The 67,103-nt window shown below is 41.5% G+C and overlaps 1 protein-coding gene across 4 annotated transcripts; it reads left to right on the forward strand.

Annotated features, from left to right (window-relative positions):
* The first annotated feature begins 441 nt into the window (after positions 1-441).
* RECK (reversion inducing cysteine rich protein with kazal motifs) lies at positions 442-46,056 on the forward strand. 4 transcript variants are annotated; one of them, XM_033066247.1, is made up of 23 exons: positions 442-520; positions 2,615-2,673; positions 5,300-5,374; positions 7,130-7,166; positions 12,438-12,523; positions 14,149-14,196; positions 16,096-16,145; positions 17,738-17,807; positions 23,942-23,975; positions 24,801-24,998; positions 25,350-25,617; positions 27,036-27,215; positions 28,141-28,353; positions 29,148-29,284; positions 29,752-29,892; positions 31,737-31,925; positions 35,305-35,427; positions 35,908-36,079; positions 38,155-38,347; positions 39,442-39,652; positions 42,527-42,600; positions 43,681-43,836; positions 44,811-46,056. In XM_033066247.1, the coding sequence occupies exons 1-23, from the start codon at positions 442-444 to the stop codon at positions 45,027-45,029; spliced, it is 3,012 nt and encodes a 1,003-aa protein (XP_032922138.1). In that variant the 3' UTR covers positions 45,030-46,056. The 4 variants fall into 4 exon arrangements, with proteins under 4 accessions (XP_032922138.1, XP_032922103.1, XP_032922119.1 ...); XM_033066212.1 differs by lacking the exons at positions 16,096-16,145; positions 17,738-17,807; XM_033066228.1 differs by lacking the exons at positions 442-520; positions 2,615-2,673; positions 5,300-5,374; ... (1 more) ...; positions 12,438-12,523; positions 14,149-14,196 and having other exon boundaries at positions 16,112-16,137; positions 17,771-17,807.
* Positions 46,057-67,103: the final 21,047 nt, after the last annotated feature.

Here is a 67,103-nt window from a genome sequence, read left to right on the forward strand (position 1 = left end):
GACATATTTTCAGAGAGAGTCTGAATCCTCCCTCCGGGCATGGTCCTGCCGCTCCATAGGAGGGGGGAAGGCTGCGGGGTGCCTGCGGCCCTGACAGCGCAACACCGGCCGAGGAGGAGGAGGAGGAGGAGGAGGAGGAAGCGGCGGGCCCAGCGTCCCCCCACAACCTCGGCTCCCGCTGGAATGTCCGCAGTGGCCGGGAGGGGGCGGGGCCCGGCGGGGCGGCTCAGCCAATGGGCGGGGCCCGGCGGGGCGGCTCAACCAATGGGCGGGGCCCGGCGGGGCGGCTCAGCCAATGGGCGCGGCGGGCGGCGGCGCGGGGCCAGCGGGAGGGGCGCTGCCGGCGAGAGATCCCGCCCGTCGCTCCGTCCGTCCGTCTGTCCGTGCGGCGGGCGGGGGTCGCGGGGCGGGGTGGGGTCGGCGCGGGTTCGAGACCCGGCCATGGCGGCGGCGGCCGCTCGGTGGCCCTGGGCCCTGCTGTGCCTGGCGGCGACGCCGCTGTTGTGCCCCGCGGCGGGCGGTGAGTAGCGACCGCGGGAGAAACGGTGGGGGGAGGTGGCTCCGCGGGTCCCTCGCCACAACATGGCGCAGGGGCGGCGTCGCCCGCGGGGATGCGGCGCCGCGGGACTCTCCGGTCCGGCCGCGGCCGGGGCGGGATGCGGGAGCCGCGGCAGAGCGGGGTCACCTGCCCCGCGCCCGTGCAGCGGCTGCGGCGCCGTCCCGGTGCCGGTCCGAGCTGGCGCCTGCGCCGGCTCCCCGGGGAGTGAGCGCCCGCCGGAATCCCTGCACCGGAGCCGGGGAGAGGCACTTCCATAGCCGGCACAGCACGGCCGGATCTGCGGCATGCCGCCTGGAGCGTCACGGGCACGGACCGCCTCGTCCATCCCAGCGCGTTCCGCCGCTCGGGGTGTGTGCTTCGGCTGTCACCCTGCCTGCGGATGAATTGCCGGGATTGTGGCTCGAAATGGTCCAAATGGGTAAAACCTGGCGCCTGGGTTGCCATATGCAGTGTCAGAACAGGCTGTGTGCTCAGGGCTCGTATTCCTTGTTTTCAGTAGAATAGTGCTATCGAACAATGTGCTGGATATTTTAAACAGTGAGGGCAAGACGTTTAATAAAGTGAAGGATAGTGGTAAAATAGCTCCCCGCATTAGACTTGTGTGTCTTGGCAATGTGTGCTCGCAGCCCAGAATGCCAGTCGTGTCCAGGTTTCCCAGAGGATGGATGCTCCATTCCTGAATGTGTTCAAACCGGGCTGGATGAGCTCTGAGCAGTCTGGTCTAGTGGAAGGTCCCTGCCCATGGCAGGGGGCTTGGAGCTGCATGATCTTCAAGGTCTCTTCCAACCCAAACTGTTCTAGGACACTCTGTGTCTGTAACTTCCTGGCAGGACCAAAAAGAGTGATGGAAAAAGAAGGCAGCACAAGACAGATATTGGAAAACACCTTTTAATACATAGGTGACGTTGTTGTCATAGGAGTGGAAAATACAAAATATGTAATACTTTAAAGCAGAAGTCTGCAGTCACTAAGGCATTTATGGGCATTTCATTCTAGTGCAGCTCAGTTTTAGGAGGGAGGCAGTAAAAAGCTAGTGGAATGAAATATGGCATACCCTGGCCCAACTTTCCACTGATAAACCTACTAAAACTGCAGGGAATCCATGCCCAAGTTCCTTCTTCATGGTTCACTCAAAATCGTTTAGTAAGGTGTTGTGAAAATGACCTTTTTTTGTTGTACCAGTGTGATACATAGTTCATATGAAGCTCAGCAGTAGTCTGTTGTCATTAAATGATCCTGTGTGTGAAGATGTGTGCGGAAGTAAAAGCTTTGAAGGACACCTCTGTTTTCTAAAACACTGGTCCAAACACAGGAAAGTGAGGATGAAAATGGTTAAGGCACTGTTCAGTTCATTTTATATGTGCCAAGCTTAACCATGAATGAACAAAATATTTGAATGGTAGGGGGTACAAAGCACAGCAGAGTATGATGTTAAAAATGCTGCTTTGAGCTTTGATGTGTTCATATCTGTGTTTGCTCTATGACTTCCGTCCAATCAGGCAAATCCAGTCTTAATCATCCATCATCCAGTGAAACAATTTAGGGGTTTGTTCCAAGGTTTTTAGAACACAGAGTTCAATGAGCAGCTATGTGAAAAGAGGCCCCTGGTCTGATTTCCTTCACCACCTGTTCCTAACTGATTCTTGCACTTTTCAGATTCTGTGAGATGATTCAATTTACAAAGGCACATATTCTCTACAGAAATTTTTGGCAGGTTTTTTGTTCCATTTTTCGTATTTATTCGTTTTTTAAAGTTTACCTTGAGTTAAGTCAAGTAGCAGAAATGTGACTGAGGCAGAAAGGGAGTGAGATCTTTTGGTGGCAGTGAGTGTTCAGGGGTAACTGTGAGACTTCTCATAAGGATCTTCATTGTTTTCAGAACAAAACTTTGTCTTGTTTATTTTTTGCCTTTTGGGAAGGAGAGTTTCCCACGGTCATCTGTGGGCCTGAAAACTGTCCTGATAGAACATCAAGTGGGTACTTGTGTTCAGAAGTGATGGTTAAATGTTTCAAATCTTTTAAATATCTTTTTCCCTCTCCCTGCGTTTTCCTTAGGCTTGTCTTGTTGTTACCATGCAAAAGACAATTTAATGTGCCGTGATGTCTGTGAACAGGTAAGCTTGTTTTAAATTTAACTCCATCAGAGTTGAAATTGTGCCTTTAGACAACGATGTAGCAACATTAAGTTTGTAAGCTAAAGTCTCTCTGTCTGGAGACTCTGTGAATTGTGAGATGTAATGAGAACTTAGAGATTTTAAAACCATAGTGCTCTTTCTTTTTATAGTGGGAAATGGGTTCTGCTGAAGTTGAGGAGAAATAGAAATACCAACCTGAGGCCACAATTTGGTCAAGAAGGGACAAGCATGTTGGGAAATGAGAGGGGTGAAGGTATTTCACAGAATTTATGAATCTTATGTGTTTCTAAGTTCTGGGGAGTTCAAACTGAAGATTAAGATGTTGGTATTATTCTTTCTCCCTTCCAGTTCTTGTTTGTCCACTAAACATCTCATTATGATATATGGCTTTGTGAATGCAGCAAAAATCTGCTCTCTTACTCTGTTCATAAGTTTGTTTGTTCTTAATTCAAGCTTGGAAAGTATTTTTCCATAACTTACATTTAGATTTGTACCTGTGGGTAGTAATTTGTGCAGCTTTTTGTGTGTGTAGTTACATTTATATCTACATAAGAATTTTAAATCAATAAAACTTACATAGATATAGACAATTTTTATATTAAAGTTGTGTTCTTAGATCATACCTGCCCTCTTTTCTTGTTCTCATTGCTCACTTTGGGGCTGTTTGAGCAATAAACCTGGTTAGGATTAAGTTTATATTTATCTCTGATTGGACTAACAAAACTTTCACTTTAAATTGCACTTTTCCCTCCCTATTATATCTTGAGAATACAACCAAATCTTCTTTCAGCTTTCATATTATTAGGCCAAAAAAGGAAAAGTCTTAGAGTCTCTTTGCATAAGATATTCTCTCAATTCCTATGATAATTCTTGCAAGCCCTTCCAGCATAAGTTTATCTCTTTGAATACAGGTAAGCAAAATTATACATGGCATTATAAATAAAAGTATGGCACTCTGTCTTAAATATTGTGTTTGGTCCTGGATGTAAGTGAAAGATATCCATTCCTGTATTAAAAAAAAATGCTGAATTTAGTAGTGTATTTGGAATCATCTCTCCATTTCTTTCTTGTGTTTCATTGGTTTGAAGTTTCCAGCTTATCATGTGAATTCCTGTTGGCTCGTCATGAAAGGCCTCCAGCTTTTTACTGTCAAATTCCATCCCAATTCTGCTGTACTGGTTCTAATTATTACATGGTTTTCTGTGGGTTTTGTAAGATACTCTGATCTGGCCTCATCTGGATGATCTCAGATAGTCAGCATATCCAGAATCTTAGTGGTGAGAGGTCTTGAACAAGTCAGAAGCAGGACTGGTACCCCTCAAAGTATTCTGTAAGGAGCTGTCTTAGCTATCTCATATCAGGCTGGTGGCATCATCTTCTGTGTGATCCTTCGATACAGTCCAAACTGAAGGAGCTGTCTGCTGTTATTTTACTGGTTTTCATCTTCATCACTATTTTGTGCAGCTGACAGGAGGAAGAAGCTTCCTGGCCTGTCTTTGGGTTTGCGCTTGCAGATTAGATTTGGGGCCTTAGAGCAGATAGGGAGGAATGAGGTTCATTGAGGAGCCGTCTTGGCCTGACCAACAGATTATAAATAGTAGCACCAGGAGAAACACTCCCTTCTGCAGGTCATGGAGGTACTCTTCTGCAGATGAGACTTTCTGGCTGAGGTCACTTGGTTTTCAGGGACTCATGTCTAGGATGTTGACAGAATCACAGGGGTTTTTTTGACCCTCAGAGTGTTAGTTATTTTATTATTCTATGACCTCAAAAGAGTCAAAATACTAATGCAATTCTTTCTTTGCTCTCGTTTCTGAAACAAGTGCTGTTATTTTTTTTATTTTCTTTCAGTAAGTTTATCATGTTAGAATAGAGCCGATAGTTTATCATGTTAGAGTAGAACAAATTTAGAATAAAACTGTAATATATTTTTCCTTCTGAAATTCAACTGTTTCAGTTATATCACTTCCAGTTTCCCAACACATGTTAATAGGTGTGTTTCCTTTCCTCTTGTTGACCAGTTTCTTGTTTTAATTTATGACTAAAACTTAATTAGACTGCTAAAGGAACAATATTCTCAACATCCTCAGTTGTATTCCATCCAATCTAGTGAGCTCCTGGTGTTCAGTTTGCCTGTGGGTATTATGCAGTCTCCTGTCAGTTTTGATTGTCTCTTTAACTAGTTTCAGTTTTGTTCTACCTTGTTCCACAGAAATTACTTGTTTCAGGGTCTTTTTGAAGTTTAATTGCTTAAGGTCATGTAACATGTAGCAGAATGTTAACTAAAAAAAAAGAGTTGTATGGTATTTTGATATGTGCAGCAGAAATCCTCTTGTTAACATTGCCCATTCACATTCAGTAGAAACTTTTTGATTGAAATGTTTGAGGAGGAAATTCTCCTTCTCTTCTAAATAGAAAAAATTACTTCTCTATAAAGCTACAAATACATTAAAATAAATCTTAAATTTTAATTCTGTTCGTACTGTAAGGCAAGGTTATCAAAGAGTAGATACCAGAAAAACTAAAAACAGTGAAATTAATTGAAAAAAGTATTTGATGTGCCATTACATTCTCTGTGTTTTAAGGTGTGTTTTGTTTCTAACAGATTTTGTCTTCCAAGAGTGACTCCCGTTTGAAGCACTTACTGCAGCGAGCACCTGAGTATTGTCCAGAATCAATGGTAAGGCTAGAAAAGCTCTTCAAATGAGATTTGAACCTCAAAGTAGGGTTTTGGTCTTGGTCTTTTTTTCTAAAGCCATCATAAATTATGTTACTTGCGATAAGGTGGCATGTATAAGCAATGCAATGAAAATCTTACCTATGTTGTGAAAGCTTATGCTGGGTGATAGTCATTTGGATGTTAATGGTAGTGACTTAAATTATGTCATATGTTTCAACACATGTATGGCACAAAGCCATGAGGTCTTGGGCTAAGAGAAGAAGGCCCTGATAGCTGCACCAAATTGTTTGTGGCCTAACCTGAGAAACTGGAGCAATGCTTTTATTGTATAAGTAAGATTATGGTTTCCTGAAAGTTCTGTAGTGTCACTGAAGTTCTTCAGTTTCACCAAAAAAAGAGTGTAATCTGCTTCTTCTTCTAAGCACGATCTAATCAGGGAATAGATAAGTATGGTCATTCAGACTGTAAATTTTAGAGTCTTATCTCTTGGTAGTTATCTTCTGGTAATTTCTGTTACTTCTGAACAGTATCAATACTGTTTGCAGCAAGCCTAAAACATGCTCAGCTCAAATGGGCGATGAGTAGGAATAGTAAATCTGGGAATAACATTTAATAAGCACCTTCACAAGGTTGTGTTCGCTTATGGATCCTTTCCTTCTGTGTGTCAAAGTTGCTTCAGATTTTGTTTCTGTGAGTCAGTAGCTCTAAGGTCTCTATAGACAGCTCCTGGTATGAGGAAAACCTGTCATGAAAACCTATCAAAGTGATGAGTAGCATTTAGTTTGGTACTGGTTTTCTTTATCTTTCATTCCCTGATGAGTAGAATCTTATCTGTATAGCAGAGAAGTGCTTCTGATAAGGCATGGTTGGCGATTATCTGAAAGGGGGAAAATGACTTGTCATATATAAATTACTGTCCAAATTACTACCTTTATGAATGACAAGTCAGCTGTCCAGTGTGAATCTTAATATTACTGAACTGGTAATATCTAGATATATAAAATAGTTGACCATTCAACTCGTCTTAGAGTCATAGATGTATTTAAGTTGGAAAAGACCCTAAAGATCATTGTGTCCAACCATTAACCTTCTTATAAATTAGGAAATAAAGGAATTCAACTGAATCAAAGGGATGGAACTCATAGAAGTAGCAGCTCTTTACCATCTTCTTTTGACTTTGCTTTGGCTCTTGTCTAAGTGGAAAACTTCTGCAGATACAGAGGAGGACAGTGTTAGATCATTAAATACAGATCCATTGCAACTTTGGAAAGTCATAGATTCCTGTGATGATAGACATCACTGTGACAATATGCATCAGTGTGATTGAAACCTTCTTTAAAATTTGTTTTCTGTGTGGTTATGTGTTTTTAGGGTATTTTTAAGCTGGTGGGAAGGAGTGCTAGGGCAGTAAGCTTCTCCACAGGTCTTAGTCCTAGAGAAATCTTGCTCCGTCTCTAAGTTGCAGTTTAATTCTGTGAATGCTGATGGAGGGGATTGACTAGCTGGTGTATTCCAGATAACTACATTAGGTTCTGCATCTGCAAAAATGCTGCTATTGTAGTCTGTGCATAGCCGCCCTCTCATTGAGGGAAATAGTACTCACCTTCTATCATAGCACTTCTTTAATAGATGATTAATCATAAGAATTCTTCCAATCAGATATTTTAAACCCAGTGAAAAAATGCTGGTTTGAGTCTGTTAGAAACTTCTTGTTCTGTAGACTTACTTTTGCTTAACTGCATTTTTACTTTTCAGAGGGAAGTGTGGGGCTGTATAAATTCTTCTTTGCCAGGTAAGAAATAGCAGCTGGCTATTGGATCATGTTTCTTTTTCACCTTCTGTGTGTTTTGATGTTGTGTCTGCCACCCATAGATTTCATGATAATTTAACTTCCATTATGCGTCTACTATAAACTGTGTGGTTTAGTTTTCTCTAATATATAATGAGTTACCTGTGCATTATATTAGTAGTTTTCTTTTCCTAGTTAAAAAAATATTTAATATATTTGTATAATTAAACATGTTCTTCTGTGACAAATCCAGGAAATATCAGCATTTCTTTATTTTCAAGATTTTTGTTACACCTTAGCCCAATTTACAAAATGGTTGATAATTGCGACTTTATATGCAGCATGATTGTAACAAAAACTGAGTAACACAGGGAGATAGTGAGAATTAAGTAAACAATTTAAGTGTAGGGGATCAGATCATGGACCAAACTGGTTGGTACAGATAGATTTAGAAAGTGTGACAGGTTGAAGCTGGCCAAACACCACTGCACCTATGAGAAAACATGGGATTTTTAGTCAATTTGTCACTTTTTAAGATCTTTCTTCAGTTCACTTAGGGAGTCTCTTTTGCTATGCCATAGGGTCTTTCCTACTGGAAACAGCACTCTATGAACTTTTCCAACATGGTTTTAATTTTTACAGCTAACAGTCTGCCCCGAACCTGCTTGCAGAGTGAAGTTCCTCCCACAGCTTGCAGTCTTCCCACAACTGCTTTTTGTGGGCCATTTAGCTTATGGGGTGCAGTTTTCAAGGATGAGCTGTTCTAGAGTATACTCTTCCTGTGTTTATAAAGCAAGGGTTCTTTCTCTCTGTTCAAGCCTCTCACTGAATCACAGCTTCTCGGCATCTGTATGCTCCAGCATGAGCGCCCTTTTCTCATGGACTGTGGGTGAATGCTGCATCCCCCATGCACTTCATGAATTACAGGGAAACACATTGCTGTATTCTATAGGACTATGTTATATTATAGTTCTCACCACGGCTTGCAGAAGAATCTCAGCTTCCACACTTGGAGCACTTCTTCCTCCCCCTCCCTCCTTTGCATTGTCCTTAGTGTCATCATGTTTTTCTCCTCATGTGTCCTCACTTTTTCCTTTTCTCTGACTCAGGAGAGAATTGTTGTCTGTAGGTTAGCTTGTTCCCAAGCTCTATCAATTAAAGCAGTTTTTATAGAGCTCTGCAGTACTGAAAGGTTGATTTCATCTGGGTTTTGCGTCGGGGAATTGCTTGCCATGTCTTTCACTGCTGGTAACGTAGGGGCTTGTGGTGCTGGGATGTCCCCCTGGCAGCAGGATGTCGGCACTGCTGGCCACCCTTCCAAGGGCAGAAAGAGAGCTTCCCACGGTTTCCTCTTTCTTGAATATGTTATCATAGAGGTGTTACTAGCTTCTCTAATTGGCTTAGCAATGTGCCAGTTCTCAGAGCCAGCCTGCGATGGGTTGTGCCAGGCACGGAGGAAGCTGCTAGCTGTTCCTCACAGCGAATCACTTCTATGGCTGTCTCTCCCTCTTCACCCAAAGTCAATTAATCCAAAACCAGCATAGGAAGTTAAAAGGAGAGATCAAGAATAGATGAAATCAGGATTAACTAGTCCATTGTATCGTGTAATTTCTAAAAGACTTTGAAATTACAAAATTAAAATCCTTTGAAATTAAAATGCTATAGTTGGAAAAGTGGGAGTGAGGAAAGAGGAGCTGTAACAGTTTTACAACATCTGCTCAGACTCCCCTCCTCCTTCCTGTCCCCCCACCAGGCCTTTGAGGCAAACTGATGATTCCAGTGCTTGTAAACAGATTTATTGTCTTATTGGTTAGAAACCCGTGTGCAGTTCCCTGGCTTCCATCCTATTGGAGTCACAGGAACACAGCAGGAAGGCTCTCGCAGCAGGTGTGCAGACAGTCTCCTTGGAAGAATCCCATGGGCCCTGGACCTGGAGAAAAGGAGGGTCTAAGAGAACTGCTTGATTTTCAAGGATCACCTTATCCAAGCTCCACTTAATGCATGGTGGGGTTAGAAAAGCCAGAGCCTGTCAGCAGTTGATCCTGGTGAATTATGTGATGGGCAGCCAGAAAGCTTCTTGAACTACATCAGTAGAAAAAGAAGACTGGTGAAAATGAGGACCTGCTGCTGAATGAGGCAGGAAACCTGGTGGCAAATGACACTAAATAGTCTGTGATCTTCTTTGCCTCAGTCTTTACTGGTGAAATGAACCTGCAGGAATGGCAGGTCTCTGAGATCAGTTGTAAAGTCCAGAGCAAGGACTTGTGCTTGACGGAGGAGGGTAGGATTAGGTATTGAGAGCGGATGCTGAGGACTGTGAAGAAGGGGAGAAAGCAAGTTCACCCCCACCTGTAGAAAGGGAGAGAGGATCTGAGGAACTCTAGGCCTGCAGTTTCACCTCAAACCCTGGGAAGGTAAAGGAGCAGATCTTCCTGTGAACAATTTTCAGACGCATCAAGCACAAGAAGGTGATAGTTTACAGGCAGCACGGGTATATGAAGGGGAAACTGTGCTTAACCAACCTGATGAGATGACTGGAGAGAGGGCCACTTGCCAAGAAAACATTAACAGCAGCTGAAAGTTATCAGCCCTCTTAATTTGGTGTGTTTGTGCAACTTACTTCATTCTTTTATCACCATTTAGTTTAGTTCCAGTATGTCTGAAACCACAGGCCCTGTATTGCACAAAATATGGATGCCTGATTGCTCAGTGGTGACACTGCCCCTGAAGCTGTCCAGCTGTGTTTACCATGTGTTTCTCCTGGTTACAGCTAGTTATTGCAGCAAAGATTTCTGGAAATCTTTTTTTTCACATTGCACATGATGTTTCTTTGATGTTGTTTTTTAGATTGCTTGTGCCTTACATTATCAATCCCACTAATAAACCAAACATTACTGTTCTGATTGAAAGGAATCCCCATGTAGGAATTTGTGCAGAAATTACTGATGTGTTATTTTATGCCTAAAGCAGAGCATCATGAGTGATTGATTTGGCAATTAACTGTAAATATGCAGTCAAACCTAAATTCCAGATTCTTGAACACTGATTGCAAACAACTGATGTGCGCACAGCAGCGATCTCTGACACTGTCAAAAAGATGCTCAACCTCTGAAAATCTAAGTCTGCACCCCTGTGTGAGCTGTACTTGCAGTACACAGCTGCTTTGTACAAGTGTAAATTGGAAAGCTGAGGCAATACTCTGAATAGATGTCCAGAGGATTTTAAGAGTCTCTGGAAAAACCTATGGATCTTGTGCCTGCACACTGAGGGTCTGAACCATTCCGGTGGTCAAACTGACAGAATACAGGCTACAACCAGAAGCTATAGTGCACCTTTGCCCCTCTATTCCCTCCACCTACTGAGCAATGCTGCTACCTTACTTCTGTCAAGCATTAAGCTTTTAGTTTGTATTTTAATAACTGGTATGCGTATTTTAATTTCCACAGGGGCTGTGTTAATTTTGCTTTGTGAAATTTGCCATTAGTGCATTTTCTTAATTGACTCATTGGACTGTCATGAAAGACAGATGCTGGCAGGACTTTCCATGCCACCTGTGTTTGTAAAGCTGGCCAAAGTGTGTTTTAAAGGCAGTTTTCTTCATGATAAATACCAGTTGGCCATTGTTTTCTATTGATTGCAATTATTTTTTATTACTTTTTTCCAACACTTTTTTCCAAGCATTTTCTAAGTGTTTTGATTTAAGATCTTACACCTAGCTCTTTCACTTCCCTTTTTAAAGCTGGGCATCCCATGTGGCTCTTCTAAATAGGCATTTCCACTAGACTTACGAGCATTTTTTAAAATTAAGTTGTTGGTTCCTCGACTTTCTGCTTTTTTATTTCTTCATAAAGAATATAATTTATCTATGTAATAAAGTGCTTCCTTTTTTTTTACATATTCGTAACAAAACGAGTCATTCATTTGAGTTAAATAATTCTACCTGCTGTCCTAAGAAAAAGATTGTAACAAGTTTATCACAGCTTCTAGGCAGCTGCATAGATCAAACCTTCCCTTTATTTCTGTCTTTAAAGTTACATGAGAAATAGATACAGGAATGCATTTTTTTATTTTATTTCTGGTGCTTGGAAAACATTAGAAATTCTGTGTTTATTATTAAATTAAGAGGATGAAACAACTTATAGCAGCAGTTTGCTTGTTACCATATTTCTATGTAAGTTTATGGTAAGAAATGAGGGTAGTGCAAACAGTGAAATAAATGGATTAAGAAAGATAGAAAGATAGGAAACTTATATTGGGGATAGTTCTGGCTATGAAAGCATGTTGCTGGGGAGATAAATGACAGAGGAAGTGTTGTGGATTAACCCCCGTAGGCTGCTAATTACCACACGGTGTTTGCTCATTCTCCCATCGGTGGGAGAGAGGGGAGAATCAGAGGGCAACAGTGAGAAAACCCATGGGTTGGGATAAAGACAGTTTATAATTTAAGAATGGAAGTAAAAATAAGAAAGAAATGAGGAAAAAACCCGAACCCAAGAAAAACAAGTGATGCAACAGAAAACAATTGCTCCCTACCAACCAACTGATGCCCCTGCCATCCTCCACCCCCATGGCTGAGCATGGTGCTGTGTGCTATGGAATGTCTGCTGGGCTCAGCTGTCCTGGCAGTGTCCCCACCTGACCTCTTGTGCACTGCCAGCCTACTTGTGTCCCTATGGAAAACAGAAAAGGCCTGGATGCTGCCTGTGTTTGTAGTAACTAAAACATCCCTGAATTATCGACACTGTTTTAATCAGAAGTCCAAAACACACCCCCATCCCAGCTCAACTGAAGAAATTTAATTCCATCCAGACCAAAAACACCACAGGAAGTTTGAGAAAGAGCACGGAACATTTTCTGTATTGGAAAAGTTGGTAGAGAAATGTGCTATTGAAGCATGAGGATGTATCTGTTAGAGGTGATGTTCTCAGTTTTTAATGATATTTTTTCCTAATGTTTTTTGTTGTCTTTTATTTCAGATTAGGTAGATTATCAAAATCTAGTATTTCCCTTGAACATTTAAAGCAGTTTGCATAAAGCATCTTTAACTTCAATGTATGGAAGGTACTTCATTAATTGCTAGATTCAGCATTTATAAAAACACAGGCTTGTGGGTTTTGCTTAAAGTTGTTTTGGAATTCCAATAAAAAATGTAATCTGTACCTAGGCTTCTTGAATGAGAACAGGATTATCAAATTTGAAAAGTAGAGGAAAGGGAAAATGGTGGCATAGTTTCCATTTCTACTCTAATTAAAGTCTGTCATGTTCTTTCCCAAGGAGTGTTGAAGAAGTCAGATGGGTGGGTTGGTTTAGGCTGCTGTGAGCTGGCTATTGCTGTGGAGTGTCGGCAAGCCTGTAAGCAGGTAAGGCTTTCACCCTGCTGGCTGAATCCAGACTGATTCTGCTGCTCTCTTGGCTTGTGCTAAACTTAATTTTGCCTTTTTGTCACAGTCTCTACATAGAAGTTGTTACTTTAAAAATAACATTGAGTGAAAGGTAACATGTGGTTATTGCTAAGGTCTTTTTTTTGTAATCTCATGTTTAGTGATACAGCATTGTGGTTACAGCTCCAAACAGATTTTTGTGCCTCTTCAAAGAGGTTTTTGTTCATCAGATGGAAGAAAGGGCAGTTTTATGGTGTTAATAAAGCTAGTGTTTTTGTCAAGTAACAGTTTTAAGCATAATTCATAAGTTTAGCAATGACCTTTTTATTAGAAATCTGTGAAGCATTAAGTGATTTTTTCCCTAAATATGTTTTTGTGGCTTTAAAATCATCTTCAGAATGTAGGAGCATAGTTGTGTTTATCTTCATCCTTATAATTCATTTGTGGAGCACAGATGTACTTAATATTCATATTTGTGAATGTTACCTGTGCAAGTTTTAATCTTGACCAAGCAGCCTACTGCAAACTGCTGTCATAACAAAAAAACATTCTACTTTCACCCAAAAGCACAGAGTTTAAAAACTATGTGACAAGAGATGAGCAGTGAGTGAACAAACTGGGTACTTTTGATCTTCAGAAAATGTGTGTTTATTTTCAAATGCATTTTTTTAGTCATGTTTTCAAATATGTCCCAATGCTTAAGTGTCTTCCAGACCTGATAAAGACATTTCTGTTTATTGCAGTCTTATTGAATTTTATTAATTTAATCTTATGACTGTAACATCATTTCTCATTCTCTAAATCAGATGTATTGTTTGATTGCACACTGTTGTTTCAGAATCTTAGCTATATTTTGTACTTTAGCAGACTCTGGTTAAAACACTTCCTATTTTTTTTTCATTTATTCTAAAATCTGAATACCTGCCAAATATTAGGGATAATGGGAGATATTTGGATTTTAATTTTAATCCTTGAAACTTGAAGGGATTTTGGAGTCATTTTGAAGGCAGTGATATAATAGGTCTGAGATCAGACTTTACCCAAGTGTTTTAAATTACTGGAGTGGGAAGTAACATGTTAGTAGTTATTATAGTTTTGAATATCTGTCATATGAAAAAGGAGCATAAGATTTTGTACAGAACAAAAGTTTGAGGGAAGAATTTCTGCAGCTCAGTTTCACAATAGGAACCATAGAACTGCACATACAAGAGGGAGGAGAATGGAAAGCAACACACAAGTGATAAATTAGCAGGGAAAATGGGGAGATCTTTATGCTCAAACTCTTCAATTTCTTAAATGCTTTCTGTATTCTGCAATCTGGTAAACCTTTCACAAAACCAAAGTTACTTTGTGTGCCTCTGCTATCAACTAACTTGGTGCAGAAATATGGGGGTTTGGGTTTTCATTAAATGTTGTATTAACAGTCACAGTGTCTGCTTTTTTTTCTTAAAGCTTTACATGGATTCTTTAGGTTCTTAAAGGCACATTTTAATAGATCATTAATCCATTGTTATTGTAGTTAATTTAAAAGTAGAACTATCATTATTTCGCAACATGATTTTATTATTTTCTACTACAAATGGAGAAATGTATCTGTCTTTTAGGCTTCTGCAAAAAATGATGTTTTAAAGGTCTGCAGGAAGGAATATGAGGTATGTTTTTATGTGTCTCTAAAAAAATAAATAAACTTTTATATCAATCGTTTTATAAGTCCTGTAAAAATATCCTATAGAAGAGGGAAAGTTCAGTCTTTTTAGAGCTATATTTCTAAATGTGCTCATTTTCATATGAATGAAAATTATCACTCTACAGTTTTTATAAAAGTATAATTACCTTCTGTAAAAATGTTTCAGACTTTTTAGACTTGCATATACCCTAATTTAAATGAAAAAGTTGCAACTTTCAAATTGAATTCCCAAAATGTTTATTTCATAGGAATTTTGATCAAAGTCAGCATTTGTTGTGGTCTGTCACAATCAATCTCTCAGAAACCTTTCAGCTTGGACAGTGAGAGTCAGATTAAAAGTGACCTAAAGAAATACAGTAAATCCACGAATACAAGCCGCACTGAGTATAAGCCTCATCGCTGGGTGTTGGCAAACATTTTGGTTTTTGTCCATAAATAAGCCGCACCCGAGTATAAGCCGCTCTGTGTTCGCAGCGAGGACCCGCGTGCAACAAAGTTGCCAAATGGTAACAGAATTGCGGCAGGGCGGGGTTTACTGGCTCGGCTCGGGCCATGAGGGCTCGGGGCTGCCGACAGGGCTGGGTGGCCCAGCTCGGCGCTGCCGCTCGGCGGGGCCGCTCGGGGCCGGCCGCCGCCACCGCTGGGCTCGGTCACCCCGGCCCAGTGCTGCCCCGCGGCAGCAGGGGGGGCACAGAGCCCGCCGGCACCTGCGGCAGCGATGGGAGCCGGGGATGTAGCCTGCCTACTCCTGCGGCGGCAGCACGTGGGGACGGGAGCCCCCCGAGCCACGGGGCCAGCAGGAGAGAGCCCCTGCTTCCCCCGAGCCGCGGGGCCAAGCGGAGAGAGCTGCCCCTGCCTCCTCCGAGCCGCGGGGCCAAGCAGAGAGAGCTGCCCGCCTTCCCCCGAGCCGCGGGGCCAGCAGGAGGGAGCTGCCCACCTTCCCCACCCCCTGTGCTGCCTGCACAGAGCAGCTCCACCCGCCGCGCAACAGAGTAACCAATTTGTAACAACCGCGTAAATGCAGGGTTTTACTGGCAGGAGCTCGACTTCGCAGTTTGCACTGACTTGGTTTGCACTCCCAAGGTTGAAAATGTCAGAAAATTATTCACGTATTGGCCGCACCTCAATATTAGCCGCATTCCCGGTATGGGAGCAAAATTTTGGTCAAAACAGTGCCGCTTGTATTCGTGAAATTACTGTAAATTCAGAAAAGAATAACCTTAAGTATCCCATCTGAATATAAATAATTTCAAATGTATAATTTTTGTAACATCAGTGAAATTGTTGATACTTGCAGTTATTTTTACTGTTCTTCTCATAAAGTTTATCATCAGGATATCTTCAGAAATCTGCCTTTACCTATGTTCTTTTAAACACAGTGTGTAGAAATTGCTATTCTGCAAGGACTGCTTTTCTTTTGATCTTTGTCTTAATTAGAAGCCAGATTCCTCCCACCCCCTTTCATCTCATTTCCTTCTGCCCTAAGTGAGGTAGTCCTGCATCAGTTCTGCTCATAATCAACAGTTCAGGATATCAGACAATTTTCCGTTCTTTTGATTTGGGCAGAAGTGGAGCAGCTTTCCTGTTTTTTTCCAGGAAGCCGTTGAATTACTTTTTAAAAATTTATTTTCCCTTTCATCCTTTTATCTGAACAATCTACAGAGTATTTTCCTAGACTCTTCACTGTAGAAGTTAGTGTGGGTTGAAGTTGCCGTACCTTGTTCTCTTAAAAATGCATTTTCATTTTAAGTAGTTCTGTCTCCTTTCATGCTATAATATGCTATACTGTCAACATCTGCAAGCTTCTCTTCTATTATGCTGGTCTGTTTCCTTCTTTTTTTTCTGGGTTTCTGCATTGCTGTAGGAGGTTGGCCAGTATGGGTTGAAGGAGAACGGGAGAGGAAAGGTAAGAGAATAAAGAATGACTTCAAAATGATCACAGTCATCTTAATTACTTCTCCAGTTTTTATCTGGAATTTTGAAAGCTGGGCCTCTCGCTCTTAATCAAGAGTGATCTTGCTGTTAATGTACAGAAAACCTTAATGCTTGCTATCTGTGCAAGACTAAAAGAAAAAGATAGAGAGAAAAATCATGGTAGAAGGAACCAGTCTTCCGATTAGGGAAGAAGGAAAGAACTTTTTTTAATGAGGACTAGGTGTAGTAGATACAAATAGTCTGTCAGGGACCAAAATTAAGTATCTGATATGCTAGATGTTCACTTATGATAGCATTCTATATGAGAATGATTTTTCATATGTATCCAGGCTTACAGGTGCTCATGGAAAATCATACTTAAAATGCTCTTATGATGCTCATTGGTTGTATAAAATTTGAGGAAGTTATGCCTAAGATTGAAGATTCCAAATAAAACTTTTGGAGGGAGCCTGCAGTTTCCCACACCCTGTCATTATTTCTCCTTAAAAAAAAAAAAAAAAACATTTGTTCTTTCTGCTTTGGTGTATGAGTCCTGCTCCCTCTATAGTCTGTGAGTAGCTTCTGTGTCCTGTACTGTACTTTGCATTCAGTGGAGTTGGCTGGGGAAAACTGAACTGGGGAAGGAATGGCTACTTCAAACTGAAAGAGCTGACATGAGATCAGAAATAGCATGTGAATCACATTAATACAATATCATACATACTGTGTTTGGTTTTGCATTTAAGAATTCATACTTTGCTAAAAATCATGGTCCAATTAGAAAATGAGTTTGCAGTATAGATCATAGTGCTTGGTAATCAGCTCTGAAGTCTGTTGCTGAGGTATTTAAGTACATGACATAGAAGTGGAAACTAGATTAATTAAGGATGTAAAATGAAATTCCCTTTTATTGTAAACACTTTCATAGCTTACCAGCCTACTTATCTTAGTTTACTCACATAAGGATTTCCCAGAGAATTTCCCCAAGCTGCTTAGAATAGTCTAAACTGTGCTTAGTACACTTCTGTAATCTTTTGAGACTAGGGAAACAACTTTGTGAGTTACCCTTCAGCCTCCCACTAAGTTAGTGAGGGTGAAGAAGGAGGTAAGGCATAGGGCTCAGTGCTGTGAAAAAAGCCAAACTCCATGCAGGAAGCGTCACCAAGTTTGAAGTCACTAAGTAGAGTTTCAGGCTGTGCAGTAGAAGAATCTGATGTGCCAGCTTTTCACAAGATTAATCAAGATGCCTTTTGTGCTGATCATATTTTTCTGCATTACTTCTACTGTAAATATCTATGTTTATTTTAATTTGGACGTTTTACACATTTTAGAAATGTATTGTGTTGGAATAAGATATTCATTTTTATCAGTGCTTTGAAGATGGCATGTACTGTTAAACAATTTTTGTTTTCAAGTAGCACTGCATACAGAAATTAATAAATTTAACACAACTTGCCCAATTTTTTTGAGTGTAACTAAAAGGTATTTTATTTACCTTGTTTTGAAGGTTTTATTCTTATAGTCCTTTTTTCCATCTTCTGCTTCTCAGATACTCATTTTGTCGTCTTCATTTTTCCTCTAGTTCTGTGCACCTCAGTTCTTTTACCTTTCACTACTTCTTCCAGCTTTCTGCTATCCTGTTCATCTTCCTCTAAAATGAAGGTAGGTAATAGTCAAAGGAAGAAGAAAAATGAAGTGGAGGCGTGGATTGTATGTAGCATTTTCTGATGTTTGTATTTTTAAAACTGTAAAGTGGGGGTTCATTTTTGAAAGACCACATGGAATCTATGTTTGAAGAAACAACTTTAAATACTTCATTAATCTTAAAATAATCTGTAAAGGCTTTATTACTGTGTTTAAGATCCCTTTTCTTTCTTCTGTGTATGGGAAGGGTATTACTGAAGTTTCCATTAGATTGCAGCTCTTGGGTCTGTGCACTCCATATTGTGAGTTCACCTCTCTGAATATTAAGTACTTCAGTTTTTACTTCATGTGTTCCAAATAAGACATTCAAACTTCTCTAGGTAATTGGCACTGTGAGAGCTTTACTCCAGCTGAGCACTATTAACATCTCCCAAGCAGTTGAAATGCAGTTGAAAATGTCACCACTTGTTTAGCCTCTGCTCTTGAAACTACTTTTGATGCTCAATAGTGAGTACTTTTGATGTCCGTGGACTGTTTAAAAGCAGTTTTGCTGTCACAGATTTGAACACTTTTTAGCCTAATCTTGCTGTGGTATTTTGCAGTTTTTAAACAGAAATTTAAAATGCAGTACCTGCAGCTTTAAGTGCTTTAATAGGGATTCAGAAGGGTATTCACTCTGCTATGGTATTGCTTTGGTTTTTTCTTCTAGAGTCATACGATCCTGCTTTTTGCTGAGATTTTAGTGAATGCTGGCTACTAATTACCCCTGCTGAAAAATGCACTCATCAGTTTTTGACTCTTATCTAAGTGTTTGTGTGGATTACTCCAAGACAATAGATAATAACTCAAGAAACTGTTTAGGATATTGTTTAACTGAAGGTTCCTAAACAGTTTTAATGAATCCTAAGGCACAGGACTGTGTGTGGCCTCTGGAAGTACTGCTTAATGAATTCAGGATGGACTCTGACCATAACTACACATTGTAGATCGTGTTATTGTCATCTGCTGGTTCTTTTTATCTCTGTTCTCTGTTGTTCAAAGAAGGTTGATAGAAACACTCAATGATCTTGCCAAAATTTGAGTTCCAATAATTTTGTACTACTTTACTGTGCAAGTGTTCTCAATTCTTTACTGGTTTACATAATAGAGGAAAATCTTGACCTTCCTTGTTTATTACTGAAGATTTTTTAAGTTTTTAACAGATGTTCACCATCATTTGACACTTCAGCTGATTCCGTTAAACCTTAGTATGTTACCTTCTTTTATCTTCTCTCAATAAGTTCAAAGAATAAATGAAGTCAAGGAGAGATCAAGAGGGTTTTCTTTTCTGTGCTTAACTGCACAGAGTTAAGCCTTTTACTGTTGTATTTGTTAACTGTAGATAATACTTGTAAATTAAGATGACCTTAATTGGATAGGATGTAGATTCAAATATTTGTCATGGTTAGGTTGCCCAGGACAATAGTACTGAACTTATTTTTCTTCCAAAGTTAGTAGAATAAAGATGATAATTTTTAGTGAGGAAAATAATTTTTGTGGGGTTTTTTTGCAAAATACTCTTAATTTCTGGTGTGAAGCATCAGCTTCACTGTCGCTTTTCATTCAAGACACAAGAGGCAGCCATTTAGAAGAAATGTGCTTATAATATGAAAGCATGCCTCACAATGCAGAGGACTTCTTCCTTTAGCAAAATGTTCTGCTCTGTTTGCGTTGGGATTTGTGCATTTTTGGATTTTGAGCCGTTACCTGCAGCTGATGAGCTCCAAAAAGAGCGAAACCAGTTAGGTCCTGCAGTACTGGCTAAAAACTTCCTTCAGGAGGGTTCTGATGAGGAAGACTGAAAAATATTCTATGCTGCATAAACCTCAGTAGCCTTTTCCAATTTCTACAACACCAAAAAGAAATCTTTGAGAGAATCTTTGCTTTAAGGTGTACATGGTTGCATTGTCGGTGTCCGCTTACCACTTTCCACTCCTGCTTGTAGTCTCACTGGCTTTAATCACCAGGCTTGGAAACACCTGGCTTTAAAAGAAGGGAAGTCTGAAAGATGGGACTTGTGCATAAGTAAAACAAATCATTGTGTTTGTGTTTTAGAAATTTTGATATTGCCATCTTTGTTCATCTTATTTAGTGTTCAACACAAGTTAAAAATGGAGCATCAGGCTGTGTGTGTGCACAGTATTCCCTTGGTACCATCATTTTCCCAAATCTTGATGACTACTTTTCTCCTCTTTTGGTTTGTGTTTTGGTTGGCTGGTTTGGTTGGGATTTTTTTACCTATATCTATCTTTGACCTTTTGCTTTGTTTTCTGTGTCTTTCTTCACTGCCAGTTCACTCAAAGATTCAGAAGGAACCTTGAGTGGGCAAAAAAGCTGGTGACTTCTTAAATATCAGTGCTAATTTAGTAGAGATCCACATGAACCTTCTGTTCTGAAAAGAAGTTGCAGTTAGTAATTCAAATGAGACTGACTGTCTAATGCTGTTAACACCTTTATTTACAAACAGGCAATTAGGTACTAATTTTTAATCTTTTTTTAAAGATTATCTCATATCTCTGTAGCTATACCCCTCATATGTGTTACATATAAAAAGACACATAAAATGAACAGTTACCCAGACCTACCCAAAACACAAAGTCAGCACTCCCTGGAATACTAGCCCTGTAATTTGTGGTGGGTGCAGACACTAACAGTTTTGTGGAATATGGTGACTTGCTGTAACAACCCAGCGTGACTGAAGTTCTTCCTGTGCCTTCCTGCAACTGCCAGTTTTCCACACATTCCTTCCCCTCCTTACCTTACTCTCCCTCTGGCATCTGGCAGGTCCTTCTAAAAGATGGTATCTAAAAAATGCTTTTTCTGTTCTGTTCTGATGTGGTATTATACCTGTTGGTATTGCTGACTTAAATCCCAGGGGATGAGAAAAATAGCTTTTCATCTGGGTTAGTGAGAAAGATCAGGTCATGACAAGGTGATGGTGTAAGGGTATACTCAAGGCTATACAGCTGGGAGCAGGGACAAGGTGGAAAAGGGAAGCCAGACCACCTCCTCTTAAGAGAAATGTAAGAATTATTACAGTGATTCAGCACTCTGTGGAACTGTAGTTTCAAAATACAGAAAGAAGGTAAGGACTTCCTGCCTGTATCAAATTGGGGTGTGAAATTGCTGTGAGAAGATAATTTTGTCTCAGCTTGAGCCCTTCTTTAGAAGAGGAGTATTTGTAGATACCATAATCTTCCCAACATTCTCCTTTCTTTTGTGTCCTCTGAGCAGGGCAAGTGACACTATTATCCATGAACTGCTTTAGAATCACTTTTTTGTATCATTCAACTTCTCAATAACATGACAATTTTTATCTGAGCTTATTGCAGCATTACAGTATGATTTGTGCTAACAGTATGGTCAAGAACTTGGTATAACCATGGCAGGCAGACTTCAGACTTTCCAGCAGCCTCTGCTGTCCCAGTGTATTAATTAATAAAGTTACAGTGTTCGTTCTGCCTGGCTGGTTTGTGTGCCACCTTCCAGTGCTCCATGCAGGGTAGCTCTGGAGAAGTCAAATTTCAGCAGCTTCTGAGGACAGTCAGTTTAGGGGCAGAGTGTTATTGTGTATTGCAAGTCCCAAAGAAACTGGGTGGCCACATTGAAACAGGGCCTTTCTGGTAACCTTTGGCTGGCACCCACAATGAAGGATATATGGTGCTACAAAAATGTCATGAGCCTTTAGGCAACTGTGTAAATCTGTCCTTTACAGATGTAAGGTGGTGACCCCTTCTCTGTGTTCTTTCTCCATTAATTCTCTTTTGTCACTCATCTGTGTTACATAGATGGATGGGTAGCAGGATTTGGTTTGTGTGCAGGAAAGAAGGGAAAATCTAAAGTTAATCAGATGAAAATGTGCTGCAAATTAATCTGAGAGAAATAATGCAATGTCCATGCTTTTGGGAGAAAATATCTGAAATATTGTAGAGGATATTTTTGGCCTGAAAATGTCTGAATTGCTACTTTATTAGATTTGGGGCTTTGTATTATATAAGGCAGATTTTTCAATTTTTGTGTGAGGTGTACCAATAGATCTTGTGCCTTTATTTGTGATCACTAGAATTATAAATAGTTGCTGTTTGTGGAAAAATAACTTACACTTTCAAGTTAGATTTATGTTTTTTGTCTTAGGGTCTTTCATTGCCACATCTGCCATGGCTTGCCCAAGGTTTAAACTAATTTCTGGGTGTTAACAGAAGGAATTTGAGGCTGCTCATTACAGTATTGGGACTGTCCTGTTTAAAAGCTAGTGTTTAGAAGAAAGCAAGTAGCAAATATGAATGAAAAACAAATTCCTGCACACTGAACAATATCTAAGACAAAAGGAAAAATAAAATAATCAAGTTAATTCCTAATATTGTTTGTATTTTCATCTGTTCGCAGCAGTACAGATCTGCAAAAAAAAAAAATAGCCCCAAGATTATTTGGGATACCCACTTTTCTGCAATCCAGTGAATAATTAGTAATTAAGCTAGATGAAGAATCTGGTGAACTACTGAGCTTGAACTACCTCTACACTTTGAACTCTCTTCCTTGTCTTAGAGGTAGTAGCACATCTGGTGCTTTCCTGTATTGAAGCAAGACTTTAATCCCACATGATTTGGAATCAGTCTGATGCTGTTTGTGTTTTCTTCTCTAGATACTCTCTTCTGTGTGAAATACAAATTTGTTTAATTATAGGGACAGGGGAAATGGAGATCAAATTTTTTATGAAGATGGAGATTGTGTTTTGTCACTGTATTGATGTATTTGATCATGTTTTATAATGTGGCGTTCTGACAATTGTAGAGGTTAGGTATAGAGGAAGTTCAAATTTCCCTTTCTCACAATCTTATAATATTATGTCTTTGATAACTGGCAACTACATTTTGGAATTTCAGCCTCATGGCTTCATCTTTCCATAGACTTCCAGACATTAGATACTGCTTATATGTAGTATCTAATTTTTTTAGTGGGACATTTGCTTACTCAGTGTGGGGAAGACTGGGTTTTTTGGCAAGAGTTGAGTAGTCATGAGGGAGGGGATTTTCCCCTCTGCTCTGCTCTGATGAGACCCACCTGGAGTGCTACATCCGTGTTTGGAGTCTTCAGCATAGGAAGGATGTGGATCTGTTGGAATGAGTCCAGAGGAGAGCCACAAAGAGATGGAGCATGTCTCTCATGATGACAAGCTGAGAGAGCTGCTGTTGTTCAGTCTGGAGAAGAAAAGGAGCCCAGGAGACCTTACAGCACTTTCTGGTGCTAAAAGAGGGCCTACAAGAAAGCTGGGAACAAACATTTTGGCAGGGCTTGTTGTGATAGGGCAAGGGTTAATGATTGAAACTTAGGGTAGTTTCAAACTAGATACAAAGAAGATTTTTTTATTATGAGTGTGGTGTGGCACTGACAGGGGTTTCCCAGAGAAGCTGTGGATGCTCCATCCATGGAAATGCTCAAGGCCAGGTTGGATGGGGCCCCAAGCAACCCAGTTTAGTGGAAGGTGTCTCTGCCCCTAACAGGGGTTGTGACTAGATGAGCTTTAAGGTCCCCTCCAACCCAAACCATTCCATTCCATGATGGTGTGCAGATTAAAGGCCTCTGAAGCAAAGCAGCAGGATGTGTGTGTTTCCCTTCTTCTGACATTTAAGATGTTCATCCCCGAGCTGTGCCTTTTGGCTGCAGTTTGAGGGAACTGGTTGCATACTTTTGCTTTTAAGGTACATTGTCATGGAGTTATTTTGTTGAGATTTACTACTTGCATGTATCCATCTGTGCAGATTTTTTTTTCTACATAGAGTCTTTAAAATTATTGTCCTTAGAAAAAAAAATCCCAACATCTTGAGACACTCTGATGTAGCAATTTACCCTGTTTCTAAGTTAGTCCAGGAAAGTCTTCCAATTTACTTGTTTGCTTGAATATTTATCTATTTTATGAGTGCACATAGAACTTTGGTGACCCTTGATCTCTTAATTTCCTGGTTTCACTGTTTGTACAGTGTTTTTGTTTCAATGTAATCTAATTGAAGCAAATAATACCAAAGGTTTATTAACTCATTATAACAAATGACTGGATACTTAAATATTTATTTGAAGTTTTCTGGCTTGTAACACTGCTTTTGTTTTGATTTCAGAATGCTCTCTTTAGTTGTATTAACAGAAATGAAAGTAAGTATATAATGAATAGTTTATTTTGTTTTGCTTTTGTATCATTCCTTTTTTCTCTAAACTGTAAGAGATTCTGTGGGTGAACATATATACAAGCATGTGGATTTCAGACCAATATAAGCAAAAGCCACATGAGGAAATTGTCAAGTAATAAAGAGATTTGGCTATTTGTATAATTAATATTAGTTTTTATTTGTGTATCTGTATTTGTCTTTTCTGTCATCTTATTCTGCTTGTTTATTTGATGTGTCCTAAGCAGCAAAATTAAATGCATAGGTGAAATTTTGAATAAGCATGCAAGTGTTTTGTTGCGTGATATCTGTTTATATAAAATGAAATCCGTGTTTCAGAATCAATTCTAGTAGAAGTTATTCTCAAGAACTACTACATGTATTTAACAGCATAGCAAAAACATCTGAATCACCAATACCATCTGTCTGGGTTTTTTTAATGATACTGCTCTTATATTTATTTGTTTATTAGTCATATTTCTTTGATAATTTAATTATTGGACACGTCTGGTTATCTAAAATAAGAGTAAAACAGCTGAAAATGAGATTCAGCTGGCTTGCTCATGTCTTGAACTTGAATTCAAGGCAGCTTTAGTGCTGACTTTTTTCTCCTGCCAGACAAACAAATGTAGTTTGGCTAGTTACAGATATTTCCAGTCATTTCTTCTTTCTTTTTCTTTTTTTTTTTTTTTTTTTTTGGTTGGTGTTGTTGTTTCCTTTTGCATCTTTGTGTGTTATACAGACATGTTCATCTCTTCATTTCTCTGCATAGGAACCCGTAGATTTTCTGTTGTTTGTTTGTTTGCTTCCCCAGTGGGGTCAGTGTGTTGCAGTTACGCAGGTCACCATACGAACTGCCGCGAGTATTGCCAAGCAATTTTTCGGACAGACTCCTCTCCTGGTCCATCACAAATTAAAGCAGTTGAAAATTACTGTGCATCTATCAGCCCTCAGCTTATACACTGCGTGAATAACTACACACAGTCCTATCCAATGAGAAACCCTACAGACAGTAAGTAGTACAAATAAATCCTTTTTTACTGAGAGTTATAGAAGATCCTGAAAATGTACTTCATTATTGTATAACTGTCATATAAATTGTATTGCTATCATTATATGAATTTATATGAGAATAAATTTTGGGTTTTGGTGAATTATTAATCTTTATTTACTTTTCATTTTTATGCATTGGCTTTGTGCTTTTTTCCCAGAGTTGATTCTGTATCTGTTTAGGAGAAGCAATGTTATTTGAGATTCTCTGGAGGAGAAGAAGGCACCTTACAGCACTTTTATTTCTCAGGGCTTTTATGTTGTGCATCTTTAATGTTGTTTTGTGCTTGACTATTAACTATTTTGTTAACAGGTTTGTATTGCTGTGATAGAGCAGAAGACTATGCGTGTCAGGCTGCTTGTAAAAGAATTCTAATGTCAATGAAAACAGAACTTGAAATCGTTGATGGACTTATAGAAGGCTGTAAAACCATGCCTCTCCCTCAGGACCCACTTTGGCAATGTTTTCTTGAGAGTTCAAGATCTGTTCACCCAGGAGTCACTGTGCACCCCCCACCTTCAACAGGCCTCGATGGGGCTAAGCTCCATTGCTGTTCTAAAGCAAATTCTTCCACATGTAGGTCAGTATCTCTCTAACCTCGTTTCCAATTGTGAAAGTACTTAGGGATTTGTCTTGATTCCAGCCTTTTCTGAATCTTGCTATGTCATCAAATAGGAGGTTCTGGAATTGCTAGAAAAAATACATGTTCAGGTAACCAGATAGTAATCTGTTAGGTAATCTGCTCTGTCCAATACTTTATATTTCAAAAAGTACTGTTTTATGAGAGGAATTAACCTTTTCTCACATTTAGCACTGGCTTATTATAGCAGATACAGTAAGTTAGTGAAACTTGTACTATACTTGTGGTCATAATAGCCAATATTGCAACCTCTGATTAAGAGGTCTTAACAAGGTGCTAAAGAGAGACAAAAGGACAATTAACTCCACAAAGTGTCTGGTTGCTTCATGTTAAAACCTTGGCAGTATTCCTGTCTTGATGCTCTTCTGGCTTTTGTCAGTGAGAAATAACTTAGGTTATTTAGTAATTAAATAAGGGAACTAACTATTCTGACATTTAGAGGAACAAAGGTTTTCAGTAAAGTGTTGCGTGCTTGTAAATTATTGAGGCATTTTCAGTCTAGGGTGGTTTTCTGTTCACTTTAAAAATAGATGATGATTGCATTTTAAATGCATCAGTGTGTCTGAATAAGTGGCAAACATTTTTGAGCTGTTACTTCCTTTTATATCAAAGTTTCCAGTAACAACATCTCATTAATGCAGCAGGATCTTTAATGAGTTTAGTAGTAGAGCCAGGAGTTGCATTATTTCTTAGAACATTGTAGCATAGGATAGTTAATAAAGTATCTTTTAGTTCCTTGCTTTGACAATGAGTTCTAAAATGGACCCTTCTATCAAGTACAGTGAAATTCCATACCTTGGGATGGGAACAGTTGTAGTTTGTGGGACATGGCTGTGAGCAAAGTGAGTTGGGTGTTGCTGACACCAGGAAGCATCTCCAACAAAAACAGCAAACAGTATCCCTGCTTCAAACATCAGGGCAAAAGAAGGAATGTATTTTGCTTGACGTTCATTTCTGTGGGAGGAGAAAGTGTGATTTGAAGCTGAAGGATGGGATTAGAAGTTGTTCATTGTAATGTCAGCTTAGATTTATTACCAGTAAAATTAGCTGGGATAGTTTTCATCTCAAAGTTGTAAGTTCAGATTTTCAGCTGTTACATTTTTGTTGAATATTGTGCTTTTATAGCCTGAAGTACTTCAGTCTTACTAGCTTAAATATATTCTGGCATTCTTGAGCAAAATGGGTTATTTTCTTTGAGCACTAAATTTGGATACTCTTACAGACTTTGTGGGCTCTAACACAATCCTCTGTGGTGAGCAGAGGCTGTTATGAGCAGCAAAGAAGTAATGGACTATATCTGAAGGGCTGTTGTTCTTCCAGTCTTATTTTCTTCATCTCTATTTCTTTTTTGTTTTCAGAGAGCTCTGCACTAAACTTTATAGCACGAGCTGGGGCAATTCACAGAGCTGGCAAGAATTTGATCGCTTTTGTGAGTATAATGCAGTTGAAGTTTCCATGTTGACCTGTTTAGCAGATGTACGAGAACCTTGTCAGCTGGGCTGTAGAAATCTTACTTACTGCACTAATTTTAATAACAGGTAGGAGAGAGACACTGAATATTTTATAAAGGAATTCCTATGCTTTGATTTCAAAAATAAAATGAAATGTTTTTAAGACTTACTTTGAGATTGTATGTAGCTTTCTTTCTGCAAATATGGTTTTAGTTAGTTTGAAAATAAGTGGTTTTTCTTTAGATTGAACTCTTGGAAATGTATTTAGCAACAGATGTAATAAAAATTACAAGAATGGAAGTTAACCCATGAACTTGTGAAATGTCAGAGTGTATTACCTCTGTCTTGCTGCATAGACAAGTAAGTCATGGTTACTGGAATGTTATATGTTATAAATAAGGTAAAAGTGTTTGTTAAATTTACATGTTACTCATTTTAAAAATTTCTTTTTTGCAGAGATGTTTCTGTGAGTTTGTAGGACAAGATTATTTAAAATGGTGTCTGAAAGTAGTTGCAAGGTTACAGTTAGAATTTTAAAAAACCCTAAATTTTCTTAGCAATTAGAGATTACTGGCTTTTTTTCTTATTTTTTTTTTTTCCAAATAGTGGGTAGTGGCACAAGTGTTACATGGGTAGGAGAATCCCAAACCTGGCTAAATATAAATGACAAATTAACTTGCATTAGTGATTCATCAGGAAACATTTACATAGCTATTTGGGCTATCTAAGATATTTTCTCTTTAAGTCAACTTCAGGTGAGAAATATTAAAGTGATATTTGATCTAAGAGATAGAGGTGAGAAGGGAGTTTCAGCCTTGACTCTTAAACACCTTCCTTAAAGACAGATTTCAAATTGATTCTGATCTTGCTTAACTATGGGAGGGGTTAATTGCTTGTATACCACAAAGAGCAAGCCACATGAAGGATGTAAAGTTCTTATGGTGATAAAGGGAAAATGTGTGGTACTTCCTTTTTCTTTAATACATGCTATATTTTACCTTCTCCTTTTAAGACCAACAGAACTTTTTAGAAGCTGCAATACTCAGTCAGACCAGGGAGCCATGAATGACATGAAGCTATGGGAAAAAGGGAGTATTAAGATGCCATTCATAAATATTCCTGTGCTTGATATTAAAAAATGCCAACCAGAAATGTGGAAGGCAATTGCCTGTTCCCTGCAGATTAAACCTTGTCACAGCAAATCTAGAGGAAGTATTATCTGCAAGTAAGTACTGTGGGGAAAACAAAATCTGTTTTAGAGGTTTTACTAAGGATTTTAATGAAAACTAGAAAGCTATAGGATTGTGTTTGCTATGTTAGGAAAACGTGGCAAGGCAAACATGGAAGGAGTATGAAATTGCATGGTTACCATTGCTTGAATCTCCATTACTGCAAATGAAAATATTTGCCTGTTAATGAGATGAATTTATATGCTTGCATTGTTAAGTGAAAGAAAAAAGATTTTTTGGGGGGGTTTTCTGGCTCTCCGTTGTGTCTTAAACTTTTCCTCTTTTTGGTTTTGGGATCTACTGATGACTTATAGATGACAGAAAGGTCTGATAAATAACAAGTTGTTGTTGTTTTTTCTTTTTAGTAAGTGTCAAAAGTAGGTAATTGAGTAGAAAAAAGAGCAATTAATAGTGCAGGTAGTGAGGTAGAGTTCAATGCTTATTAGACATTAGTAAATGAAGGAAATGCTTGGTCTTGAAAATTACATGCATATGATGCTTTGGAAAATGAAGATAACCAAGATCAAAGAGGAGTAGTACAAGCAGTACTTTCTGTCTTTGTGTCATAAATTTGTTCCTCCCTCCTATGTAAAATGTAGCATATATATAAAATGTACATTTTTTTACATATATATATATATATATATAAACACTCTGCTCTCTGCTGTGAGGCATAGCAGGAAAGTTGTGGATTCAAGGAAGGGAATAACATAGGAAGAAATCTTTTTCCTATAAACCCTTTTTTCTTCAAGTAGTCTTCATGAAGTTCTGTCTCTTTATTTATCTGTAGATCAGATTGTGTGGAAATACTGAAGAAGTGTGGAGATCATAATAAATTCCCTGAAGGCCACTCAGCTGAGAGTATTTGTGAGCTCTTATCTCCAACAGATGACTTGGAGAACTGTATACCCTTGGATACTTACCTGAGTGAGTATTTACATACCCATGCAGCAAAATTAGAAAAACCAGGATGCTTTGATACTTTTTGTCATTACTTTTAATAATCTTCATTATTTATTTTAAAGAAAATTCTATTCAATTTGAGACATTTTATTTAGTGTATTAGAGAAAATTGGAATTTTCAAGATGCCATAGTTCATTGCTTCTATTCCTTCTTGTGTTGGGCATATATGACAAGAAAGTTATGGGCAGACAAATATAGGAAATACATTTTGCATGTGAAGAAGCATCTGGATCATTATTTCCAGGACTGAGGACTAAACTACTGAAATAAGTTAACTGCCTGGTCATATCAAGCTTCTAATCTATAATTAAATTTTTAAAAATTCACAGAATTGTAAAAATATGATTTTACAGGACATAAGAAATGCCATGCTTTGCTGAAGAAAAATAAACCTCATTTAAATCACTGTCGATGTATATTCTGTTTTCAGGCCCAAGTTCTTTAGGAAACATTGTAGAAGATGTAACACATCCATGTAATCCAAACCCATGTGCAGCTAATCAGCTCTGTGAAGTAAATAGAAAAGGATGTCAATCTGGAGAGCTATGTCTTCCATATTTGTGTGTGCCAGGTAAGGTTTTATAGGCTTCTGTTCACTGAATTTTGCTGGTAAATGTGTCATTGAAATGTTGAAGGTTTTAAAGTGAATTGCTGTGCCATGATTTAACCCAGCTGGCACCTGAGCACCACACAGCTCGCTCACTTTCCCCTCCAGCCTGGGGAGGAGCAGTTTAGTCACTGAAATAAAGTTAACAATAACAATTGTGATGGTGCTGATGATGAGAAGGGAGATAACAAAAAGAGAGGAATACAACCCAGAGGAACCAAGAGATGCACAGTGCCACAGCTCCTCTCCCACAGACCCAAAGCCCAGCCCTTCCCACCAAAGACGTCTGGACATGCAGCTGGCATTTCTGCTTCTGCTCCCTTCAGTGACACTTCTGAGGTGGTTGCACCTCACTAGAAAGACACTTATGGTCATTTGGGAACTGCTTTTTTAGAACACTGGTGTTGTCTAACCTCTGCACCATGTGCAAATGTGAGCTGACTGGGGAGAGTCTCATGCAGAATAAGTTTCAGGTACCTGACTTTGAAATGGCAGAGTTGAATGGTGTCAGTAACAAGGATCAAACCTACAAAAGGAGGTGTGAGACTGCAATGCCCAACTTGTACAACCCCTTCGTTGTTCTGCCCGAGGCACTGGTAGTGCTTGCCATAGTTTTCCCCTTTCCTTTAAAGCAGAAAGTGTCATTCAGTGACAAGAGGGGTCAGCTGTGGTTCTTGAAGCAGAGCAGAAAGTGTGCATTTGGTGACCACTTGAACATGTATGTGACTGAGCAAGTGAGAGCAACACTGATTTTCACATTGAATTATGCAGTAGCCTCCTTTCTCGAGGAGGTGATAGAGAACATTGCCATAGCTGTCTCACATCAGTTCCCTAAGCCTCTGTTCTTCCAGCAGTTCTGTGGCTGATCAGCAGTTTCCCCAGTGGTTCCTAATTAAAAAGAGGAAAGCTCGATTTTGCTTCACTCATGCATCTGCTCTACTTGTGCTCTTTTAAAAGTGAGGGTAGACTTCAGGTCATTTTTTGTGTGAGCCTAGGGACATAGTTTTGGTTGTACTTCTATGACCCTTACAAATATTTTTGTTTTCCTGGAAAGCTGAGCCTTATTACTCTAAGATTGTATTGTCTTCACATGCTGCAAAAGTAATTTAAAGTCATCTGAAAACAAGCTCAGCCAGAGCTTTTGAAGAGACATTTTGCTTACACTGAAGGTTGGAAAGGAACTTTTATGTTTTAATTTATTGGCTAAAAGTTTCAGGGAGGTTGTTGCAGTTCATCCTAGTAGGGTTATTTCAATCTGCTATTTATTTTACTATTTTTCCTTGCACTTTTTAAAACTTTTTCCCTTTTCCCTTTTCCCTCCTTCCTTTTTAAAATCTACTTTTCCTGCTTTTTCTTCTTGTAAGAATCCTTCAGTGTTCATTTAAGAGGTGCAAGTACAGAAGAAAAGCACAATCAAATATGTGAGAGAGGGGGAATGACTGGGCTTTGCTTGTGAGACCCTTTAATTCAAATTCTATATTGGAGAGAGTGAAGTATGTGTAGTATTTGTCATATAATGTGTTTCATACTACTACAGAGAAAATTAAAATACTTGAGAATTACTGTAATTTCAGGTCTATTTCTCAAAAGTAACATCTTCACAGGTACTTCAGAACTTTGTCTCAAGTACATGTCTTCTATATTTGCTACTTATTGCCTCTGTGAAATGGGTGAATTTAAGGACAAGAGTAAGGCTGCTCAAAAACACCTTATGTTTTTACCATCAGTCAGTGTAGTAATTTATTTCAGTAGTGGCACTTGCCCACATGTTTGCTACTTGTGAGCTAAAAGTTTTTCCTTGTATGCAGGCTGCAAACTGGGAGAAGCCTCCGATTTTATTGTCCGACAAGGTACACTTATCCAAGTTCCATCCTCAGCTGGAGATGTTGGGTGTTACAAGATTTGTACTTGTGGACACAGTGGATTACTAGAGAACTGTATGGAAATGCATTGTGTTGACCTCCAGAAATCATGCATTGTTGGAGGACAAAGGAAAAGTAAGTAAGGGAGCAGTGATGCACCCAGCACCTGCTCCTTACCTAATGAATTTTGACCTACATGAGGTGACACAGAGGATCTGATTCAGAGTTTATCAGAAAATACAAAAGCTGATGGTTGCACCCCTGTATTTAATACTGGGTTAGGTCATACATACGGTGGAGGGTTCAGTTGTTGAAATCAGTACTGAACTGTGCCTGTCTCAATCAATCACAGGCGTGTGTAAAGGGTGTTCTCAGTACATTTCTTTTTAGCAAGGAGTGGTTTCTTTACTAGCTCCAAATGGTTGTGGGAGGTTGTTTGGAATTTGCTGGGGGCTTTTTGTTTCCTTCCAGTGGCTTGTGGCATCTGGACCCATGAACTCCCAAGGGTTGTGTTTCCACTCCAATGGCTGGCACAAAGATCTCTTTCCCTACTTACTTGTTCATCCAGCTTAAAGTTTGTTAGTACTCATGCTCATATTCAGAAGCACACATCTTAAAAGTGTAAAAATAGGATGTGATAAAAATACAGGATAGGTTGTGATGATCAAGTGCAGGGTTCAGTGAGAAAGGCAGATTGCCCAGCTACCTGTCTACACTGAACCATTCCCTTGTCCCCCTCTTCCTTTTGCTTTCCCACACATCCTCCTACTTGATTCATCTTAATTCCTTCTTTTCCTTTCTTTGGTTCTTCCACTAAACATCCCCTAATAAGTTTTGCACAATCTCAGCATTAAATAAGAATTGTAGTTTAAGATATATATCAATGGGGCTAACATAATCAGTGGGCCTGAAAATAAACATGTAAGCAAATATGTGTATTGAACACTGTGGTTTTTTAAAGTCTTTTTTCACCATGGCAGCTCTCTGTTTAGAGTTTAAATTGGCATGGGTAGCAAGCATTAAATGGGTTCTACCTAATCTGGCAGTCAAAGGAATTCAAGGATGATGCTCCTTGGAAGATTATATTGATTTATTTTCAGATTTGCTCTTTGCTTGAGAGCTTTAGGAGTGTATTTTTGTCACACAAACTGGCATTATAATCTTGGAAAAAGAAAACAAAAAAAAAAAGCTTCTACTAAGATAGGGGGAAACTTACAAAAGGTCTTGAATATAAAATAGAGTCTGTGCTGAGCTGTGAGCTGAAGTTGGTGTCCTTGATTCAGCAAGCAAGAGATTTTCTACTAGTGCACAGTTACATACCTCAGCACTGAACATTGTTTTGTGTCTATAAATCAGTCCTTTTAAACTACTGTCAGATTGTCCAATCAAGTTAAAGATACCTCATGAGTCCAAAATAACTGAGGGGGATTTTTTACCATATGATGAGAGTATTTTCATACTAGTTTTCTTACATACTTATTTTCACACTAACTAAAACTTAAGAAGCAAGGCACTTGTTATAGATTCATTTGTCACAAACACAGTTTTCAGATTGGGAGCCAAGCCCTAGATCATGAAAGAGCAGGAAATTGAGATATTTCTTTCTCACAAAAGATAACAAGTTGAGCTAAATAATCAATTGGAAAGTCTGCCTGAAGTATTCCATGGAATGGAATGGGGGATTTTGCAATCTATTTTTTTTTGTTGTTGTTTGCCCAAAGAAGATAAAAGGTAGCCAAACATATTTCAAACTTCTCTTTTTTTTTTTTTTTTTCCCAGAATTGGTACTATTTGTTCATGAAAGCAGAATGCTGAAAACATCTTAACATTAACAATGTGTTTGATGGGCAATTATAGAAAGTATCTGGTGAAAGTGGATACTTTTAAGACACAAAAACTGCTAAATGCAGTTTATAAATGATGACTGTAACTTTTTATGGACCATTCTATCCAAGGACACTCGCAGTTTTTCAGATTATTGGTGAAAATAATCACAGAAATGTTTGGTGCTGTATTTGTATTTTATGGTTGCACAGTGTACAGCCCTCACTTGTCCTGGTAACCATAACAGTATGTGTAGCTCTAGGTATTCAGTAAGTGCTGTCCATTTAAAAACAAACTACCACAACTCCAAAACCAGACAGCTTCCTCTTTTGCCATAATGACTCTTTAAGTGTTTGTGTGATTAAGACTGTAGTTATTATGTAATAAAAGATTAAAATTACTAGGTTCCAAATTTGTTAGATGATGCATTGAAAGCAAAGAATTAAAAGTTTATGTTCACCATGTAAATATTTTGCAGTAACTATATTTAATTGGTTTATATGTCAGTTGTAAAAAGCCATGGTTTAGACATAAAATCTGAAGTGTGTTTTTTTAAAACCATTCTCTATAAAAAAACCAACTCTGTTTTGAATGATGTTGGGTTTTTTGTGTTGTGAGTTGCAGGATCATAAGTCAGGTACTTTGAAGAATCACCTGGGATCCTGTGTTTGGCATTACCTTCTAAGCTTTTCTTCTTCCCTGCTGGCAAATTCCTTGGTCCTTTGAGTAGTACTGTGGTGTAAAGAGAGCTGTTTGTGCTACAGAGGCTTTCTCTCCCACCCCCTCTTGTTCTGCCCTCATTTGTCTCTGAGCACCTCTTCTGAATTGCTCCAGTGCTGTGGGGTTTCCCTTGTGCCTGTGTAATATTTTCTAAAAAATTATAATTCTCTAGCTCAAGGGAGAATTTTTTTCCTTTTGAAAAGAGATTAGAGGGAATTGCCTTATTTTGTAAGGAACAATTACTCTTATGTTTTTCTCAAGAGCTGTGTATTTGTTGGTAGTCTTTGATAACCAGTTTGATCAGTCTGTCATCAACATGAATTGATTTGATAGAAAAAACATACATCACAGTGAAAGGCAGTCATATGGACAGTTCAGAAAGCCAAACTGCAGTTGCTAAAGTGAAGAAAAATCCCCAAAGTCTGCAGTTTGATTCTTAGATTCAGGTGTGAAAATGTTGTTGACTTATTATAAAATGCATTCCAATCCATTGGAGGTTGGAATGAAGCGTTGGTGCTTTTACCTCTTGGCAAACACATACAAGTTGTGCTTTATGTGTGAGACTAAAAGTTTAGGAGTCTTATGTAAATTTAGTTTAGAGGAATGTGTCTTTACAAAAGCTTTACCTTGAAGAAAACATGAAACTTGCTAGCCAGATTTTATTGTTCTTAAAAAAAATACAAACAGAGAACCTGATTTATACAGGCTTTGAGAGGATGAAGTGTTTGCTTCTGTGGTTAAATAATTAATCAAAACCACATGTGAACAGACTTTTCCTTTAAGTGAATAAAGCAAAACTTGAAATCTATTGAAAAGAAAAAAAAGGATGGAAATTTCAGTGGGAAAATGTACTGAAAAGGGAAATTACAGAAGCAATTAATAAAAATTTAATATCTATGTACTGCATATGACTATGTAGTTTTCTGGTGTATTTGCACTAATTGTATGTATTTATTTAATTTATTTTAAGGCCATGGAGCATCTTTTAATATAGATTGCAATGTCTGTTCCTGTTTTGCTGGAAACTTGATTTGTTCTACACGTCAGTGTCTAACTGAGCACAGCTCAGAGGATGAACGTAGGAAGTTTACAGGTAACTTTCCAAACCATGAAAACTTTAAGTTCAGTATTTTTAGACCAGGGATTATCAACTAAATTCTTTCTACAGTATTAATGGAAAACACCCAGTAATTTGTTATTACTATTTTTTTTAACTATTTGTTTTCCTCATGTCCAACCTGCACTGCAGGAAAAGCACATACTTTAAAAAACAAAATCAATACCGAAAAATAAAACCTCAAGTAATACGTAAAAATTAATAGAGACAGGATGTAGTAGGGATGAGAGATAAAGAGTTTAGAGGAAAAATGGAGAAAGCTGAGTAGAATGAGCAAAGGAGCAGGACACAAACTTCCCTTCCTGCTCCTTCTAAGTGCCTGTGTGCTCCAGCATTGCTAAATGATAGGTGGGAGGAAAGGGCTGAAGGCAGAGACGCCTCAGTGACACCTTGTATATCTTGTGCCATGAAAAATGAGTGTGCAGCCAGTCCCTGTTCCATGTGTTGCTCTTGCAGGTTTGCCCTGTAACTGTGTGGACCAGTTTGTCCCAGTCTGTGGCCAGAACGGGCGCACATATCCCAGCGCGTGCATAGCTCGCTGCGTTGGGCTCCAGGACAACCAGTTTGAATTTGGATCGTGCATTTCCAAGGATCCTTGCAACCCAAACCCTTGTAATAAAAATCAAAGGTAAAAGCAGAATATGTTTCTCAGCTTTTCTTTGACTTCATCCACTCATAAAGCAGATTTATATGTTCTTTGAATGCGTTGTATATTGTAACATTCTATTTTGGGGCTATTCCAATAAAAACAACTGTTTGAATTAGCTACTTTTTCTTTATCATAGTTGGTAGTATTGGACTGTAATAACTGCCAGTTCTTGGTTCCATTTTTGTAGTCCTATGTCACATTCATTATGCAGATCTCAGTTTAGCAATAGAAGAGACTTCACGTATACTTTCAAAAGTGGGACAATCAGATTTTGTCAAAATGGCAATAACTGTCATTTTTCTACTTTGTTTCACACCTTCTTTTACTAGTTAAGAAAGAAGACCCACATCTGAATTCAAGACTTGGAGTCAGTTGTGCTTATTCAGTCAGTAATGCGTGGTTTTTTTCTTTATCAATCACCTTTTTTTTTTTTTCTTAGACTGAAATCTTGTGAAAACTATGTCTGTACAATCTCTGTTTTTTCAATATCAAGAAAAGCAAAATCTGCATAGACAAATATATTAAAACAAAAATATGCTTTGTACTAGTGTCAGGGAAAAAAATCTGACCTTCTTACAGAGATCAAAGCCTGCGGGTCACAATATTGGTCTCTGTCTTCAATTTTCTCAGTGTTGTGCAATACTGCAGTCTCCTTTGAATTAGTGCATTTTTGTGTTTTGAAAGAAAGCCATCAAAATAAGTTGTGTAATATTGTTCTTTCATTAGAGCTGATTGTAGCAATTTTAGGGTTTTTTCCTTTTTTTGCACTTAAAATGCTATGATGCAGAAAAATACTGAGAAAACATTTGTTTTATAGCTGTTGCAGCCATAATGGCATTCCAAATTGGAATTTCCAAGCTGCTTTGTGGATAAACATTTTTTACTTTTTATGTTGGAAATTTGGAGAGTACATAGAGACGTTCCAGTTTTTCAAAATACCATTATGCTTAGAACCTCAACTTGCAGTTTGAGTAAAGGATTATGCACAATACATTTTTCTGGGTCAGTTTGATAATGTAGCTGGAACTGAATGTGCTCATCTGAAAATGCCCCTGATGCACTTGGAATCTATTTACATTATGGATCTTACATTCCACTTACATAATGGATCTTACATTCCACTTATGAAGTGTTTAAATCTCAGAAATTCCAAGCTTTCCCTGATATCAAAGGCATGTCTGTAATGCATGGGAGCGCAGCCCTCAGAGAGAATAAGGACATATTGTGCATTATCCAGTGATGGCAGCGCTGCTGTAATTTATGGAAGGAGGGGGTTGTCCAGACAGGCCGTGAGAGCTTTCATCACCCTGTTCAGTAGACTGCATTGGCTGGCATTTCTCTAACAGAGGGGTGCCTTGCAGGGCCCATGCCAAATGTTTTGCAGAGAAGATCATGGAAGGTACTTGTTTAATACAAAGGGGAAAGAATTTGTACTGTTTCTCTGTCTGTACTTGTTTGTGATGGCTTAAAAGGAATGGATGCCAAGAAAGTGTAAATATCAGATTTTTCTTTTTGCTGCATCCTCTAGATGGGATGTCATACAATATTCTGAAACTCCAAAGCTAGAATCCAGTTAGATATTTGTAATTGAAACCAGATAATACTTTAGGTCTTGTTTTCACCCCTTTCTCAGAGAAGGGTGAGACTAGACCTTTGCAATGGAATCTTTTCTTCATGCTGTTTCCATGTTTTCTCTAGCCTAGTTGTTCTTAAATATTCATTTACAAAATGAAGTATGGGAGTAGATAAGAAGTTTATCCAACCCTTTGTCAACATTGAAAAATACTTGTTAAAGACAAATGTTTGTGGAAACTGTGGTTGTGTTGACATACATTGAGTAAACGTGATGTGAAACTGGTCCAGGTTTGTGATGAGACCTGACACGGGCTATTCAGAGCATTTTACCACTTTTATTTCCTGCAGCTCTGCTGAACCACAGTTAGTCTAAAGTACTGGAGAAAATGTCACTGAAAATAGTGACATTAAGTCTCAACATTTTGAGACTTAAAAAAAAATCCCATGACATGACATGAAATTATTATGGTTTTCTGCAGGTGCATACCAAAGAAACAAGTTTGTTTGACCAGTTTTGAGAAGTTTGAATGCAGCCAGCATGAGTGTGTGCCAAGGCAGTTAAATTGTGACCAGACACGAGATCCTGTTTGTGACACAGACAATGTGGAATACACTAACTTGTGTACTTTGTACCAAAAAGGAAAAAGTTTGGCATACCGAGGACCATGTCAGGTAAGAAGTGGTTCTAGCAATAAGTATCAAATCTTCTTTGTTCCTCGGTGTTCAACTTAAAAAGTTTTATTTTTCTTTTTTTCAATATTATTTGTTTGGGTCTTTTCTAAGTATTCTTTTTGGGTTTTATAGCTTATAAAATGTTCTAATGGAAAGTAGTAATTTTAAAATTTAATTTTAACTAGTATAAAAAATAATCCCACAATCTTCAGAATTTTGTGAAGTGTTTCTCTGCTTTAGTTAACTGTTGTCTCAAAGCCAATCAAAAGCTCTACTTGGGGATAATACTCTTGATATTTATATCTTCTTATATATGCTGTTAAAGTTTGCATGCTGAGGTGTGTTTGCAGTAATTACTGCAGTTCCTTGATAACTGCTTATTCTTACCAATTTTAACTTGTTGAAATATAAAATAATGCCCAGTCATAGAAAGTCTTTAGCTTTTTGTGTGATTGTGCCCCAGGTTTACCAAGTTCATTGCTCAGGATCTATTTGCAGACCAGGCAGTCTGTAATAATTTTCTGGTTAGTCTGCATTGGATTAGTCTTCGATGGATTAAAATTAGGTTTCATTTTTCATCCCACTGCTCTCTACTGTGGTGTTAAACAAGCTACTTCGGTCACCTTACAAGAGCACATACACAAATATAAGTAATATGGGTAATTAGGTGATACATAAAAATATGCAATAATGTGTTAGAAATACATGTGCATGAACACTAAATTTTAAGTGCACAAAACCACACTAAGATGAATTAATAAATTACTAATGAGTTATTAACAAACTAATTTTTTAATAGCATATTTTAAGGTCTAGTGAAATTATAATTATTTTAATCTATTTAATAAGTTAAATGTAATCACTTTATTTAAGCATTAGCACAGAACAAAAGTTGTTGGTTTCTAAAATATGTTTGTTGTGCATTTCTTGAAGCACTTACCCTTTTCATTTATGGCCCATTCATAAACTGGCAGGCTGTTTCCTCTGGATTCCCTGCCTTTTCAAGGTCTGACATTATTACCACTGAATTCCCGTGAGCTTTTGTTGGTGCAGCGGGGCAGGACTGACGTGCCGGGCGTTGCCATGTGTTCCAGCCGTTCTGCAGGTCGCCAGAGCCTGTGTGCGGGCACAATGGGGAGACGTACAGCAGCGTCTGCGCCGCCTACGCCGACCGTGTGGCCGTGGACTACCGCGGGCACTGCCAGGCCGTGGGCGCGCTCTCTGACCATGGCTTCCACTCTGAGTGCGCCTTCGTCAGGTGTCCCCAGCTCTCTGCCGCCGGCTGCAAGCCCGTCCTGGCACCAGGTGGGGAACTCTCCAGGCTCTGGGTATCAACAGGGCTTGAGTACTTCGAACAAAAGTGTTTTGGTTTGAAAGACGGGTGTCTGCTAAGAAGGGTAGGAGCCTCTCTTGAAATGGAAAATGTAAACCCCCTCCGTCCAAATTTTAATTTTAAAATTAAGGAGCTCTCAGGCAAAGATATGAAAATAGGAAGAACACTTCTTTACTAGGAAAATCAAAATAGAAATACAGTACTACAAAGAAGAAACACAAAACACTGACAGAGTCAGAATATAACCTGACACTCCATCAGTCAGGGTGTTGGTAGCAGTCCCTTAAATGATGGCTGCAGTCCTCTTGCACTGACAGATGTGGTTCAGTTGAAGCAGTGGTCCTGTAGAAGGGTGCAGTTTGCCTCCAAAGGTCCAGTGATGATGTAGAAGGGTCTGGTTTTCCTCTGGAATCCAATGAAAAAAGTCTGCCCTGATGTTCCAAATCTCAGATTGTATCTAAGTAGGAAATACTTGGCTCTTTCCCCTGGGTGGAGCATCTCACAATGAGATGATGTAATTTTATCAGTCATGCAGTGGACTTAATGGCCCATTAACAGAACCTGTCTCTCTGGAGGGAGGATGGGTTGAGGAGAAAATAAAGAACACTTCCCCACCTGGTTTTAACAGATGGTGATAGAATACATGCTTTTGGTTACATCCTGCTTTGCAAGCCAAGACAAAAACTTAGGCTTTAACATGTTATATTAACAGAAAGCATAAAGTAATGACTCTACTTAAGGCTAGAGCAAGCCAGTGTGGGGACTCAGATGAGCAAACCTGAATTTGAAAGGCCTTGGCTTTAGGAGGCATGCTCCTTCAGTCTTTTACAGACCAGCAGCTGGGATGGGTTTGGGAGAAGCAAATGAGGTCTGTGGTGTCCAGGGTAGGATGCTTCTAGGAATCCAGTGAGTAATTTTTCTGAAGTGGCATCGCAGATACCACAGTGGAATGCTGAGCTGTCATCAGCATAGTGTTCCCAGAAGGGCAAAGAAGGTACTTAATTAGAAGACAGATTAAGATACCATGTGTGTTCACAGTACTGTGGAAGACAGCAAGAGTAGTTTTGCAGTATGCTGGTTTGGATCAGTTTTTACTGTTTTACTTGTGAAACAACAGCTAATCACAGGTCACACACCAAGCAAGTAAAGCTCTGTTCTTAACACAAAAGAGTTTTATTAATTTTTCTCCTCTCTCGCCCCATTTGAACAAGGGTCTTCGTGCGTTGTAATACCATTCAGCACTGTAAATGTCACTATATGGATTACAGTAATTTCACAAATACAAGCCGCACCAATTTGACTAAGATTTTGCTCCTAAACCGGAAATGCGGCTAATAATCAGGAGCGGCTAATACAATCTCAGAAGTGCCAGACAGAGTGCTGAGCCGAGCAGCTGCAAAGTCGGCATTTTGCGATTGTTACAAATCGCTACTCTGTTGCACCGCGGGTGGAGCCTGGCTCCCTGTAGGCAGCACGGGGGGCGGGGAGAGAGGCGGGAGAGCTCCCTCCTTCCCTCCTCTACCACAGCCCGGGGGAGAGACGGGGGGGGGCCCGGCGCCGCCATTGCCGCGGCCCGGGGAGGACAGGGGGGACCCGGGCCGCCCCTACCGCGGCCCGGGGAGGCGGGGGGAAGCCCGCACCGCCATTGCTGCGGCCCGGGGAGGGGGGGGGAAGCCCGCGCCGCCATTGCTGCGGCCCGGGGAGGGGGGGGAAGCGCGCGCCGCCATTGCTGCGGCTCGGGGAGCCGACAGGAGCCCCGCGCAGCCATTGCCGTGGCTCGGGGAGCCGACAGGGTGCTTTGTCCCCGCCCGCCGCCGCCGCGGCAGGAGCGGGGAAACTCCGTCCCTGCCCGCCGCCGGCGCCACGGGCGTGGGAAAGCTCTGTCCCCGCCTGCCGCCGCTGCCGTAGGAGCGGGGGAAGCTCCGTCCCTGCCTGCCACCGCGGGGCAGCGCCGACCCGGGGTGACCGAGCCCAGTGGCAGCGGCGGCCGGCCCCGAGCTGCAGCACCGGGCTGGGCCACCTGGCCCCGTCAGCGGCCCCTAGCGGGCCGAGCCTGCACAGCCTTAGCTCAGCCAGTAAACCCCGCCCTCCCGCGGTTCTGTTACTAATTGCACGCGGGTCCTCGCTGCGAACGACAGAGCGGCTTATATTCGGGTGCGGCTTATCTATGGACAAAAACCGAAATGTTTGCCAACACTCAGAGATGCGGCTTATACTCAGTGCGGCTTGTATTCGTGAATTTACTGTACATATAAGTTGGAGAGTGGGTTTACTACACAGACATGGATAGAAAGTTGAAATTTTATCCCTTTGGTTTCTGACATGGTGAGGAAAAACAGTAGAAGAAGTACAACATCCATTAGACAGGCATTTCTTCTTCCTTGTTATCTAAAGATATTAAGCTCCAACGTGGTGTAACTGCATAAATTAATGCTTGCAATATGCATAAATGCTTCTGTCATGTCCTAGTTATATCAGCTCTTGAAATCCATCATTTCGCAGTTGATATGCATGCATCCATACAAAATCTTGGCTTGTGGTACACACAGCCAAGGTACACTTAGCTTACAATAATGAAGGATCTTAAAATGAATGAAAATTCAACTTGTTGCTTCATGCTGAAGTAGTAAATGTATGTTGAAAGGTGAAAAGATGACTGATTTTGCATTATAAATGTTTTCAGTGTTAAAAAAGTAAAAATGTGCAATTCTGCTGTGAAATTTAAATATTTGCTTTGGTAATTTTGCTATTTTCATTTGCAGTTAATATTCAAATTTTGATCCTTGCTTACTTACAAATGAAAAGACTACTTGTTTTTGTTACTGGGATTTCTTTAATTCTCATAGGAGCCTGCTGTCCACTATGTGCTGGAATGCTGAGAATCTTATATGACAAAGACAAGCTGGATAACTTTGCAAGGGTAAACAATTCAATCATGCCTAATGTTAAATGGTATATGAATAGTCAAGTTATGGTTCACTTCCTCCTGAAAGGTTAACATGTTATAAAAGCCATTATTTTTTAGTTGTTAGTTGTGATTGTTGGGGTTTTCTTCCTTATACTCCTTATACTTTATTTCTTTATCTGAGTCATAAATTGAATCACAATGCGAAGCAAAACAGAATCAGAGCAGGCACAAATAAGCAGACTCAGGTTTGCAGTTTATATGACTTGTAATAGTGCAGACAAGTTGTATGGGAACAGCATCTGTGATTCTACTGCTTTCCTGTTAGAGATTTTGTGTTTGTAGGTGCTGACCAGTTTTGCTGAGCAGCAGTGTCTGTTGGGTCATGACAGCACCCTGGAGTGTTGTCCAGTTGTTATCTCTAATGGTTCCAGGGACACAGGGGCTATTGCAGCTTCTCAGTTGATACATTACAACACAGGACTGTGAAGGAGAATTTTTAGTTTATGTTAGAAGAAGGCTTTCTAGTTAAAGAAATGTATTGGTCTTATTGAAGTAGTTGGTGATAACTACTCTCACCTGCTAAGCACTCTAATACCTGGATTGTAATGTCTGCCTCTTTTAGTTCAGACAGCTGGTTCATGTGAGAAAAAACTGCTTCAAATACATGAGAGTTCTATAAATCTAGGGCTGCTCTGCCCTCCAGTGTGGGAGCACAAACCACTGTAACAGATAACCATTTACATTATTTTGAGGTACGTGATATGTAGACACATTAACCATGAAGGTGGAGAACAGCACATATCAAAACCATGGTTAATATAAGAAGTAAATATTTTTCCTCTTTCTTTCTTTCTTTCTTTCTTTTTTTTTTTGAAGGGGTTGGTTTTCAGGTTTTTTTTAGAATTAGTGAATCATTTCTTAAAATTGTGTTTTAGAAGCTTTATGTCTTTTGCTAGCATTTATAGTAGAGTTTAGAAGTGAATAGTTCAATGGCTGCCACACATTTTCTGGCACGACATAATGTTATTAAAACTGAGGAGGAGAATTTTTCATAATGTCACATCATCTGCAGAGTTCTTTGTTTTCTTCCAGGTGACGAACAAAAAGCCAATAACAGTACTTGACATACTTGAGAAAATCCGCCTGCATGTGTCAGTGCCACAGTGTGATGTGTTTGGATACTTAAGCATAGAGTCAGAAATTGTGATTCTCATAATTCCTGTGGATCAGAACCCCAAACCATTGCAGGTGGATGATGTTATTATTTTATTTACCCAGCACAGATTTGCTTCACTTTTGTGCATGTAGGATGGTGCTTGTTTCTCAGGCAGATACACTGTGTATGTGTAACTTGATTGCTCATGCCCTGTTAGGTCCAACTCAGCTCCAACATCTGTCTCCTTCTCTAGCAGAAATAGCCCAAAATGTTTCCAGGACTTAGGAAGGAAAGTCTTGCCAGCCTGGTCACCTCTCACTCCATCTGCAGCAGGTGCTGTCAGATTCCTGGGGGAGGAGGACTCTGCAATCAGAGGCCACCACTGTGTACCTCATTGGTGGCACCCATTGCTGAGCTAGACACTCCCCAACTTTCAAAGCTTTGGACCTCCAGATATTAAGTTTGTCAAGTTTGAGCTTCACCAGAGGCAGCTTCCAATGCTTTTTAAGAGACATTACTAAATTCCTTTCTGGAATGCAGTAAGAAAGTGAAGTGGAAAAAATTAATTTTCTACCAGAAATTCATTAATACCATCATGTCTCTGGGGAATGGAAACCTGCAGTTTCTCAGGTTCTATTACTTCCATTCTTTTCTCCCTTCCCCATAAACAAAATCAGTTTTCTCTGATTTGGAAGAAAAATCCCAGGAAGGAGAAAATCTTGGTTTTTCCACTGTTGAAGGCTTCAAGGTAGTAGGCTGTTCAATCAGAAGGGAAGTCCTCAGATTAGAGGCACTTTCTTTAGTGATACTTCACTGTGGGCTTTTTTGCAGCAACATTCAAAACACATCACCCCATAATAACTTGTATATAGCTTCCTTCCCTTTCCTTTTCTACTACTCAGGCCTTCCACAGGAGTTTTCATACTACCAAAGTCTATGATGAGACCTCTGATCTGTTTTCCAGCTACTCCCCAAAATTATCTAAATCTTATGTGCTGATGGGAATATTTTTGCATTGGCATTTTACATGGTAAGAAGAGAAATAATAACTTCTTTTTCCATCTAGATTGAAGCCTGCAATAAAGAAGCAGAAAAGATCGAGTCCCTGATCAATTCAGACAGCCCAACATTAGCGTCACACGTGCCACTGTCAGCTCTAATTGCATCTCAAGTGCAAGTTTCCTTTAGCATTTCTTCTGCTTCTGCTCAAGTGGTGCCTGCTCTGCACTCCCTGTTGATAAGCCTTCTCTTCACCTTGTCATCAGCACTGAGACACTACATATAACTGCTTGGGAAATATGCATGAGCATTGTGGCATTTGTATTGTGAAGGACATTTGGAGTTGTTGATCACTGAACCAGAAACCACAAAACGTGCGAGAATTGATGGACTTATATTTTTCAATGAAGGACTAAAAGTATTTGAATAATGTGAAAAGATGATTCTCTTATTCATAACTAGTCAGATGACTGTTTCAGCACAATTAGATTGTTTTCCATGGATCTTGGAAACATAAATATGCTCTGGAAGGTTCTGACATGATGGATTCATGGTTTTGACAAGAAGGGATCTTATAGGGTTTTTTCAGCAATGAATTAAACAGTGTTTTGGGTTTACTGAAGAATGCTAATTTTATGTTATTTTGATGCATATCAGTGACAACGAAAGCATGCACCTATTTTAAACATCATTTTTGGAAGAAACAGATTGCTGCTACTTAATTACCTTACCAAAAATTTAAGAGTTTATTCTCATGTAAATATGCTTTCATATTTTATTAGGAAGAAAACTAACTAGCCCTGGGCCTAGTTCAGTAGATATCTTTCCTTGGACTAGTGAAGACTTGCAGGACTTTGGGCTCACTACTTGTAAAATGACAATCAAGCTCTATGCTAGTACCTGACTTCAGTGAAGAGATGTGTTCTTTTTATAGTTTTGTACATTTCAGAATCTCATATTGGATGCAAAATTATAAAGAATCTCAGTATCTATATTTAAGTGCCATTTAAAATATTGCAGTATTTGCATGTTATCTAATGAAATTTATACTTTAAATGTTTATACAAACAGTATGTTTTATTACTTATTGTATTTTATGCACCTGAATTTACTCTACATGAAGTATTTTATATCAGTATTATGATAGCCAAGTTTTGAAGTATATACAGAAAAACTTATTTTTGCCAAAATGCTGAACTTTGAAAGAAAGCACTGAAAACTTTTTGAACATGTATGTTGTAGCATGTTTGTAGCAATTATTTTCTGCTAAATCTTTTAAATGCTAAAGCATTAAAGCTTTTTATTTTAATAAATACCTGTGTCTTGTGTCCTTGTGTAGAATGCATGTAATTTCATGGAGTCAGCAACACTACATATATTTTCCTTTCTCTCTCAAAATAAGCACTTAAAAGCTGCACTTACATACATGTATGACTCATACAGATCATGTTCCCAAATAGATGTCAAGTGGGTCTCAGGGGTGAAAGTGTTCCTGCCAAATACCTTGAGGAAGACTCATGCACATAATCATCCAAGGCTTTATACAAAAAACTTGAGTATGTTGATAATCCATCTGTTTCTGAAAGTTGTTATGTGGATTCTTTAGACTTGAACACAGAAATAGGATGGATGCATTTTTGAAAAGCTTTTTGAACTGAAATGGCTCAGATGACAGCCCCAGAAACTTCAAACAATTCAGACTGTTTATTTTTTCCAAATCATTAGCAAATATATCTTCAACGTGTAGCCTGTTAGCTTGCCTGGCTTTTAGCTGAAGCAAATCTGATGCCTGCTAAAAAGAGAGGAATTATTAATGTCTTCAGAAAAAAAAATAATATAAATATTTGCACCACACTGGAAAACTTAGTAAAGAGTTTTAAAATTGCACTCTTGGTGGAATACAGTATACAGTGAATTTACTTTTATATGTCTGTGAAAATTTTCTTTCATGAAAAATTATAACAAAAAAGTTGCCTTAATTTTTGTGATGAATCTGGGAGAAGCAGAATTTAAGCCCAGAGATTCTGTGGTTCTGTAATTTATGTGTCAGTGTCCATTGCTTGCTAGGAAAGAGTGAAGCTTTTGACAGGTTGTATTAAATATGTACAGAACAAATGAGATTTCACAGAATCCTAAACTCTGAAACAGAAGTCCAGCATTCAGAGTGTACAGGGCTGAAGCTCTTTTTTCTGGATGAAAAAAAAGCACTTAAGTATTTTCTAGATTTTCTCAAGACCTTGGACTACCTCAAAGGAATGGAGAAACTATTTACTTGTGGGTTTTGAATTCAGTTGAACTGGGATAAAAAATAGAAGAAACCAATCCCAGTCTTAATTGCAGCTTAGGAAATTTGAACCTGAGGGGGACAAATCTGATACAGGTTTCAGAGGAGTTTTCCATAAAAGTGCTGATGATCTGTCACCATCTGTGTGGAAATCTGGGTTCACTTAGAAGGAATGGAGACAGCACAAGGGCACTTCAAAGCAGCACAAGTCTGTTTGTTGCTTTTATAACAGGACCCAGATGAAACATTTACAAAATATTATTTGCTTCTCTGCTGAAAACCAGCAGAGGCACCAACTGGCTCCAGAGAGATGCCACTGGTCCTCTCTCAGTTTGCTTTGTTTGGCTCTTCCCAGCAGGGTGGCATGGAAGAGAGGATGCCAGAGGTGCCACTTTGTGCACTCCCAGGAGAGGATCAGCCACAGGGACAAACACCAGAGCAAGTAAAAGCAAGAGATTTCTGGCAAGAGAGTTCTGAGTCCAGCAGGAGCTGGCGTCTGAATCTCAGAGGTGAGGAGAACAATCAGTTCTAAACGGCCACAAAATCACACCTGGAACTGCAGAACTGCAGTGTCGCTGCAATGCCCCATGCTCTGCTTTTATGGTGCTTTGCCCACTGTCATCACTTGGAGATTTGCATGTGTGTCACAAAGGTTTAATGTTATTACTCAGTCTCTACTGAGCTCATGACACTTCTCCAGCTCTTCCTTTTACGCATAACAAGGAATATTTCAAAAGTTTTCCCCACAATCTCTATTCCTAGGAAGCCCTGAGAGCATTTACATGAGCAAATACAAATACACCAATGCTCTGCAAGACTGTGGCCTAAGTTTTATATATAAAGTTTCATTTTTATATCTATATAATATCTTTTTAATATATTCAAAACTTTTTATATAAGTTTTATATTTGAAGTCTGGACAGTAAGGTGACCCTATAGTCAAGTGAATTCCAAAAAGTGAGCAATGCAGGGAAAAAAGATTTCTCGGCCAGGGCTGTGTAAGACGTGATTGCAACTTCCTGCAAGTTCTATGAACTGGTGCTTTTATACAGTGAGACAGTGGCTCCAGCTGGTGACAACTGCAGGTAACTCTGTCAACTCCTAAGAGTGGCTGTACCTACCACTGCTAAGGTATTCTCCTTACCATATAGGTGTTCAGGCACTGTTCATTTTGTGCTCTCTCCCAGCCCTCTCGGCTGCAAACTTTTGCAGAGCCTGTTTCATAAGCCAAAAAGAGTCATAGCCCATAAACATACAAAAGCTCTGTGAGAAAAATGTTTCCAAGCCCTAGCAGGTTGGTTTGTCTCAAGTTAATCACAACTACAGTCAGAAGGATATGCTTCTGGCTTAAAGTAGTACATCAGCTTTTGCTAATTAATGCCATGAAGCTGAAGGTTTCAGTTATATTTGAAGCTATAATTCTACACAAATTCAATGCTACCAATATTTGCATTACAGAAGGCCAATTGTTTATAACCAATACTGAAAGCAAAGATGCTTACTTTGAAAACTGGGGAAACATCAATTGCCCAAAATCTTTCTTAATTTTAATGGACTTTGTACATGCACTGCTTAATGGGAAAAAAAGTGTGAACATTTCATCTCAATATAAGAATGTCATTTTTTTTTCACAGTGCTAACAAGAAATCCCTGGAATAAATCCTCCAGGGACATGGTGGAGTCCCCCCCCAAACTGGAAGTTTTCAAGATACAACTGGACATGGTGCTAAATGAACCAAAAGGTTGGACCAGATGTTCTTCTGAGGCAACAGTGAAATATCTAAGTAAAAGCTCTTGTAAAAGGTTTGGGTTTTTTTGCCTTTCAGTTCCTAGACATAAAGAAGAATAAAAAATAATGGACAGCCTTCCATGAAGATGCCATAATTCCTGAAACAGTGCAGTAATCCTACCATTACATACATAAAGGTTAAATTTTTCATTAGATTATCATACATATGAGAACAATTCTGATTATAGGTGTGTGTATGTATGTATGCATGCATATATATATATATAAAACACATATCTGTGAACCTATAATTGACTTTAAAGCTTGTATTAACAGATAACTGTTCACCAGATCTCAGTCTTTCTTAAAAGAGAATAAATCTCTTCTTCCACCAACGTATTCTCTGATTTGCCTTCCTCAAATCTGGATTCTGCTTCATTTGGCCAGATCCAGTAGGGAGAGTAACCTGAGCCAAAGGGTGTTGATGCCTCTGTAATTCTGACACTCCTTCATAATTCCATAGCTTCTTGCTGTAAAGAGCCACCCCTGTGTTTTTGGAAATGCCTTCTGTTGTGCTTGGCAAGGTTTCTCATTTTGCTTCTTTGTGCTCAGTTCTCAGCATGAGCTGCAACACATACAAAGGTTTTCAATCTGTTTTATCCAGTTCTGACTCTCCTTCTAAGCCAGCATTCCTCTGCAGCACTGCTGAGCAGTCCTAGGGGGTTAAATGATTCAATCAGTGGGTTATGATATACAGCAGAACAGAAGTTCTCACCAGTGCCAATGTGGCAGGTTTCAAATTAAAGCCTGCTCTTCAGCTTGGTGTTCTGCAATTCTGCACTGTTTGCTGACAGTGGAAGTAGTGGATGAGTTGTTACTACTGTTTGGTGTATAAATTTACTTTTTAGCCAAGTTTTAAGCTGCAGCAGCTGGAGCAACATTCAGTAAATATAAATAAAGATATATTCATATGCACATATATGCATTTATACACACAAATATACACACATGCATATAAATATATGCATATAAATATATCACAGTGCTCTGTATCAGACTCCATATCAGCCTCTTCAGGAAGAGCACACTGCAGAGAATTTAGCAATTTATTTTAGTAAAGAATCCAAATATGAGGGGTTAATACTTTGAAGTTTAAATTTCAAGTACAAATGGCAATCAAAGATGCAGGATCACAGTGACTTATTACATACAGTAATTTCACGACTATAAGGCGCACCCTTTTGACTAAAATTTTGGTCCAAACCCGGAAGTGCGCCTTATAGTCCGGTGCACCTTATATATGGACAAAGTTTGGAAATTTGCCAACCCAGAAGTGTGAGCCGCGAGCTGTGGGGGAAGCCGGCAGAGCTGCGGCAGCCGGGTGAAGGTGGGCCTGCAGGGCCGCGGTGCCATGGCAGACGGGTGGAGGCGGGCCTGAGGCCCCGTGGCTGCCGGATGCAGGCGGGCCTGTGGGCCCGCAGCGCCCCTCCTGCGGGGTACAGGCGGGCCCGGGGGCCCATGGCTGCCAGGTTGAGGCGGGGCCTTGGCCAGCAACCGCGTGGGGTGAGCTGGGGGCGGAGCTTTGCTGCAAAAAAAAACATGCGCCTTATAGTCCGGTGCGCCTTATCTGATCTACAAAGTTGCGAAATTTGCCGACTCCCGGGGTTGCACCTTATAGTCTGGTGCGCCTTATGGTCGTGAAATTACTGTAATTTATACACGGCCTTCTCTGGCTATAAGCATGCAAAAAGGTTAAAAAGATAACTTTGAATGGTTTCATTCTCAGGTGCACTCAGCTGCAGCAGTTCATTTTCCTCCCAGTTCCCTCTGTTCTTTTCACTCTAGTCCCTCCTCCTCAGAGCAGTAAAATCAGCTTCCAAGTACCAGTGGAACTGAACCCCCTACCACTGCATCACATTCAGGGCCTCTGGCATAACAAGGTGAGTTTAAATATTTGCAGCCATTCATTCCATGCAGCAACAGAGCTGCTGTCAGCAAGGCTGTGGCTGTATTGTTATCAGCAGTGGCTGTGGGCACCACCAGCTTCATCCAGATCAGAGGCAGGGACATGGCCAGAAAGCAAGATACAACAAGCAGCCTGTCTGGCTTTCATGCTGGAAAAAAAATGCTGTCATACGCACGTTCCCTGTGCATGTGTTGAATACAGCAGGTTGTGCATTTTGCTTCTTTAACAGGCTTGAAGTGGCAGTGTAAACTCTGGATCAGCATCTCATGTCTGCAGTACTTTCTGAAGTGGTGCTCATACCCATAATGCAGGACTTACTGTATCCCTGCGCCACAGCTTTGAGACCTCACTCAAGGCCCAGAGGAGTCAAAGAAGATATGAGAAATGCAAATACACATTTCCAAAGCAGAAAAAATTAAATCTATCTTATTTTCCTTTCTGGCTTTAGAAGGTTTCAACAGGAAAAACTGCACAGGCAGAAAGAGTCAGAGGAATGAAACCATACAGCAGAATGTTTATCATAGAGATTAACAGAAAAGAGAGATGGAAATTATTTCCATCCATAAGTGATGTAATAAGGATGTGCCATCACAAATAACCTCAGCACAGATTCCCAGCCCTGCTCTGGGAACTGGCAGAGCCAGGCAGTGCTGCTCAGTGACCACAGCTTGGGAAGAGAGCAGGCAAAGCTGTGGCCTGTGGAGGGGAGCTGAGTTATCCTTCTCCCAGGTTATCACTGAGGAGGGCAAAGGAGCTAACACAGCCCATATTGTAACAACAGCAATACATGGAACTGAGATGCTTTTCATTATTCTGGAAGGATTTTTAGTCAAGGTTGAGCACTCAAAAATATGCAAAGGCTTGATTACAATCCGGTTACACACATCTGTTATGTTCATGCGGAGAAGTTTCTCTTGGCAACTGTTTAAAACACTTCAGAGGCAAACATGGGTGTGAGCAAGGGCCAGAGCCTCGGAAATGCTCTTTGAACTTTTCACATCACTGTTGCTGCATCGAGAGCATGTGCAGTACAGAAACACAGGATGTTAACCATTACTGTGGCCCTTCTTGCTCTGATGTGGCACCCACGATCCATCACACCTTGTGCTCATTTTTTGTTACGCAGTCAGAAGCAGCACACTTGCACTCAATGAGTAAATAAATAGCAAACACACACAACTACAAGCAGACTGAGTTAACATCACTGGACCACATTCTCCAGTAAAAAAATTGTTCAGTTCTCATTCTCAGTGCCAAGTTTCCCAAAACGAATGGTTCCCCGAGTTTCCTTTGAACAGTAGTGCTGTCCATCAGCCATGAACTGATGCATAAAGGCATTGGCAGCATGGATGCAGTAACTGTGCAATCCTTTGATGCTCTGATTTTTAACAGCAGAGAAGTTTCCTAACAGAAAATTGCAGGAACATTTATTCTTTGTAAATGGATGCGCAGTTGCTGACCTTCAATACATTTTTCTGACTGCTGCAGCAGACTTTTAACTATTTTGTTACTGGCAGATGCCATTTTCCAAGGACTCATTCCTTATCTGCAAGTGTTAGGAAAGGCAGACCCTGCTGGCAGGACAAGAGGCAGTGGTCACAAATTATGAACCTCAAACTTCATCTGAACATCACTTTTACTGTTAAAACAGCACTTGGCACAGGTTGCAGAGAGAGGTCAAAGGTATTTTCCATCCTTGAAGATACTTAACACATGATGGGACACTGCCCTGGGCTCTGGGTGGCTCTGCCTCTTCCCACACCAACAATGTTGTAATTCTGTAATAAAGCTCTGAGCAGCTCAGAAGTACCACCATTCATGCTAACCACTTTGCTGATCTCCTCACCTACCTTGCATTTTTAAAATGTGGTCATTTCCAGTATTTAAATTTGAATTCCACTACATATTTTCTCTGCAAGTTAATTCTAGATCAACAAATCCATTGCAGCAACACATTATCACAGAATCACAGAACACCAGGTTGGAAGGAACCTCAGGTATCATTTGGTCCAACCTTACCTGGCAAAAGTCCAGTGTAAAGATGGCCCAGAACCTGGTCCAGTTAAACCTTTAAAGTGTCCAGTGTTGGGGAATCCACAACTTTCTTTCCTGGAGACATTATTCCAATGCCTGTTTGTTCTCATTGAGGGAAAAAAAATCCTCTTGTATCTACTTATTACAAATATCAAATACTTTTGAAATGTTTTACTTTGTGCATCCAACCCACCTGCAGCCATCCCACAGCACTGTGCTGCATCCACCAGGAAGGTACTCGACACCCTTGAAAAAAAGGACACTCACCTAGCAGGAGGGTTGAATTTGTCCAGTCCTTCCCAATCACGAAAAAGTGGTTACTAAACATCTAGCAGCCCTCCTGGCCTGAATGAGAGCTCTGTGCATTACTTGGGCAATTCAACACACAATTTAGTGACAGCAGCTCTGTGTTTGAAAATAATCAAATGAATTGAAAATGCTTTCCATACATTAATACTTACTCCTGAAGAGTACATATCTTCTCTCATATATTATGGCCTTTTCTGGGTTGTGAAATGAAAGGTCTTGTCCAAAACATACAGGTTAGCAAAAGACTCACAGCCATAATTGAGATGTTTCTACCTTGAATGTTTAGCACTCAGGTCACTCATCTATAGTTTAAGACTAGTTGTATTACAGTTGCAGATCTATTTTTTGAAGTTTGCATTTAATTATGGCTTCCAAATGCTAATCTTTTAATGCAGAAATCCTCTGCTCTCCAAAACACGTATCAATTTCACAGGTTCAAAATCACTGTTGTGATGTCTGCAGAAACTCACAGGATTTTTCATGGATTATATTACTCTGATGGGTTTCTTACAAGGCAGATCTAGTATGCACTAAGCATTTTAGAAATGCCTCTGTGGACAGGAAGTGTATGAGGTGTTGTGCTCAGGTCTGTAATTGCTGACGCACCAAATTTTCTGAGAAGAAGTTCAACTTTCCTGAAATTCAATACAGAAATAGCTAAGTACAGAGTGGGAAACATTTGTTTTGATAGACTCAGGAGGACATCATGCTCTTATGGTTTTAAAATAAACCTTCAACCCTAAGATTAAAAATCCAAACGCTGCGGTCAGGATTGTGTTCCCCACAGAAATCCCACAGGTGGCATCACAGTACAAGGAGAATTACATTTCAGCTGCTTTTGATTTAGAAGGAATGCAGCCGCCTTGGGATTTTTATTTTTCAGTTGTTTTTGTTAAAGCTAACACATTTCTGCAACTTCATTTCTACTTTTTGTGCCACTTCATTCTCAATATTAAATCTACACAGACTTAAGCCTCTCTTGTTTTATGTAAATTTATTTCCTCCTGCAGATGCCCACAAAAACATACTCAGGGCTGCTCCAATAATGTAATTCTCCAGCTGAGAGGGACACCTGACATCAAGGATATGTATGGATGTATTAAATTGTTGGCATGGAAATTCATCAAATCCACAGCCATAATTTTTGTCACTAGCAAGCCAAAAAGTTCATTTAACTGAGTGTTTCAGGGATTAATCAGACACATACACAGACACAATTCCAAGGTTTCGGTGCTTGTGAATAAAGAAATGAGTATTTTGAAGTTGTTTTTTTTAAATAAAAACCCTGATTGTTCAAAGAGCTTTCATGCAGACCTGAAATTATCACAAATAACAGTAAATTTAGCATTATTGTCTCAATTCAGAAGAGGAGGGAAAGCAAATGAGTGCATTAATATCTGAACAACCAGTAGATGTCAGCACCATTTTTAATCTGGCATCGGGGGCCTCCACAAGGGGAGGACTAGGAAAACCAGCAAGGAGTCCAGGGCAAGGACAGGACCCAGCCCCAGTTCACCACACCACCATCCTGTCCCCAGTAGTAACCAACAGGGCACAGAGCCCCCCTCTCCCATTACAGCAACACTGGTTTGCCTGATGTGCAACCACCTGGGCACAAGGTATCTTACTTCCGTTGAAAAGAAAAAGGAGGTAAATTGATGTTGGGCTGAGCCTTGACTGGATACCTGACCCCGATGCTCTGCTTCTCCCTTGCAGCTGGCTTGTCATACAAAGCAGAATAAGAAAATAGAACATTATTAATTAGTAGTATGGATGAAAGGATTTCGAAAAAAACAAATAAAGGGCAAAACCCAGTAATTACCTCTTGCAGGGTTTATCACCCTTGTCAGGACTTCTCACCAAGACAGTATTTCCAAGCACAACTTATTGCTCTGCCCTTGGCTGGGTCTTTAAACGGTTTGTGAATTCCTTTGTCTAAAGCTGCCTGTTTAAATTTTTGCCCTCCTATATCCTTACAAATCCACCTCCTCCCATCCACAGAGAGGGGACAGGGAACTGAGCCCACCAGCTAAACATCTTCTAATAGCAATGTCACTGTATTTAAAGGTTTTACAGCTGCAGACTTCACAAAGAGAAATCTGTGTTTCTCAGCATGATATAAATACTCCAGCAAAACCACAAGCAAATCTAACAATGCTCAACCACAGAGTAGTACAAAGGAAAAGTTTCACGCAAGTAACAGAAACATGCCAGTTAATTTCTCTTCCATCTACTCCAAAACTACAGAGAAGATACACAAATTGCAGATTTTGGGGTATTTCAAGGTTTTTGCCAAGATTTTTGGGTATTTCTATGACAGCTGACCTCACTGCCCCAGAGGAACATGCGCCTTAGGGCAACAGAAACAGTAGGAAGCTTCTGCTCTGAGAAAATGTCTTTTTTTTCCCTATTAATAGATCATTTTGCTAAGCTCTGTTTCCCCAGGAGCCTTGGACTACTAAGAGGTCATTACTGATGTTGCTGTTGTTTTTCTGGTTCCCTCCTCCTCTCCAAAATGAAAGCATTCAGAAAAGTATGTGCAATTTTGTGAATACATATATTATTTTAAAATATTTTACAAACATTTGATATTTTATTTCTTAGTTGAACAATTTTTATTAGAAAGGCTTCAGTCCAAGCTTTCTAATTCATCTGTTAAAGAAAAATGGTGTCTGAAGAATCCTGTGGCAGAAGTGTCATTTGTGAGATTGACCATTGCTCCATCCAAGACTTATGGGTCTGCCAACCCCAGCCCTGCCCCTTTGGTGTAGAAGCACCAGCCCCACTCTCACAGCACCCCAGCATCCAGGGACCCCAGACCCTCTTCACACTCCTGACTCCTGCAGGGACCTGGTCAAAGCCACATTTGGCAAAACCCAGGACTTTACAAAGCAACTGCAGAGTGCAAGGCACAGCCACTGCCCTCACAGAGAGGTGTTTGGGGAATTCACCCACAGCAGCCACCCCTGGGGCAGTGTTTAACAGAGAGCTACCATTCCCTTCCAAATGCCACTCTACGCTCTGATCCAGCAGGAGTCCCACCCTCTTTAGCTGGGCTTTCAGTCTGCTCCCAGGACACACATGTTTGCAGGACTTGGCAGGTTCCAGAGACTGCCCAGCACTAGGCTGCTCTGGTGGGTGGCAGCCCCTCTGTACCTGGAGCAGCCAACTCACACACCTCCCCTGAGCTGAAGCCCAACCCAAAGCTCTCTTCCTGCCCCAATCACACTCGATCCTTGGAAAGAAAGATGCAGAAGGACCTTTTAAAAGGGCATGTACAGTAATTTCACGACTATAAGGCACACCCTTTTGACTAAAATTTTCACCTGAACCCGGAAACGTGCCTTATAGTCCGGTGCGCCTTATCTGATGGACGAAGTTGCAAAATTTGCCAACCCGGAAGTGTGAGCCTGCAACAGTCCCCAGCTGAGCAGAGCCCGCCCAGCGGCAGCATCAGGCCAGCGCCGGGCTGGGGCGAGCCCAGCGGCATTGGGGCAGCAGTAGCGCAGGGGGAAAGCTGGCAGCGGCGGAGTAGCCCAGGCTGGGAGGGGAAAGCCACCAGCATCGGGGCAGTGGCAGCACGGGGTGAGCCTGCCGGCATTGGGGCACCCGGACTGCCAGGGAACTCCTGGAGTGCCCGGGCAGCGCGGGGTTCCTGGAGCATCAGGGGGGCACAGGACACCCGGAGCGCCAGGGGACTCCCGGAGCACACAGGCAGCACAGGGTTCCCGGAGCACCAGGGGGGCGCGGGACACCCGGAGCGCCAGGGAACTCTGGGAACAGCGGGGCCCTGGGGATGCTGCACGGAGCAGCGGCAGGCATAGCCCGGGCCTGCCTGTACGCAGCCTCAGCCAGCAACCGCGTGGGGGGAACTGGGGGCGGATCCTCGCTGCAAAAAAAAAGTGCGCCTTATAGTCCGGTGTGCCTTATGGTCGTGAAATTACTGTAGTGACATAACACGGGAGAATGGATTCAAATTGAAAGAAATTAGGTATCAGGAGGAAGTTCTTTATTGCGAGGGTGGTGAGACTGAAACGGGTGCCCAGAGAAACTGTGGATGTCCCATCCCTGAAAACATTCAAGGCCAAGTTGGATGGGGCTCTGGTCTAGTGGAAGGTGTCCCTGTCCACGGCAGAGGATTGAAACTAGATGGTCTTTAAGGTCCCTTCCAGCCCGAACCATCCTACAATTCTATGAAACGAGCACGAGAAGACAAAGCAGACTGGGCTGTAACACTCATACTCTGCCATCTCTGCTAACAAAACAGCACTGCAGGATCGCTGCTGCCAGCCCACCCCACATCTTCAGCTCTGCTGAAGATCCTGCCTAGCCACCACAGCATCATTCAAACAGAACTTGAGCACATGTACAGCAGACTGACAGTGCCTTCAAAAGTAGCTACCTGTTTTGGGCTAAGTAATGCCCTTACAGACTTAATTATTTCACAAGATCAGGAGAGAACATCGAGAGCTCTGAAAAACTTACAATTCAGCCCTTGCTCTCCAGCACAGTGTATGATGTCAGTCCTCCAGCAGATGGATGGCACTGTATCTATGATATGCAAATAACTCATTCAATTAAGTTGTTACAGGCACTTGTCCTTTGTGACCTGGAAGTAATTTCACAACATATGAAAAAAGTGCCAAAGTGCCCAAAGTTACTATATCACAGAGGCATCAACAGCATCCTTTCTGCATCACCTTTTCTAAAAGGTAATACTGTTGGCATGTATACCTTGTGTGACAGCGCAGCTAATGAGCCCAGTCCACAGGAGAGTATCTTCCACATCTCAGCAGAGACTGAAAACTGCCAAGGGCATTTCTCATCACTTTGAATGTTTTCCAGCAAAGACAACTAAAAATCTATGTTGCTTTTGTGTAATCTTTGTTCTGCTACATTTATGAACACTACTTGACTGTGAGTTGGTGTCTTGGCATTTTCCTGTCCGTCCACGAGTGTGCATTCCTCTTTGGCTATTCCAATCTCAGCAGCAAGTGAGAACCATGGAGCAGGTGTCTTCTTCAGCAAGGTTGATTCACACCCATGCAGTCAATGGACAGCAGTGTTGCTTTACAGACTACTCACGTCACTCAAAATTTAGTGTTTTTTTCATTTCCAGATAGACCAGAAGCCAAACCAACACTGACTCTGACAATATAATTACAATTATATTACAAGCCGCACCGATTATAAGCCGCACTTCTGGGGTGTCGGTAATGTTTCGTTTTTCCTCCATAAATAAGCCACACCGGATTGTAAGACACACTTTCGTTTGCAGAGAGGATCCATGTGCAACTTTCACAAAGTTGCCAATCAGTAACAGAATCGTGGGAACGCGATGTTTACTGGCTCGGGGCCATGCAGGCTTGGCCCGGCCCCCACGCTGCCGCCGCGGAGCTGCTCTGGCCCCGTACAGCCCCCCCCGCCACCGCCGTGGAGCTGCCCTGGCCCGGCTCGGCCCTGCCGCCACAGAGCTGCCCCGGCACGGCTCCCCCCTCCCCCACCGGCTCCGGCCCCGCTCCCCCACGGCTGCCGGGGGCAGCCCTGGCCCTGTTCAGGGCCGCGCAGGCTCGGCTCGGGGCTGCTGCGTGCTCGCATTTCCGGTTGGCAAATTTCTGAACTTTTTTTTCATATATTGGCCGCTCCGGCATACAAGCCACACTACCGGATACAGAGCAAAACTTTAGTCAAAATGGTGTGGCTTATAATCGTGAAATTACTGTAACCAGATCTTTCTCCAGAAACGTCCAAGCCTGATGGTTTTCAATGGCACACACACTGTCAGTTGTCCCATCCTTGGTGCAGCTCAATGCACACCCCACCTGCCAATCTCAGCGGTCAAGGACAGCAGGAACTGCTCTCACTCCCACTTCATGGACAAGCAGACAAAATAAAATAAGATACCTGCAAAGATTCCTGAGATTTCTATTTCCCTTCATATTCTATTACAAGTTGCTCTGAAACATACCACTAGGTAAAACCTAGTTGGTATGAATTTAAGATGGGCACACAGCCCACATATTCCTGGTTATCTGCACACACCACCGACACCTCCTTGCACTCAGTATGTTAATGGGTAAGTGCAGAGCAAAAAGAACAATGTCACACACGTTTGGGGTCTGCATCCAAGTAAGAAGAGAAAGCCACAGGCTGCTTGTCAGAGCTGAACAGCCCGAATGCGACCCAGAATGAGACAATAGGCACTGAAGTGAGGTGTTAGAGACTTTAAATGCAGCACCACAAAGTCTTCCTCCATTCATGAATACTCAACTCGTCCTTTTCACATGCACACTGCAGAAGAGTCAAAGATCTCTTGACTTTTTTTAAAAGAAATGAATGTTTCCATTTTTTTACGGTTTGGGTTTAGGGGTGATTTGTAGGGGGTTGTTTGGTTGGTTTTTATTTGGTTTTGAGGTTTTTTGAGGGGGGCATCCCCCTTCCTATTAGATTGCAACTTTTTTTTCCCCATGTATCTGTAATTTCCTACTTAGCGCCAAGTATCTTTCCTACAAAAAGGTGTCCACAATCAAGTTTTCAAGTTTAAGAAATATGTTTGAAACTGGCACAGCCAGCTGCAGTAGAACTATAGCTCTATAGATAATTTTGTTGAGCATTGCAGACCCAAAATTATATTCAACAACTACCTGAATAAGCATTTGAGGTTTTCTGAATTTTAAACACTGAAGGGAAAAATGTTTGTTTATTGGTCCCTTCAAAATGTCTGTTGGGGCTGGGGGAGTTTTTATACTTTCGCTTGGTGGAGAAAATTTTTTCCCATTAGCATGTTAAAGAAACCTGGCCAGGCAACTCCCTTGGCTTCTAATTACTCAAGACAAAAGAGGGGGTGGGGATGAATAGCTGTGAGTTGCTTTGTCCTGGCAAGGGGACACTCACTCTCGCTGGCCCAAACACGGAGGAGAGAACTTCTTTCTTTCTCCGTGGTGCAACCAGGCCCTGCACTCCAACACTGCTACAGTTTCCTGCTTCTGAGAACAGCGCTGAGAACTGGGACGCAAATGGTGAGCAGAGGTTTCTTTTCCTTCACCCTTCTCCCACCTGGGACCCCCGCTACTCCTGCCACCTGCCTGCTCCTGCAGCTCCCGCGACTGAGAGAAGAGAGAAAGCCACTCTGCCCCCACTCCACCGGGACCGTGTGAAGGAGAAGAGCGTCTGACTGGAAAAAGGACCGAGACTGAGTTTCGTTCTGTTTTGTCACTGATCTTTTCATAGCTGATGTTGTTCTTGTTTGTCTTGTAGATATATCAGTAAAGAACTGTTATTCCTAAACCCATACCTTTTGCCTGAGAGCCCCTTAATTTCCAAATTATAGTAAACTGGGAAGGAGGGGATTTTCACTCTCCATTTTGGGAAAAACTCTTGCCTTTTTTTTCTGGCAATACTGTCCTCTAAACCAGGACAGATCTTTGGCACCCGAACGTAGGGCAGAGAAAAAAGGAGTAACAGTTCTTCAGTTGCCTAAGATTGTCTTTTTGTGTGCTAGCACCATGTGGTCCAGTTTAATCTGGTTTGGGCTGCACGTGTTCATACATGTATCTCTCCCATTTGCAAGCCCTCATATAAACATGCGCCCTATAAACTAAGGCTACAGTGACTGTTATCCAACTTGCTTTATGGGTTGATTAGGTGAGGAATTAATGGATTTTTAACTTCCTTTGGAAAGCGAGTACATGGATTCAGGGATACCACACACTAACTGCATGTTTTTGAGGTTACTTTAATAATGGCACCTACTGTGAGGGAATAACACCAGGGGAAATTTTCTCCCAACCCTTCACCCAGATTTTTGGGTCTACCCCACCAGTTTTTGAAGGGTTCAGATTTCCTCTGAATGCTAATGGTATCATACAGTGGCTCATGTTACTGATAGGTTTGTCTTAACATTTAGAGATAAGGGGGGATTGAACTGGATAACAACCCTGATACCTACTCCAGGAAATAGGGATGGTGCTGCAGACATTGACCCTGCCCCAGAGACTAGGGATGCTACCCCAGAGCCTGACCCTGCCCCAGAGCCTAGGGATGCTGCCCCAGAGCCTGACCCTGCCCCAGAGACTAGGGATGCTGCCCCAGAGCCTGACCCTGCCCCAGAGCTGACCCTGCCCCAAAGACTAGGGATGCTGCCCCAGAGCCTGACCCTGCCCCACAGCCCACCTCAGAAAGAAACCACCCGGAGTGGATGGGGGTTCTAGTGAAGGAGATGAGTGAGATGAGCCAGATGATGAAGGAGTACCTCTCCCCAGCTGGTGAGAAACCCTGCCTTAAAGGGGGAGAATCCAGTGATGCTGTAGTGGACCCCATAGGTGTTACATCTGCCCAGGGTCCAGCTGAATTGCAAGGGCACTCACAGCCAGCAGCAGTCACCCCTGTGGAAACTAAAAAGTCTAAAATGAAAACAAGGCACCTAGACAAAGAGGACCAGAGAGGAGGGCCCTCACAACCAGCAGGGGAGCCAGAGGTTGAAATCATCACTGAGTCCGTGTCTTATGAAAATCTCCGCAATCTGCGGAAAGATATTGCACGACGGGGCCGGGAGGCTTTGACAACTTGGTTACTTCGGGTCTGGGACCTCATGAGTACAGGTGTGCACTTGGATGGTACAGAGGCACGAAATTTGGGATCCTTGTCCCAGGACTCAGGTGTAGACCAGATATTCGTAAGGGAGCCAGGTCCCCTTCCCCTCTGGGAGCGGCTTTTAATGAGTGTAAGAGAGAGGTTTGTCAACAGAGAAAGAATGCAGGAGCATCACCATAGAATGCACTGGAAGACCCTTGAGGAAGGGATCCAACAGTTGAGAGAGGTGGCAGTACTGGAGGTACTCTTTAGGAGGGATGGACAGCATGACAATGACCCTGACAAGGTCAGATGCACAGGGCAGATATTGTGGAATTTGGCAAACTGCGGGCCACCTCAATACACCACCTTCATTGCAATGATTAATGCTGATGAGCACCGAGAAACAGTGAGCTCTGTTGCTAACAAGCGTGGGGATTTTCCCAGTATGATGAATGGCACAGTGCAGGCCCAGGTTTCTGCCGTGGTCAAGGATTGCATACAGGCAGGGATAAGGGAGGAGATGAAGGAGGTGAGAGGGATGAGATGTGACATAAGTGAGATGAGGGAGGAGATCAGGAAGATCAATGCAGCACCAGTGCGAGCCTCATACCCCAAGGTTACAGCCCAATACCCCCCAGCTAGTGAAAGAGGGTACACCCCACGAACTGACCTATGGTTTTTCCTGCGTGACCATGGGGAAGACATGGGAAAATGGGATGGCAAACCCACTTCTGTCCTGGTAGCACAGGTGCATCAACTCAGGGAGGGAAATGCTAACTGAGAGAGCTACACTAAAGTGAAGGTAGCCTCAACTTCCCATGACCAAGGTGCTGGGCATTACAGAAGGGAGGATGATCTGTCACACCCACTTGAAGGAACCTCCACTGTGTATGTCCAGGAAAGGAATAATAACTAGGGCTAGAGGGGCCCTGCCTCTAGCCAGGGAGAGGCACGGGATAACAGAGTCTATTGGATGGTGTGGGTCCGATGGCCTGGCACATCAGAACCACAAAAACACAGGGTATTAGTTGATACTGGTTCACAGTGTACCCTGATACCATCAGAACATGTGGGGGAAGAGTGTGTTTCCATTGTTGGGGTGACGGGGGGATCACAGGAATTGACTTTGCTGGAAGCTGAGGCGAGCCTGACTGGGAAGGAGTGGCAGAAACATCCGATTGTAACTGGCCCAGAGGCACCGCACATTCTAGGCATAGACTTTCTCAGGAGTAGCTATTATAAAGACCCAAAGGGATACAGATGGGTTTTTGGAATAGCTGCTGTAGCAGTAGAGGGCATTAAGCAGTTGAACACCTTGCCTGGACTGTCAGAAGACCTATCTGCAGTGGGACTCCTGAAGGTGGAAGAGCAACGAGTGCCAATTGCCACCTCAACAGTGCACCGCCGGCAGTACCGGACGAATCGAGATGCTGTGATCCCCATCCACAAGATGATCCGTGAGCTGGAGAGCCAAGGGGTGGTCAGCAAAACCCACTCACCCTTCAACAGCCCCATCTGGTCCGTGCACAAGTCTGATGGAGAATGGAGATTGACTGTGGACTATCGTGCGTTGAACGAAGTGACTCCACCACTGAGCGCTGCCGTGCTGGACATGCTGGAACTCCAGTACGAGCTGGAGTCCAAGGCAGCAAGGTGGTATGCCACCATTGACATTGCCAACGCATTTTTCTCCATTCCCCTGGCAGCAGAGTGCAGGCCTCAGTTTGCCTTCACCTGGAGGGGTGTGCAGTACACCTGGAATCGTCTGCCCCAGGGGTGGAAACACAGCCCCACCATCTGCCATGGACTGATCCAGGTTGCACTGGAAAAGGGTGAAGTTCCAGAACACCTTCAGTACATCGATGACATCATTGTGTGGGAGAACACAGCAGTCGAGGTACTTGAGAAAGGAGAGAAAATCATCCAGATTCTGCTGGGAGCCAGCTTTGCCATTAAAAGAGCAAAGTCAAAGGACCTGCCCGAGAGATCCAGTTCCTGGGAGTAAAGTGGCAAGATGGACGGCGCCAGATCCCCACTGAGGTCATCAATAAGATCACCACGATGTCTCCACCAACCAGCAAGAAGGAAACACAAGCTTTCCTAGGTGCCATAGGCTTTTGGAGAATGCACATTCCTGAGTACAGCCAGATTGTGAGCCCTCTCTACCTGGTCACCCGTAAGAAGAACGATTTCCACTGGGATGCTGAGCAGCAGCAAGCCTTTGCCCAGATCAAGCAGGAGATCGCTCATGCAGTAGCCCTTGGCCCAGTCAGGATGGGACCAGAGGTGAAGAATGTGCTTTATTCTGCAGCCAGGAACCATGGCTTGTCCTGGAGCCTTTGGCAGAAGGTGCCTGGGGAGACTCGAGGCCGACCTCTGGGATTCTGGAGCCGAAGCTACAGAGGGTCTGAAGCCAACTACACTCCCACAGAGAAGGAGATCTTGGCTGCCTATGAAGGAGTCCAAGCTGCCTCAGAGGTGATTGGGACGGAAGCACAACTCCTCCTGGCACCCCGACTACCAGTGCTGGGGTGGATGTTCAAAGGAAAGGTTCCCTCTACCCACCACGCCACCGACGCCACATGGAGCAAGTGGATTGCCCTCATCACGCAACGCACCCACATCGGAAACCCAAATCGCCCTGGGATTTTGGAGATAATTACGAACTGGCCAGAAGGTGAAAGTTTTGGTCTCCACGATGACGAGGAGCAAGAACAAGTGAGCCGTGCTGAGGAAGCCCCACCGTATAACCAACTGCCAGCAGATGAAACACGCTACACGCTTTTCACGGACGGCTCCTGCCGCACCGTGGGGATGAACTGGAAGTGGAAAGCAGCCGTATGGAGCCCCACACGACAGGTTGCACAAGCTACTGAAGGAGAAGGTGGATCAAGTCAGCTTGCTGAACTCAAAGCTGTTCAGCTGGCCTTGGACATTGCTGAGAGAGAGAAGTGGCCAAAGCTCTACCTTTATACTGACTCATGGATGGTAGCCAAGGCTCTGTGGGGTTGGCTGGAAAGGTGGAAAAAGGCAAACTGGCAACCTAGGGGAAAACCAATCTGGGCTGCTGATGAGTGGAAAGACATTGTCACCTGGGTAGAGAAGCTACCTGTGAAAGTTCGTCATGTGGATGCCCATGTCCCAAAAAGTCAGCTAATGAGGAGCACCGACACAATGAGCAGGTAGATCAGGCCTCGAAGATAGAGGTGTCAAAAACAGACTTGGATTGGCAACACAAGGGAGAATTGTTCCTGGCTCGATGGGCCCATGATGCTTCAGGTCATCAGGACAGAGATGCCACGTATAAGTGAGCACGAGACCTAGGGGTGGCCATCAAGCAAGCCAAGGGGGTGAAGCCCCTCTGGTATGGTGAGCGTTGGTCCAAATACAAGTACAGGGAGGCCTGGCAGATTGACTACACCACACTGCCTCAAACCTGCCAAGGCAAGCGCTACATGCTGACCATGGTGGAAGCCACCACCGGATGGTTGGAGACCTACCCTGTGCCTCACGCCACTGCTCGGAACACCATCCTGGGCCTTGAGAAACAGGTCCTTTGAAGGCGTGGTACCCCTGAGAGAATTGAGTCAGACAACGGGACTCATTTCAAGAACAGCCTCATAAACAGCTGGGCTAGGGAACACGGCATTGAGTGGGTGTACCACATCCCCTACCATGCACCTGCAGCTGGGAAGGTCGAACGGTGCAATGGCCTGCTTAAAACCACCTTGAAGGCACTTGGTGGGGGGACTTTCAAGAACTGGGAAGGTAATCTACCAAAGGCCACATGGTTAGTGAATACCCAAGGCTCCACTAACCGAGCAGGCCCTGCCCAATCTGAGCTCTTGGGAACACCGGTAGTACACATGAGACGTGTGCTAAGGAAAACTGTTTGGGTGAACTCTGCCTCCAGCAAAGACAATCCTGTCCGTGGGGTGGTTTTTGCTCCAGGACCAGGGTGCACCGGGTGGGTGATGCAAAAGGATGGAGAGACCCAATGCATACCACAAGGAGACCTTGTTCTAGGGTGAACCATCTATGATACTGTGTCTGTAACTGTATGTATATAATTTAAAGGTTCCAATTTGATGTAGTATGTTAGCATGGAAAAAATTTGGGGTGGATAATGTTGGGGGCTGGGGGAGTGTTTACTCTTCTCCTTGGTGGAGAAAATTTTTCCCATTAGCATGTTAAAGAAACCTGGCCAGGCAACTCCCTTGGCTTCTAATTACTCAAGACAAAAGAGGGGGTGGGGATGAATAGCTGTGAGTTGCTTTGTCCTGGCAAGGGGACACTCACTCTCGCTGGCCCAAACACGGAGGAGAGAACTTCTTTCTTTCTCTGTGGTGCAACCAGGCCCTGCACTCCAACACTGCTAGTTTCCTGCTTCTGAGAACAGTGTTGAGAACCAGCACGCAAATGGTAAGTGGAGGTTTTTTCCTTCACCCTTCTCCCACCTGGGACGCCCCCTGCCGCCTGCCTGCTCCTGCAGCTCCCGCGACTGAGAGAAGGCTGCTCCATCCCCCTCCACTGGGACTCTGCGGAGGAGGAGGGCATCTGACTGAAAAAAGCACTGAGACTGAGTTTCGTTCTGTTTTGTCACTGATCTTTTCATAGCTGATGTTGTTCTTGTTTGTCTTGTAGATATATCAGTAAAGAACTGTTATTCCTAAACCCATACCTTTTGCCTGAGAGCCCCTTAATTTCCAAATTATAGTAAACTGGGAGGGAGGGGATTTTCACTTTCCATTTTGGGAAAAGCTCTTGCCTTTTTTTTCTGGCAATACTGTCCTCTAAACCAAGACAATGTCAGTTTAGCAAACAATATTCACTCAACTCCCAGCACATGAATGTATACAGAAACATGACCAACATAATAGAAATAATAATAATCCTTCCGACTACATATTCAGGTGATGAGTTATCACACTATTTCCCAAGCACAAAACTCAAGGTACCCACAACGAAGTATTACTGCTCAAATACAGACACCACTCCAGATCAATGCATTCCAGAAGTAGAATACATGTTGATGCTGATCTGGGGCTTTTTCAGTCCTATATGAAACAAGTACAGTAATTTCACGATTACAAGCTGCACTGACTATAAGCTACACCCGCCAGGTGTTGGCAAACATTTCGTTCTTTGTCCATACCAAGCCGCACCCAATTATAAGCTGCTCTGTCTTTGCAGCGAGGACCCGCGTGCAACAAAGTTGCCAAATAGTAACAGAATCGCGGCATGGCGGGGTTTACTGGCTCGGCTCGGGTTGTGAGGGCTCAGGGCTGCCGACGGGGCCAGGTGGCCCAGCTTGGCGCTGCCACTCGGCGGGGCCACTCGGGACTGGTCGCTGCTGCGCTTGCTCGCCCCAGCCCGGTGCTGCACCGCGGTGGCAGGGGGGGCACAGAGCCTGCCAGCACCTGCGGTGGTGGTGGGAGGCAGGGATGGAGCCTGCTGGCACCCA

This window comes from Catharus ustulatus, chromosome 1, assembly GCF_009819885.2.
Source record: "Catharus ustulatus isolate bCatUst1 chromosome 1, bCatUst1.pri.v2, whole genome shotgun sequence".
In the NCBI taxonomy this organism is placed as follows: Eukaryota; Metazoa; Chordata; class Aves; order Passeriformes; family Turdidae; genus Catharus; species Catharus ustulatus.

Excerpts from the sequence above, each read along its gene's own strand:
- RECK (XM_033066247.1), top strand. The coding sequence starts at position 442 with ATGGCGGCGGCGGCCGCTCGGTGGCCCTGGGCCCTGCTGTGCCTGGCG. Across the intron at positions 16,146-17,737 it reads GGGAGAGGAAAGGTAAGAGA|CTCAGTTCTTTTACCTTTCA; the intron begins ATAAAGAATGAC and ends AGTTCTGTGCAC. Across the intron at positions 29,285-29,751 it reads ACCCTTGGATACTTACCTGA|GCCCAAGTTCTTTAGGAAAC; the intron begins GTGAGTATTTAC and ends TTCTGTTTTCAG.